We start from the raw sequence: 71,146 nt of genomic DNA, 5'->3' as shown, positions 1-71,146 counted from the left end.
TGATCGGTGCTTGTGGTACCTAAAAGCACCGTTAATGGATCGGGGACGCTGACTACTGAATATCAGACTCTCAAGACATTTCTAGTGACTGGTAGATGTCGGCAAAAAAATAACACGCCTTGGAATTTAGGCCGTCAACCAATGTACCAACTCTTTTAGAGGTAGTCCCAATTTGCTTCAAACGAAATTCTCTAAATAGTCTATATTAAAAGATTTTTTATGAGCAGTTCTCTGGGCTAATGGTATTATAAATGCGTACCATTTTTGTAACGAAATTGCTGACAATTTTTATGTGGAATATTTTTGGCGAAGATATTAGAGAATGCAAATTGAAAAAAAAAAATTACTTAGCATCCTGCACTAATATTAAACATGTGTTAGTGCTTGTATAGTATAAGTGAGATATGAGAACAGGATATGCGCGTTTTAACTGAACGCAGCAAGCAAATATGAGTGAAAACACTTGTGAGTAAATTCCTCTTATAAAAGAGATGACTCAATCAGGGTATGTAAATTGAATTTACGTATGGGCGTATTCGTGCATTGCTTCCTTTGCAACGTGTCGTAGCTTCGAAAATGAGCACGAAATGTTTCTACAAGAATGTATTATTTAGGGATGATCAATGTACCGCAATGTATGCGCACGCTTAGCTGTACAATGCGGCGTATGTATGCGCGCATCGATATCTATTAATGTTGGAACTTGAGATTGTTTATTTTTTTGTCAGTTAATCAGTTTAGATGCTATACAAATTGAGACTTCGAGCTCAAGGTAGACTGACAAAAAAATGCTATTTGTAATACGGCTAAACAATAGGTAAAAGCTTGTTTTTTTTTGTATGAGCATACGTAGCTTTATGGTAATAGGTTATCACTGACGCACGTTTTGGATCCGATCCAAAGTCATGTGCATTCGAGCACCGCCCCTTCCATGTCTGAGATAGGTCGTAAAAATATGTATTTCTTAATAGCTGATCTTTGAAGAGTTAATGGATTAAAATTTATCTTTACGACTCCAAATGTATTCGAGGGGTAGCAGTGTTTCAATGCTGAGGATTCCAGTAGTTATTCTGGCGAAAAAGATTAGTATTTAAAAAAAAAAACCTTTAGAAATTTCCTGTATTTTTTTAGATTCGTTCACCTGAGCTCACGGCCCACTTGATGTTAAGTGGTAACCTAAGCCCGTAGACATCTACAACGTAAATGCCACCACACACCTCGAGACATGAGTTCTAAGGTCTCGGTTTTAACAGTACCACGACTGTCTCACCCTTCAAAACGAAACGCATTACTGCTGCATGACCAAAATAGGCAGGATGATGGTACCGATCCGCGTGGACTCACAAGACTTCCTAGCACCAGTAAAAAGGTTACAGGATCTAGCATCAGTCAGAAGTCACACATATGCGATTTTTAAAATTGAGAGTAAGTACTCCTGCTACTACTTTCGTCTCGTCCATCCCTAGCAACAGTATTGGGTATCCATGGACTCCTTATGAGCAAGACCTTAAACACTTACTGGAAACTAATGATAGCATAATAACCGAAATACCACCGTCCATACCATATAATTCCTCAATAGCTTTGTCTGATATCGCATCCTTACACAGAAACGTATGATCGCATCAGAAATGAACAAGAACTGACCTTACAAAAGTACTCTACCCGTCCATTTTAATAAATCTGGCTTGTACACGAAGTTGTTCTTTTATTCACGTAAGAAAATATTGTGTTTGAGTCAAAATCCATACCATATGAAAAGCATCTTACCGATTAGTAAGGGAAATTTGGAAACAATCCTTATTTAATATCAGTCTAAAATGTTGAATGTCTGTGTGGTCACAGACATTATTTTAAACTCAAATACGACGTGTTAGGTTTCTTTCGAAATAGGCAAGAGTATCCTATATGTTCCTAATATTAAGGACTGTTTTCCATTTTCCCAGATATTATTATGTTACATTCGTTCGGATAATACTAATAACAAGAATTCTAATTCAAAGTCCGAAGTTGCGCCGCGACATGTTCTTACTCCATTTAGTTGAGTTATGAGACATTCTGAGAAGTACTAAATTATAATTATTTCAGGAACACACTCACTGTGAAACCCGTCACGGTTTAGACAGATATTATGTTTAACGCAATGCTATATATGGAATCCAGAAAAACTACTTTTCAAATTGTTCTTTTAAATTATATGATTCAACAACCATAGTTAGTTTTCATTTCATAGTTTGATAAGCCACGCTCCTTCTGGTATATACTATTGCTTAAAATAAATACATATCAAAATGCAGAAAAAAAGTTTTTGACACTAAATTTTAGTGTAAATGCTTATGATAATAAAATGAAAATGACAGAACCAGAAACAGACGAAGTAAAAGAAACACGAAAAGAAGATACAAAAAAGCATCTTCCATTGGCTCGTTGTAATAGATATACGAGTACTATTGGAATATATGTAATATTAAACAACGGATGCATTGTCCCGTCACTGACATGCACTTCATTTTAGGGAAGTAGGTTAATAAAAAAAATGGGATTTGGATTTCTAATAGCAGTCTAAGTTTCAGTCTCAATCGTCATTCAATTCAAATTTCAAGCATTGTCGTCGCATCGCAACGTTTACTCAAGAATTTATTCTCGTATTCCGCCGACCCGAAATTCCCTTCGCCAGTTTCATGCCATACTCGAACCTACCTGAATAATACGTCCAAACTATCCTAATACCTTCAACACATTAAGTCCAGGACTTTCGGTCCATTTAACAGGAGACATGGGAATGTTAATTTCCGTTTACGATGAATTAAATATTTGAGTTATGTGATTTGGAGGTAGGGGACATAGCTTGGTAAATACAGACTTGCGTGTTGATATTGGACATGTGGTGTTAAAATTTTATCTGGTCGGAGAGGAAATGCTGTCAGCTCGCGTGGTTTTCTATGCGTTACATTTTCGCAGAAAACAAAAGTCAATTTAAGTGATAGAATAGTCGTTATTTGAAGATGATTTTGGAATTTGTACATTAAGAATATACAGACAAAATCAACCTAATATGATTGATAAATGATAAAAAAGAAATGTATAAAGATGAACGTATCTCATTAATGAACTTTTTTCGTCAAATCAAATACAGGGTTATGGGAAATTTAAAGTGTACGGCAACTTTAATATAAAATAGTTCAATATAACTGAGTATGAAAGAAAATAAAAATTCAATGTAATTAAATTTCAACTTAGAAGCTTTTGAGAAACTGACATTTGCGAAGACTGATCTAGAAAATGAGATAGAAGAGTTGGAGATTTTTTTTGCGGAAAGATTAGATTTTTGAAGACGGATGAGATACTGGAATTAGAAAACTGTTTTCCTGCTCACGTCCACAATGCGGGTCCAAGTTTATTGTTCAGAGGCAAACCTGAAGTTTTCAAGCTTATAGCCCTAGTAATCTTCTAATCCTATTTAAGTTAGTAATAATAATCTTATTCTCATCAAATGCCTATTGGCTCTATCTATCATTTGACAAGACATCGCGGGAGTCTCGGCTCGAAATTCGATGGCAAAAAAGTCCGTCAATGACCAGTCCATTAGCAATACAAAGAGGCTGGATGATAAAACATTTGCTGTCACACGTCCCTCCGTTTGTTTGTCGAAACGTTTTTGGGAGAATGTCGCCGTGATTCTGGACGTGTCAGTCACGCTCGTGAAGGCAGAGCTACGAAATCAGCGGCTCCCTGAGAATTAACAGACCGACCTTCGAGTGCCGCCAAATCAGACAGGCCAAGTAATGTTGGCTGTGTTTCACCAAAGTTATTGCTTAATGTCCTCATTGATGAAATGGTTAGTGATTCCGACTACTGTGATACAGGATCTTGTTCGATTGCTTGTCGCTGTATATTTGTTGATATATTTGTATATTTATTTGACATTTTGGTTCTGAGTGTATTTTTTTTATATAGCCCTTCTCAACGAGCATACACCCCACGTGATGGTGAATGGTTACCGTCGCAGGGGCACAGCCTTGCTGCTGCCTACCGTTAAATATTCTCCACATGTCTCGTTTGAAGAAGGGCATGTCATAGCGTTTGGGAAACACCGCGGAGGGGAGCTCATTTCAAAGCTGGAATCTCTGGAATCTCCATATCTCTGGAAACGCACTGAGGATGAACGAAGTGGCTCCAAATAGTATGGATGAACTCTACTCCGATGGCGTGTGGTGCGATGGTAAAAACGAGATAATGGAATCATCTTAAACAATTCCTCAGAGCACTCCCCATGGAACATACGGTACAAAATACAAAGAGAAGCGAAGTCCCTCTGCAGACCCAGAGGCTCCAAACGATCCGTGAGAACTAGCTTATCCGATCCGAACTAGTTTTTGTATTTCTATGTTTCCGAAACTAATAACACAGAACACATTTCTAGAACCTAGCTACCGTTGAATGAAAATGTTTTTGTTTTATTTGCCATTGCCAGTTTTCGTATTTTTCCTGGCCCGACTCGCGACCATCTCCCTAGCTTCAAGTGATTGCTTACAGCACGAGGGTAGATTGAATAACGTTTTGTTTACTTTTGTTTCGTCTTCAGCTCGTAAACAATAGGGAGATTATCGTACACAAGACGTGCTCTGGACAAAAGATTATTACATCCTTCGAGATATTTGATCCGTTTATTTGAGTTTTTTTACTATTATCTACCTTAAATAAAACAAAAGAGTATCGATACGTCTCTAATTCAGTAAAAGTCTTGGTAGTGGTAAAGTGATTTTGTTCTATCGATTATCTTCTAAGCGTACAGACAAACCTTTTCTCGCATCATTTAAGTTTTTATACTTAACAACGAAATGTATTATACATACTTTCTACTGGTGGTAGGACCTCTTGTGAGTCCGCATGGGTAGGTGCCACCTCCCTGCCTATTTCTGTCGTGAAGCAGTAATGCTTGTGGTAAGAACCCTTCATATAGTATGTAATAATTTATTTAGAATTTAAAATTTTGTATGAACTAACAGTGCAGTAAGCACAATGAGTGAGATGTGGCACTGAGATGTTGGTCGCCCACTGTAAGACGTTACGGAAGGCTCAGACTTACTCAAAGACCAGAGAAGAGGGCTATGTTCTGAGTATCCCTGAATGATCGAATTAAGAATAAGGAATATCACACCCGTCTGCGAGAAGCTATAATAAGCTTTAGCTACCACCAGAGGACCACCACAGGAAGGAAAAAAAGGGAAGATTCACAAGATGATAAATCGAAAAAGTCCGAAGGCTTGCAAAATTGAGTGGTAGTAGGCAAAATACATTGCTCGTAAAACAAGTCGTCTCTACTCTATTGGTTAAAGGGAAATCAACGCAAGTCGTGAAATATTGAAGCATTTTTATGGATTTTTTTGCGTCACTCCATACTGCAGTCGCGTATGATACGATGTTTGCATACACATCGACGGCGTCCACATCACTGAAACGAGGAAGCTAGGAAACTTAAATTGTAATCATTTTTAACTTAAATCATATTAAGCTAGTGACCCGCCCTCGCTTCGCTTCGGAAACATTAAATTTTGTTATTGATATCTGAGTCCCGCGATGCTACATCGCTAGTCTAAAAAAAGTTACTCCTTATATCATCAGCTACCTATCAGTGAAAGTCTCGTCAAAATCGGTCCAGCCGTTCCAGAGATTAGCTGGAACAGAAAAACAAAAAAAAACTGGATATAATAATATGTACAGTGGTATACATACTTACGCATTTAGTAAAGAGGGATTATTTTATTTTTACAAGTAGACATTCCAATTTTATTTATTTGTATAGATAATTAGTATTTTTAGGAATAATAGTAGTAATAATTAAGCGTTCATTCAGAAGTTCGTCGATTTCTTTCAGAGCTTTAAAACTGTCATAATATACATATTTCGATACAAACTCGAATATTGTATTAATGATAGTTCGTATCGCTATAATAATATAAGGATGAATTTACTTAGCCACGACCAGTTTGACCTGGAGAGGACACCAATTCGACCATGAGTTAAAACGAATAAAGTTTTTTTTATTTATTGCATATATGGATGGACGAGCTCACAGCCCGCCTGATGTTAAGTGGTTACCGGAGCCCATACGCATGTACAACGTAAATGCAGCCACCCACCTTGAGATATAACTACATATATATTGTAACTATACTTGAGACCTTAGAACTTATATCTCAAGGTGGGTGACGCATTTACGTCGTAGATGTCTATGGGCTCCAGTAACCACTTAACACCAGGTGGGCTGTGAGCTCGTCCACCCATCTAAGCTATAAAAAAAAAGATATGAGTTCTAAGGTCTCAGTATAGTACAAGAGCTGCCCCACCATTCGAACCGAAACGCATTGTTGCTTCACGGCTAAAATAGGCAGGGTCGTACCTACCCGTGCGGACTCACAAGAGGTCCTACCACCAGTAAAAATATAATGGATTTTACTATCACATCTTGCTTGTTGGTCGTTATTTGCGTGCCTCTTGAGACTGTCATCACAAATTTGAGTAGACATGTGGGTAGGCATTCTGTTTCTCATCGTCTAAATCACAAAAGAAATCCCAAGTTCCACGTGACAGTAGTCAGTACGTGGGTAAGCCCGATCTAAGGTAAATTGGTAAATTACCCGCACTGCCGACCCTGTTATTTACCTTGCCTGCCCCTTGCCCCTTCCGTCCTCCCAGGCTTGCACTTTCTGTATTGATTGATGTCATTAAACTTTCATTGTTAGGGTTATTCCACTTGTGACGTCATGGTTCGCGATTTTCAACATTCGCAATTGTATTAATGCTTAAACAATTACGGACATATTGAAAGCTGGCGTGTATTGTAACTCCACATGACTAAGTAGACTATCTATCTACAATCTATAAGATTGATTTTTTTAAGTGGTGTCTTCTGTGAGGCCCGGCAATATCTTAACAAAACTTGTACATATGTAGGACTTCGTTCAGCTATCTTAGCAGTTCCGAAAGCACACTCCCTCCATCTTACTGGTGGTAGGACCTCTAGTGAGTCCGCACGGGTAGGTGCCACCACCCTGCCTATTTCTGCCGTGAAGCAGTAATGCGTTTCGGTTTGAAGGGTGGGGCAAACGTTGTAACTATACTGAGACCTTAGAAGAATCTCAAGGTGGGTGGCGCATTTACGTTGTAGATGTCTATGGGCTTCAGTAACCACTTAACACCAGGTGGGCTGTGAACTCGTCCACCCACCGAAGCAATAAAAGAAAAAGGGTTGAGAGAGATAAGAATCAGAAGAACTGCTTCTGAATAGAATCGCAAATATTCTTTCAACTTTCGCCCATACAACCGGGATGCGTGTTTTAAGTATGTATGTATGAAAAGAACACATACAGAAAAGTCCATTAACACGGGCCTGTGTTGCCGTAATGGTATCGAACTTCGGACCTTTTATTCAAATTAACACATTATACATTTTAATTACGAAGCCACGGGAAACAAAGAAACTAGTTAAATGCTATATCACGACTCTATACACTGTACGCGTGCGAGTTTGTCTGCCTTATTTGTTTATTTATAACCATTAAATCTCTGTCATGCTTAAAAACAACAATTTCTTTTTTTTATTGCCCTTGTAGGTAGACAAGCATACGGCCCACCTGATGGTGAGTGGTTACCGTCGCCATTGGACTTCAGCAATACCAGGGGCAGAGCCAAGCCGGTGCCTACCGCTTAATACTCTCCACAAGCCTCGTTTGAAGAAGGACATGTCATAGCGCTCGGGATGTTTCCGTAGAGGGGAGCTCATTCCATAGCCGGATAGTACGTTGAAAAAAAGACCTCTGGAAACGCACTGTGGATGACCGCCGTGGCTCCGGGTAGTATGGATGAACGCTACTCCGGTGGCGGGCGGTGCGATAGTAAAAACGAGATGACGGTATTATCTCGAAAAATTCCTCAGAGCACTTATTTACTACTTAATTTTTTTTAGAGAATAAGGTCAGGGCTCGACTGGTGTTAAGTCATCAGAGCCCATAGATATCAACAATGTAAATACAGCCGCTCACCCTGCGATATTAGCTTACAATACAATGGCTCACCCTTCAAACCGAAATGTTTCACGGTAGAAATTGTTAAAGCAGTGGTCCCGTACCTACCCGTGTGTACTCACAAACCAGCCTTATCACCATTACACGACTTATGGTATTTCATGGTACAATGTCAGGATCGCTTCAAATATTTCTCGGTTATCATACATAATAGACGCGAGGTTAGGCCGTAATAGTTTTTAGGTGCATTAATAACCAAATGTTAATAAGATCACATGATTAGAAGTCTGCGTCAGGCTGTACGGCTTTCAGATAATATGTATATGTCCTCCGTCTCTCTGAACTGCTATTGCTGCTTCTAAAGAGGACATACTCTAAATAATTGGCAGTCGTCGTGGCCTAAAGGTTAAGGCGTCCGATGCGTTCGTATGTAGCGATGCACCGGTGTTCGAATCCCGCAGGCGGATACCAATTTTTCTAATGAAATACGTACTTAACAAATGTACACGATTGACTTACACGGTGAAGGAATAACAGCGTGGAATAAAAACTCGCAAACTTATAATTTGCGTAATTACTGGTGGTAGGACATTTTATGAGTCCGCACGGGTAGGTACCACCACCTTGCCTATTTCTGCCGTGAAGCAGTAATGCGTTTCGGTTTGAAGGGTGGGGCAGCCGTTGTACTGTAAAAACTGAGATCTTAGAACTATTATCTCAGGGTATTTATGGGCTCCGATAACCACTTAACATCAGATGAGCGGTAAGGACGAGTCCACATCCCAAATAAAAATAATAATCAAAACACCCATACGGACGGCTAAACAACCTATTCTTAGTGATGAACAAACAAAAGTAGTACAATAATAATTGATACAAATCATCTAATTTACAACGCTATAGTTTGGCCTGAATACATGGAATCTAAATACAGTGCGAACTATGAATCTATAAGTACCTATAGCACATTTATTAAAAACTCTTGGCCTATTCTATAAGTCGTATAGTGTATTAACCGAGTTCACTAGAATAGGAAGAAAATAAAAAAATAAACAAAAAGTTAAAATATCGATTTTTGATCGTTCTAATTAAGGGAATTGCATTCGTTACAATCAAGCGCAGGATATTATTTTTTTTTTCTTTAAAAAAATTGCACCAGATTAGTGGATGAGTTTGCAGCTCATCTGGTGGTAGCTGGTAAACGGAACCTATGGACATGATATTGTGAATGCCACCTTGAGATGTGTATGTGGTTAAAATCTGAATTTGATTGTCTCAATGGCCCAATTTTGCTCCAAAGCACTGTATCTTATCATCGTTTTAGACATGCCCTTTTTCGAACCTGTGCATCATGCGTGACAAAGCACATCCATTGAAAATGTGCGTATTAAAAACATCTCAGACTGTACAGCAACTTTACGACCCTTAAACCACAGTTTGAGATTGTAAGCAACAATGTATGAAAATGATTTCCACTTCAGACGAAGCGGCTTGAGGTTCGCGGTAAAATTGGATGTTTTTTTGTTCATACTGAGACAAAGTGGATAGATGTTATGAGCGCAGATGACTTTTTAGGTATTTCCTGATGGCGAATGACCACAATTACACGTAGACATCGACAATGTCAGGGTACAACCAAGCCAACAATTCTAGTTGAAATTATTACCTGAGGACAATTGGCTAGGAATGCAACGACTTGTTTGCCGAGCGCTATGACATATCCTTCTTCAAACGAGGCTTGTGGAGAGTACTTAACGGTAGGCAGCGGTTTGGCACTGCCCCTGGCATTGTTGGAATTCATAGGCGACGGTAAGCACTCACCATTAGGTGGGCCGTATGCTCGTCTGCCTATAAGAGCAATAAAAAAAAAGACTTACCATGAAAAAGCTAAATTCGGTAGTAGCTAAGAGGTCTATAAGCAGAAACTAATATCAAACGACTAAATAGCTCCTGCTTCTATACCGATTTTATGTGGCATTGCACATTGCACGTACCTTCACCTTCCAATAAATTATTTAAGATCAGATCATTAAAATAAAGGTAGCTCTACATATTTGTTATTCTTTGTAAAGTCACAACCACATGAGAGTGCAGCTTCCGCGTCGTAAATCATGACTGTCTGTGCGTTTAGAGGAATCTCCGGGACCGTTGGAGCTATATCTTAATAATACATCCAGCGAACTCGTTTTATGGTAAATTTAATGGATTTACAAAGGTTTTTGTTTCGCGCCTTGCTGTTGGACTTGGTGTTCTGTTGTGCATTTGTTTGTAGAGCTCTAGTGCCGTCAAAGTGCCTAATTGGTTTAATTGTCAAACGTTCATAATTCTTGAATCGTGAATGAACCACCATAGTTTCGGGTTTTCTGAAAATAATGAATGAACAGAAAATCGAATCGAAAATTCAGCCCTCATTCATCTGATGTACTGATGTACAGTGTAGTGATGTACGTATTACGGCGGGACGTTTCTAGACGTTGCTAAACTTTGTATGAGAAAAAAAGATGCGCCACATTAGCAATATTCAGAAATGAAGTTGCTCACGCGAACGTGTTAAATAATATTGATAAGCACGCTATTGCTTTAATAAAAGTCTTGAAGAAAAGCTCAGCTTCCTGAAGCAGTAAATCAGTGTAGCCTGACGCTACAACCCGAACGTGGTAAATAACACCGCAGCAAACGCACTCCGACAGTAAAACCAGCTTTATTTACTTCTATACAAAATTGGTCGCACACCAAATGCAATAATATTGAAATTAACGGATCGGATAAATGAATGCTCTGTTGATTAATGCATATTAGCAGTTTGATGAGTTAAATCAACAAGTTTAGTGCTAACAGTTATATTAGTTTAACTGTTTTCAATTCGTTGGTTTTTTTTTATTTCTATTGATTAACAGAAATGCTCAAGCTCTAACTGTAAACAAAATCATAACTTCTGCCGAACTTAGACATATATTTGCGGTATAACTGAATCACATGGTGTTACCTATTGGTTCACTTTCTAAATGATATCTACCACCCTAATACTTACCAACAAAGTAATATTGTCGTACTCTGAAAGAACCCATTAAGAACAGCTTTTAACTAGCATATTAAATAATTTAAAGTAAAATTATTCATATCCATGTTCATATCTTCATATTGGATTTGGATGGAAGGCAAAAGTTCTAGAGGCTGAAGCTCAAAGTGGTCAGCTAAGTGACTCGGCAGCTAGAAATTCTGGTGAACGAAGCTCTCCACGAGGAAAAAATTATCAGAATAGGTGGAGAGAAACCGTATGAAGACTACATAAGAGTCATGATCTTCAACAATGAGGGAGCCACTGAGAAGAATATAATCTTTCTTTTTTATTGCTTGGGTGGGTGGACGAGCTCACAGCCCACCTGGCGTTAAGTAGAGCCCATAGACATCTACAAAGTAAATGCGCCACCCACCTTGAGATATAAGTTCTAAGGTCTCAGTATAGTTATAACGGCGGCCTACCCTCCAAGCCGAAACGCATTACTGCTTTACTGCAGAAATAGGCGGGGTGGTGGTACCTACCCGTGCGGACTCACATGAGGTCCTACCACCAGTAATTACGCAAATTATAATTTTGTGGGTTTGATTTTTATTACTCAATGTTATTCCTTCACCGTAGAAGCCGATCGTGTACATTTGTTAAGTACGTATTCCATTAGAAAAATTGGTACCCGCCTGCGGGATTCGAACACCGGTGTATCGCTGAACACGGATGCTCCGGACGTCTTATCCTTTAGGCCACGACGACTTCAATTATCACAGCAGCACGATGCTACATACTTTAACCAATTTATGAAAACCAGTATCATTCTTCTTTCATCTTTCAGTGTCCCCATTCCTTATTAAGTACCGGACGAAACAGGAAATTAAGTTTCACCCTCTCCCGTGACAATTTTATTAACAATACTTTATTTTTTCTTTGCGTATTTGTTTGCTTTGTGTTTTTTTTATTTTCCTTTTCATTAACTAGTTGAGGCGGCGCCGGTTTTGCTTTTTAACGAAGTCGGAAAGTTCCTTTTTAATTTCCGTATGTCCGAGTAAGAATATTGTACAATATTTTTTGAAACGATAGCATAATGTTATACTTACAAGGTGGAAAGATGTAGTGCTGAAGGATAAGAGAGAATGCAATGTTACTGGTGAGGACGTCGAAGACAGAGCAAAATGGGGGAGAAAAATAAGAAAAGTTGACCCCATCCCTGTCTGGGATGAATAGCTAGGAAGAAAGAGAGAGATAGCATAACCTGCAAATAACCTGCATCGTTAAAAAAAATTTTTTGGGTCAATATGTATAAAAAGATTTTTAATCTATATTTAGTTGTGGATAAATGTTGCTTTGCGACGATAGCTACATACAATTAGGCTAGAAGTTGACCTTTGTAAATAGTGGAAAGCATTAGCTGAATTTTCTACACAACGGGGCGGGACTCCAGAAATGAGCTTTGCTTTTTTGCTTAGGAAATACAAATTCAGTAACGGTTTACAATTGGCGCAACAAGACACTTGTTCTAACAGTTGATTCCATCGAAGGTCATTTTTTTCTTCTCGAGAAAGAATTCCAAGTTTTTTTTATTGCCTTTGTAGGCAGATGATCATACGGCCCACCTGATGGTGAGTGGTTACCGTCGCCCATGGACTTCAGCAATGCCAGGGGCAGAGCCAAACCGCTGCCTACCGCGAAATCTTCAACAGAATAGCGAACAGTAAATACAAAACAAAAAAATCATAACGCTTAAAAAGATGTATTGACGACCCACGCTAACTACTAATACAATGTGGGTAAGGCGACGTTATGGCAAACGCTACCTACTGCGTTGACTGTACACTAGAATAATTGAATAATTGCAGGGCTAAGATAACTAGAGCGCGTAAAATTTTAGCAACAGCCTTATCATTTTATTGTGTAATAAATTAAAAAAACCAATTACGAACACACCTATAATTATGGCAAACATTAGAAAACGCCATCCCTACAGCTACACCACAAATAACATCATCACATTATTCTATTAGGTTTAATAAACACCAATTAATCTTTATTCATAAACGCAATACACATCAAACGACACAATTTTCTTGTTGGGCGTAAATATCCGCCGCTTTCAAATTTGAGGTTTGCCTGTAGTTAAAGGATCTGCAATCAGAGCCCCATTGATGTGGGAAATAGGGTCATGATTAAAGAGTTCGGTGACTGATTGCATCTTTGAAATCTCTGATTGTAAGTAGTCAACGAATGGCCAAAATACAGCCCCCGCGTCCTATTAATAATACCAACAAAATTCGTATCAACGCATCAATTGCCTAACAAAAGTAAAGTGGCCTTGTCATTAGATACGATTACAGGAGCAAGCAAGCGCTTTTAATGACTATATGATGTGAAGCCACGAGAAACTTAATGGTGGAAAATTAGAAAAGTCCACATGAATCAGCTGAGAAAAAGAAGCAAGATGAAATCTTATATAGCCATTCAGGATTTTCCCAATAAAGATACAAGTCTACGGCTAGGATGGCGTCTAGGATACCATATAGCTCGCATAACGCATCGCAATGGGATGAGACGAAACGAAAATGAGGTTGGTAAGAGAGTGATAACTATGAATGTGGAAGGATATAGAGGAAGAGGTAGACCTAAGAAGAAATGGATAGATTGTGTGAAAGACGATATGGGTAAGAGGGGAGTGAGCGAAGAAATGGTATATGATAGAAGAGTATGGAAGGAGAAAACATGTTGCGCCGACCCCAGGTGACTGGGAGAAGGGCAGGATAATGAATTATGGATATGAACGCATCGCAATGGTCGCGATTAAGCGAGGTCTAAGCCGCTGTGTAAGCTACAAAATGTGTACTTAGCCATCCTTGCCACATCACGTTCAGATAATTTCAAAGCAATTTTTTTTCAATTCAAACCAAAATTTTAATTGCAAACGTTTAAACGTAGTAAAAGATCTCGAGAAAAGAAAATATCCAGAGACCAGGGTGGTCACTGACTCCCTTAAAGACGATTGGTACTATAGCCTCAAAAAGCCCTATCCGTGGCAATTATAGCTGTCAAACCTCACACTAAAGACCAGGGAAGTGGAGTCGAAGAATGTCCCCCAATTGTACCCCATGTTAAGTCATTGTCGATCAACATGGTACCCGGCGACTGTTTCCGGGCTCTTTTCATTTCGCAGCAACACGAGTCTATCTGTCCTCCAAAGGGGTGGAAGCCTACTCAACTCGAAGCAAAAGCAGAAAGCTCCAAGAGCCTTTAATTACTGTGCTAGTTCTTTAGACTAGCAATTTAAATTAGAGCTCTGGTTGGTAATAATTACTCATTTTTGTGCGGTCTGTATTTTTTAGTATACCTACAATTAGTTATGTCGTATTGCACTCATATTTCGCAGACAAAGCCACAGTAAAACGTTTATGGCCACATAAACGTCGAGATGAACTCGTCTTGTTTCATCTCTACTTTGAACATCTTCCATAAATTACGTTTTATGTGTTTCACTTGAAGTGATGTCAAGTCTTCATTTTTAAATGCTTAAGTTCTAGTCACTGATGTTGATAGGACAAATTGTGGGTCCGCACGAATAGATGCGGTAGGATTAATTATAGAAGATCCAACACAGTTCGTTACTGATGCATACTTATGTAGAAAAAAGCAATTAAAAAAAACAGGAGTTACGGTTGTTCTAATTTTACTTCATTTTTTTATTGGGAATTGCATCCCCTAATTCTATGAGCCCATTAAACAACTTCCGACAGCGGACAACCAGTAACCGCTTAATATCAGGTGGTACAACACAAGATAAGCACGTTCGCTCGTCTATCCAATAACTATTAAAAATAGCTACCTATTGTAGAAATCATTTGTGAGCACAAACTTTGGTGCACAATAATCTTGAGATTTATTTACGATTATTACTAGACCAGTCGCGTTATCTAACAGACTAATATATTGTATAGCACGTTCTGAAATTTACAACAACTAGAGGTCCCGCAGTTGTCGAAATTCGACTATAATTAATTTGGAATTGTAAGTTTGTACACTATTATGATTGTATTTTATACTTCTATAATCACAAATTTCGCCAAGGTTACACTTTAAAAAATATTAATAAAGACAAACAATATTTAATCTATTCTCAATTTGACCAGAGACGTCAAGAACAAAAGTCTGACAATAAATAGTATGCATGCGTGTGTGCGTCAAATGCATAAATACATGGTATGTAGTGTGTGTAATGTTTTCTTTAATGATTTAATGTATCTGACGGCGTTAACGATATTTATGTTATATAGCACGTGCAATAGGAGTGACTCACACAAGCCAAGTGCGCCGGCCGTGTCGTTCCACTCGTAAACAACAGCTGCAACAGAAGTGACTCATAAGCCAGCTGCGCCGGCTAGTATAAAAAGGCGGAACGTGCCTTAAAATGAACATTCGTTCGACTGCGTTTGCCCGGTGCACTTACTACGTTGTTACGTTGTGTGATTCAGTGACTGTTGTACGTACTGGTTAAAGATTGGATAAGTGAAAGTGAATTAAGTTATCATATTGTTGATTAAATCAGAAACCAAAAGTGACCTCCTTTGGTGTTTAACAAAATAATGTCTACCCTCAAGCTTACATCAGAAGTGGGATCAGGACTCTACTCTCACTGGCGTGACGTGTTTGACGTGTTTGAACATGAAGTACAGCAAAAAAAACATGATGCAGATCAGAATACTAGTAGTGGTACGCCACAAGAGCGTGAATGCAGCATACGTAAGTCGTGTAATAACGTCTCTGTTACCTCGATGGAAGATCTGAGCCACGAAGAAATCGTCACATCTTACGTTCTGGCTCATGTTGCCCAGTTTGACTGTCGACTTCATCACATGGCATTTACTAACGGAAATACAACACGTAACAAGCTATTGCAAGAAATTAAGGCAAGTGCAAATCTCAAGTGAAACTTCGATCGCAATAATGGATCTGTCATGACGAGTGGGTAGTTCCGACACGAATCGTTTTTAAGCCAATGACTACTGCTAGAGTTACATGGCACTAGTACAGTAAACCAGGACATGAGACTGTGAATTGTCGCTGAAATTTTAGAATCTACTCGATTCAATACCAATAACACTACACGTTCGATGACTTCGGGCTCCAGCAAGCAAGCAAACAAGAAAGCAAGCAAGTTTCCGTGGGGAAGAAAAATTGACACATCTGAAGTCGTCGTGACCTGTAAGATAAGACGTCCGGTGCGTTCGTGTCTGGCGATGCGGCGGTGTTCGGGTTCCGCTGGCGGATGCAGGTTTTTCCGGTGAAGTGCGTGCTTGACATGTGTTCGCGGTTGGCTTCCTCAGTGTGGGAGTAACATCGTGTAGCCGGAGGTGAGACTTCCGCGGTCGCGGCCCACCCAGTCCGCGAGAACCGGGCAGATCGCCTCGACGGTACGGAGGCCGGCCGACGGGTCCGCCAAACGACGAGACCACGCCTCCAGCACGGACTGCCGATATTGGAGCCCCCGCGCTCCGGCTGCACTTGCGCTAGGGCGCACCGCCTCGTAGGAGACTGTGAGATATTCTAGCAAAACCTGAACAACCTCCTCATCCGGGGGCGCCCGGCTCTCGCCTGCAAGTCAGCTGTTACGTGTGCGGTGATGCGAGTCATGTAGCTTCTGGGTGTTCCATGCGCTACAAGAAGAAAAACGACACTGCTCCAGGTGCTGTGGCAGGTGCAACCAGAGACGTCAACGTGTGTTCCAGAGCTTCAGTGTGTTACAGATAAGTGGTTTTGGCTTCCCCTTTATGTTCCATTCAGGGTCAGAATGTAGTCTTATAAAACAAAGTCATAGTAATTTATTCAATGGTAAGCGGTTTCATGAACAAGTCACTCTTTGATCTGAAAGTAACTTAGACCAATCATGATGGTAAGAGCACTTAGGGGATATTCAACTCGCCCTTAATAGTGCACGTTGTTGAGTAACAGGGTTTACTCCAATAGAATAGACGTTTGCCGTTCAGGGTAGTTCACTTGAAATATCTTAAAGTTTCAACAGAGTGATAATCCCTCTAGATTAGATCTTGATTTAGCACGGTCGAAGACCGGCGAAAACATAAAAAAAAGGGCACAAACAGAAGCTTGGTTTAGTCGAGGCAAAGCTAAAGTCAACCTCTTTTCCGCTGGGGATTTTGTTTTCGTAAGTTGACCGAAAATGTAAAGGTCCCTTCAACATTACTGCAGTTTTGGAAAACGATAGGTATAAATTGAGACATGTAAATAGTTCTAATAGAGTGTACAAATTTCCCCATGAAAACTTACGTGAAATACCTCGAGGCCCGTCAGGCCTACTAGAAATTTCTGAAAATTATAGTGACGATGACGTGACGGCGTACACAGATGGGTTAATTAATCTTGTTCATGAAACTGATCTTAATGATGACGACTCTATCACTGACAATAGAAGCGACATTTTTGTCCGCAAATAGCGATACAGCAAACATAGTCTGTGGGTAGTGATACAATGTCTGTAAGCTCAGGCACCTCAGGTGCAGGTGTTGGAAATATAGAAAACGATGGTCGGTCTCGCACTATTTCTGAAGAAATTCCGTATAAATGTTCTGGTTTAAGAAATGTTTTAACAAACGCTACCGTACACGCAGATTAAAAAAAAAAAAAAAAAGAGAATTGTATGTGGCTAGAGAGATGTTAATCCGGACTAGCAAAAAAAAAAGAGAGAAAAAAAAGAAAAGAAAGTGTGAAGTCATTGAAGGGTCTGTCCGGTCCAATGGCTTGGCTATAGGGATTTTCATCCAGATTAGCCACAACAATTAGCTACAGGGATTGCGATTCGGTCTAGCATTATCCGGTCCAGTTCGAAAAACTGAAGGGATAACAATTCCGGTCGGACATACTTACATACCTGAAGAGTTTTAAATGAACTGGCCCAGGTATGTAAGCAGTCTGAAGGTTATTTATAGCCAGTATAGGATTTTCTGAAGAATTATGCGAACCGAACCGTACTAGATTGTTAATATCATAGACCACGTTTTAAGTTGCATCCGTTAATGTCAGGATGAACGAACACGTTTGTTGTTCACAGACATACCATAAGAATGCGCGCACGAGGACGAGCGCACGTCAGTATGGCCGTGACGGCGTTAACGATATTTATGTTATATAGCACGTGCAATAGGAGTGACTCACACAAGCCAAGTGCGCCGGCCGTGTCGTTCCACTCGTAAACAACAGCTGCAACAGAAGTGACTCATAAGCCAGCTGCGCCGGCTAGTATAAAAAGGCGGAACGTGCCTTAAAATGAACATTCGTTCGACTGCGTTTGCCCGGTGCACTTACTACGTTGTTACGTTGTGTGATTCAGTGACTGTTGTACGTACTGGTTAAAGATTGGATAAGTGAAAGTGAATTAAGTTATCATATTGTTGATTAAATCAGAAACCAAAAGTGACCTCCTTTTACTTGGTGTTTAACAAAATAATGTCTACCCTCAAGCTTACATATCCTTTATGCATTATTTTTAAAAAATGTTAGCATTGTGCACTTCTTCTTTATATTCTCTATAAGTTCGGAAAATTTCATACTCCTCCGTCCTCACAATTTTCGTAAAAAGGGATACAAAGTTTTTGCTTCACGTATTAATATATAGATTAAACAAACTAGACGACAATATTATTATTATTATGACCCATCTTCCTCGCTCTTCATAATCACGTCCTTTTATTGAATAACCCTTATTTGATGACCCTCGTGTAACGTTAAACCGCCTAGCTCACATCACACCCCTGCTCGCAGCTCATACTGCACGATTCTGTAGTTGATATTGTATGGGTCTTACTATCCTCCAACGAATGGTTGGGTTTTTTTATTGTGTAGACGGGTGAAAGAGCTCACCTCCCACCTGGTGTAGTGTGGTGGACACTACAGGGTGAATTTCACCTTGAGTTCTATTGGAAATCTCAGTTCTGGTGGTAGGACCTCTTGTGAGTCCACACGGGTAGATACCACCACTCTGCCTATTTCTGCCGTGAAGCAGTAATGCGTTTCGGTTTGAAAGGCGGGGCAGCCGTTGTAACTATACTTGAGACCTTATAACTTATATCTCAAGGTGTGTGGCACATTGACGTTGTAGTTGTATATGGGCTCCAATAACCACTTAACACCAGGTGGGCTGTGAGCTCGTCCACACATCTAAGCAATAAAAAAAATATGTTCTAGGGCTGCCCCACTTAGAAGTTGGAATGCATTACTGCTTCGTGTCAGAAACAGGACGGATAGCAGTAAATCATCATTATCATTAACCCGCAACCGTCCGCTGCTAGAAATAGGTCTCCCCAACATAAGCCACTGAGTCCAGTTTTCGGCTCCCCTCATTCTCGCCGGGCACCCTTCGCAAATCAACGCTCCACCTGCCGGGCTGGCTGCTACTCGTACATTACAAAATAATTAATGAAAATCTGGCTTGTTTTTTAACTGGACCTCTTTATTTTTGGTTTTTCTTTAAAATAATTACAATAATTTTTATGTAAGGTTTATTTTCACATCTTAATGTTCAATCCGCTATCAACAACCAAGCGTCCGGAAACAGGTAGGTAGTGCAGACTATATAAATTTTTTTTTCAGAGCGTTCACTCATGAAATACATTTGACAATGACAATGACAATGACATTTGCCAAACATTGACAGTGAAATATCATGTGATGTTCGTTTGTCATTTCTTAACAATAACAATATGCTAACTAAAACTCAAAACAGATCAGATAAGGGAAGCTATTAGACAGGAATCTATTTCATTCTTGGATTTGTACTGTATGTAATCAAAGATTTGCAATAAACGCTTATAACAATATCAACCTTATAACCACGGAACGTACAGGTCAAGTTCCGGTGGAGATAAATGAAGATCGTCCGTAGATTTGATATACGAGTTTGGTTCGTATTGCGTTTGGTCAGAGATGAAAGTCTTTTGTTGCTGATCATATCTACGTTATTCAAGAGGTATAGAAGCCTACAGAATGCGCTGGAGATGCGGAGTACGAACGGTTATGACGTGCTTCGTACTTAGAACTACTAAAATGTAACATGATTCACCTGTAGGTACTTAAAAACCTAGTACTAACAAGAATACCTCATAAACAAAATAAGTTATAATGCACATTAAACTTAGAAGAAAATATTAAAAATGCGAAAGCACAGTGGCACATGGCCTCTAGTGTTTTTATCGACGGTTTTGTTACTTAAAGAATCACACTGAAATTACACTTTACATTAAGTAGTTAGAATGGTTCTTTCTCATTTGTATAAAAAAAAAAAGCAATGGAGATTGGTGATAAAATGCTTTAACCCAAGTTATCAATAAATTATGAAACCTTTTTCATAACACTTATTAAATTATAAATTTATTTTTTAATATATTTATTTATAAATATATTATATTTTTGGAGATAAATTTGTCAAACTGTTGCTCTTCGTCATAGCTAATTTTTTTATTAGACAACATGGTCTGAATAATCTTAAACGATTATTAATACATTTAACATAAATATAAATCAAAGTCAACATCATTAACAAAAGATTGAATTAATTCTGAATGTAATTGGTTCAAGACGTCTTACTTAAAGTTTTATTTTATATTACCTAATTATTTCAAGTGAGCGGCATTTTAGAGCCCTTCTCGCAAAGCCTGAGACATCCGCCGTAGGCCGCAGTCCCACTAAATGCGTCGCGTGTCAGTCGCTAGACACTCCGGAATTCATACTACGGGAATACTCTGACGTTTGGTTGACAAACTGGCTATTTGGTATCATCTAAGTAGAATGTATGTGCCTTGTTTATGTCTAATGGAATTTCGTTATCTGATTTTTTTATGAAGTTAAAGAACGATTTGCTGGGTCCAAGCCAGAGTCCAGACATCGTAACGTGAATTACGCCGTTGAATCTCAATTAAATTGGAATAACTGATCTCCCTATCCCCTATACCTGAAGCAAGCAGCCACGTGATCGATTCGAGACAGAAATAAACAAGCAGGTGGTTAAGGCTTGACGTTCGTAAATGTTGTTTGTTTCGTATTTCTTCAAACAACTTTTGTCATCCTTCGTCAAAGGAGGCTTGTGGGGAGTACTTAACAGTAGGGAGCGGCTTGGCTCTGCCCCTGGCATTGCTGACGAGCATGGAGGACGGTAATAGCTCACCATCAGGTGGGCCTTATGCCCGTCTGCGTACCAGAACAAAAAAAAAAATCTAATGATTATTTTTGCCGAGAATTCAATAACATGCCAAAAATTCTGAATTAATCAAACGGTCTGAGGGTACATGATCTGAAGGTAAATACTGATGTAGGCAACTGAATTCGGGTTCCAGTAAGCCCTAAGCTACTGATGATGGTGCATTTCATATAGCTTTTGCTGATGGGTAATTACTGATGCACTTTACATAAAGCGATACACCAATTTTCAAATGTAAACATTTGACAACAGATGCTACTTAGTTAACGTTTAGCTATATTAGAAGGTAATTCAAATCGCCCGAGTATTTTGTGTTTTCCAATTTATTGTATCCAGATCACGTCCGCTTTGGTCGAGGAATTATAAAAATTTCTGTGCGCTTGTTGTCTCCAATCTGAGCGAATGATATCTTGGGAATCCCACGTGGTAGGCTAAATCCCACGCCGTTTATTCTAGTAATAATAAAAACACAATTATGATGATCACTTACTTATGAATTTTTTCAGATCTTTATGTTTATTAGTGATATGATGTCTATGATAGGTCTATGATATATATCTATGATTGTATGTGAGGCCGCATAGGTAGGTACTACCACCCAGCCTATTTTTGCCGTAAATCAGTAATGCGTTTCTTTTTTTTTTATTTCCCCAGGTTGGCAGACGAGCTTACGGCCCACCTGGTGAATCGTTACCGTCGCCCATGGACTTCAGCAAAGCCAGGGGCAGAGCCAAGCCGCTGCCTACCGTTTCGGCGTAATAATCTGTCTTTGATAAACTAAATCTAATCATTTTATTAAGTTCGAGCTTGAAGCCAGTCGAATCTACATCCAAGTTCCTCTCGAAACCCACGCAAACATACATAACTGTTATTACGTCGTGAATTAGCTAATAGATTCAGGCAGACCGAACAATTAACTAAATGAATATTCAGAGATGTGAGCACTCTGCTAACATACTGTGCTGTATTGGTATATCTTCTGAATTCGTAATGGCGGTTTATATGTATACGATCAGTGATATTTTTTTTGGAACGAAGCTCCTTAAGCAACGATGCGGAGGGGTACCCTAACTGGGAAAAAACGTCCGTAACGTAAGATTTTTATTAGTAATGCACACAGTGTACGACTTAACTTTGTAATAACGAACAAAAAATTACATTTGTTTATTATATATATTTTTATAAATAATTTTGAATGAAATAACGCTGATAACTTTGTGAAATTGTTTTTTTATCAATAAAAAAATCATAATAAAAAATGTACACCCGAATAATTATTTTCTTTATACCTCGAATAGAACTTAAAATTAATATTTTTATAATAAGGAACTTCGTTGCTATCCGGTGTCCCACGACACCACACATCTTTTTTTACTTTATGGCGTTATAAGTTCGTGCTATAATCCCATGGGAACGTTAACGTGAATGATTCTGTTTCATTGAATCTTCGAAATTGGTGCCTCAATTATGTTCTAACGGTGGCTATACAAATCTGCACTGTACTGTATATATACAACGAGGCAATAACTCCACAGGAATCATTTTTCTATTTTAATTAGTAGTAAACAAATTCACATACACATGTATTCTTAACCATATGTTTCAAAATACCTAGTCTTGCCATAAATACTGAGACAAAGGAAAAAAATATATTTTCTATTACAAATAACATTTATTACTTTTACAGTGTGTTAGTTTAATACATAAATATAAAACAATTTAAAGTATAAATAGCTTATTCGAAGTGGTTTCCATTGGCTGTAATACAGTCCTTTAAACGTTGAGGCCAGAGCCAGATCTTTTTCTGTCACAAACAGAGCAGGTCTCATTGCCCCTATTCTGCCGTGCTTACGATAAATACAGTAAGTCACATTTTTGTCGATATTGAGTTAAGTATATATTTGGAATGTAGAGATTGAGATCTACATTTCTGTATATTTAAAATTTTAAAATGTGGTATAGAAACGTATATAAGCTTAAGCATATCTACAGTAAGAAACATTTTGCGCCAAAACATACTTATTATAATTGCAGTATGGGCACATAAGGTTGATTTTTTCATAAAGTTTAAACCATTTCCTATGTATTGATACAGTAAGTAATTTTGCTGTCATTATTTTTAAGATATGAGTATTTTTCATCAAGTATCACTGAAACATATTAGCAGTAAGTACCACATACTATTATTATATTAATTGTTGAAAATAAAGCATTAGTTACTAAACCTTAACATATCTACAGTAAGTTGAACTTACTGGGTATATGATAAGTCAGCAAATTAAAATATTTATTTTTATGCATAGTGGTAACAACAACAAGATTCACTACTGTAATTATATTAAGGAATACTTCATATTATGCGTAGACTTGCCTGGAACATGTTAGGTAAACACGTTACTTACTGCAAATACAGGGTGGCCCATAAGTCCTTTGAAAAGTAAAATTTGAATAAAACGAACAGGGCGCGCGTGAGCGGTGCAGGGGAAGCGGGGGGAGTAACTTCGGTTTCTGGGAATTTAGTCGCGATGGAGCGTTTTACCGGAGCGGACCGTGCGTTTTGTGTGCGCGAGTTTTATAAAAACGACAATTCGGCAACCGTTGCGCGGCGTAAATTTCGAGAACACAAAGGTTTACACAACTTTGACGACACTCCAACTCTTCAAACGATTAAGAACTGGGTTGCTAAGTTCGAGGAGACCGGTTCGACGTTAGATAAACCGCGGTTGGGTCGCCCAAGGACGTCACGTACGGAACAAAACATAGACACAGTGACACAGTCTATTCGCGAAAATCCGACACAGTCAACTCGTAAGCGCGCCAGAGCATTAAACGTATCCAGGACATCGTTACAACGGATTTTGAAGAAAGATTTACATATGCACCCTTACAAAATTCAGTTGGTTCAAGAATTAAAGGAAACTGACGGTATTCAAAGACAAAATTATGCGAATGAAATGTTGAATCGGTTTACTTCCTTCAATAACATAATGTTCTCTGACGAGGCTCATTTCCATCTTAACGGGCATGTTAGTAAACAAAATTGCCGCTATTGGAGCCCCATCAATCCAAAACTTAAGCATCAGAAGTCCTTACATAGTCCGAAAGTGACTGTTTGGGCCGCTATGTCAGCCCATGATATCCTAGGGCCTTACTTCTTTGAGGATGGCAGAGGGCGCGCAGTTACTGTTACGTCGGAGCGATATGTGGCTATGATCGAAGAGTTTTTCATACCAGAATTGCAAAACTTTTCAGGCTTTAATGCCAGGACGTGGTTTCAACAGGATGGGGCCACTTCTCACACCTCTAACACTGCTATGCCCGTTATCCGTCAACTTTTTCCTGGCAAAGTTATCTCTAAGAGAGGAGACATTTCCTGGCCTCCACGTAGTCCAGATCTGACCCCGATGGATTTTTTTTTGTGGGGCTACCTTAAGGCTAAAGTATACGACACAAACCCGCGGTCAATTGAGGCCCTAAAAGAAAACATCCGCAGAGAAATGACAAGCATTTCAGCAGTGACGTGCCGCGCAGTCATCGACAATTTTAGACGTCGTTTGCAAGAGTGCCGTGATCGCAACGGATTACATTTAGGAGATGTTATTTTCAAAAAATAATTCCCGTTTTTTAAGCTTTTTATGTAAATAAAAATTTAATTCATAATGTAATTAGTTTTATTTTAAGAAATTTTTTTCATATCAAAGGACTTATGGGCCACCCTGTATTATAAGGTGTTTAGTTAAAGTTCAGAGGGCTTATTTCATACTAATGTATAAAACAGATCATAATATGAGATGTTGCAATCATTGGACTTTTTACAAGCCAAAATTATGAAGACCCAAAAGTTTCCTTAGGTGAAGTTTAAAAATAGTCCCAGAGAAATCACTGCAGATCGTAAAGTAGATATTAAACAGAAGCTTGTACCTCTGATGCCTGAGAATAGAAGAGATTTTTGGTTAAACATTTCGAATTCTGCATCAAATCTATTAACCGAAGAGTTTTGAGTTCAGATTTTTTTTTTTAAATAACAGGGATTATTTAAATTGCCGTTTTGTTGTAATAGGTACCTACTTCGAATTGACATAGAACCTTCATGGTTTGAGATTTTGTAGTGAACATGTGTAACGTTCGATTATCGACTTTCAGTTTTTTTTTATTATTCAGCTTAGACAAGAAGGATGGATACTTTGAAAATTCGAGTGATTTTTTAATAAGAGTTCCGACGCGGGACTAACGCTGCAAAAGCAGGAGAAGGGACTACTAATGAACGCAGCGTGTGTTTTAGTTTAAACGCTTTCGTGATGGAAATTTTGATTTGAAGAACGAACCACGTGGAAGACTGCCCACACATGTGAATAACAATGAATTGAAAGAGATGGTGAAAGCTGATCCGAGCCAAACTACCCAGGAATTAGCGATATGGTTTAATGTTACCTTATCAACAATATCGACTCATTTGCACCAAATCAATGAAATTAAAAAAAATGGGAAAAATGGGTGCGTTATGATTTGACTGATCTGCAGAAAGAAACGCGTGTTGAACCTTGTGTTGCCTTGTTGAATCGATACAGAAATGAAGTAATATCATGTGATGAAAAGCGATTCTTTACGATAACCGTAAGCGAAAAATGCAATGGCTGACCCCAGGTCAAACGCCGCAACAGTATCCTGAAGCAAAGCTGACCAATATATGTATAGTAATGGTAATTGTTTGGGGATCTCAACATGGTGTTATTCACTATAGGTTTCTCCGATCTGGTCAAGAAATAACGGTAAATGTCTACTATGCCGTACTCCGAACAATGATAGTAAAACTTGTTGTGAAACAGCCCCGAATCCTGAATTCGGTCTTCACCATTACTGCTCTATGATGACGCGAGACCTCACACAGCACGAGAAACCGTTTTAACTCTACAGGAACTGCAATTAGAAACCATTGGTCACCCCCCGTATTTGCTAGACCTTGCTCCAACGGAATAAATACCATTTTTTTCGGATTTGGACAAGTTTCTAGGTGATAAAAACTTTTCGTCCCAGGAGGCAGTACAAAATGCTTTCACACAGTTTGTAGAATCTAGATCACCAGAGTTCTATCGCAAAGAGATAATTGACCTTTCTATTAGATGGTAGCAATGTATAGATAATAACTGTAGATATTTTGATTCAATAAATATGTTAAATGAAAAAAAAAAACCAATTTCAATTTTTCAGGTCAAATCGGCAATTTCATACTTTAACCCCTAATATGCCTATATTATGTAAGCCTACATATTACTAGTCAATTAAAGGACATTTACTATTTTACCATAAACTGTTACACAGGTGCTAATATTATTGATTTGTAAGATTGACTGATTTGATAATTTCTTGTATCGATGATTTCATAATCTACATAATAGTTTAGTAGTACATAATAACCGTCTTAAGAGGTTAAATGACTTATTAAAGATTATAAAGTACCTTATTAGATCAGAGTTGTGCAGCTGCGTTCTGTCAATCTACGTATTATTATTTTTATTATATAAATTCCAAAAAGAACTGTATTAGTTTTTTTAGAAACAAAGTGTTTATTTTTGGTGGTTTTTTTATTCTCAATGCATAAAAAATTCAATAAACGGAACTGATTTTCAAATTTTATAGTCTTAACAAAGTTGTGTAATTATTCTATGAAGCTGTGATTTCATAACATCTCTTTTGTTTCTTTTATCTACAAATAATATCGAGGAAGAGTAATTAATTATGGTTCCAGTGCTTTATGGTAGATGCCATAAGTTTACATATTGCTCCTAGCTATAATTACAGTAAGTGATTAAGTTTCATTAAGCAAATTGTGCAATATTTGTTATTCTATTTAAACATTCACCTCATTCCGTAATCATAATTGCAGTATGTAGTTCAAAATAAAGATTGTTACAGTAAGTCACACACTTACTGTACCAATGCTAAAAAAATGTTTTTTTTTAAATTATAAATTCCTTAATATAAATATTTTTTCAAGCTTTATAATTTAAATATTATTTCTGAATAAAAATAATAATAGGCAAATTGTTACAAAAGCCTATATTTATCTTAAAAAATTATAAAAACTTAGGTATGCTTTATACTTCGCGAGAAACGTCAAAAGTAAAATTGAAATCTTTAACCGCGTTTTTCTCAAAAGTGTCTCCGAGGCACTTACTGTATATATCACAAGCACGGCAGTATTAATAGCCCTGTACACAAATATTTTACTAATACCAAGCGTATGGAGAGTTTTAAAAATTGCATTTGGCTCCATACCTACTTTGTAATGCAATCATAGCGATTCGGTTCTCTTTATTACCCCACTCCATTTTAATATCGCAAAATATTGTAAAATGTATTGGCGCCAAAATGAGAAAACTTAATTAGCAATTATATAAAAATGACAGATTCCAAATTCAAATGTAATATTTTGTTTATTTTTAATTGTAACAGTATTTATGGCCAGACTAAGTAGACGGCAATACGTAACTCTGAAAGCATATTACACTTCATTGATGAATAATCTATGATGATGAACATGAATTAATACAATACAGTCATATGCTAAATATCTGCTACTAATTGTACAGAGGACAGAACCAGACCGGGAACCCTCAATCAATCAATTAATCAATTATGTGAGTAACTGGGCTGTGTGGATATTGCGTGTGCGAGAACATTCCATATTCATTTTTGGTTGGATGGATTAGTTGTGGCCAAGTAGCAGCCGTAATCTGAGACGCTACGTCGAAATATGATCCATACCGGCTCAATTGAATCCAGTGAGGAATTCTGGAGAACAATATTTATAGATGTCGGTCTTATCATGATATAATTTTGATGATCCTCAAAGCCCTATTATACATATTATAATTACTTTATATACTAGATTACTTCGTATCTGCTAATATTAGAATCTGCTAATACTAAACATTTACATTTTGTCCACGCGGGTAGGTACCACCACCCTGCCTATTTCTGCCGTGAAGCAGTAATGCGTTTCGGTTTGAAGGGTGGGGTAGCCGTTGTAACTATACTAAGACCTTACAACTTATATCTCAAGGTGGGTGGCGCATTTACGTCGTAGATGTCTATGGGCACCAGTACCCACTTAAAACCAGGTGTGCTGCGAGCTCGTCCACCCATCTAAGCTATAAAAAATAAAAACTACTAATATTAGATTTCAATCGACCGTGGTTATAGGGGTGAACGAAACAGTAAAACAAATATAAATTTAAAAAAAAGGTGGACAAACTGAAGGTAAATTGTATTTTACCATTTTGTCTTTTGGGGAAGAAAAATAACTGATTTCTTACTGATAGGAATCACCTACCATAATACGGAAGTTGTTGACGGAAAATGTTCTAAAAGATCCCTGAAAGTAGTTCAAGTAGCGGTGAACTCTATTTATCTGGCGGGTGGTGCGTTGGTAAAATTAGATTACTGGATTATCTCAGAGCACACTGTGTGGAATATCCTTGAACATCAGAGGCCCATGGATTCCGGTAAACTCTCAAAATCAGCTGAGCTCTTGATTCATGATTTGCCAAAAAAGTACGTAAGCAATTAGTGATTAACCAATTTAAAATTAGTAGAAGACAGTCATTAATTGACCTAACGTACTAAAGTACAAGTTAAACAGTCGTTAAGAATTTTCAAGGCAACAAATCATGAATCTATATTTAGAGGAACATTAGTCAAATGTTAAAAGAAGTTCAAAGTTCCGTTTAAGTGCACACATAAGTCATTCTTACGCACTAATTGGAAGGGTTAAGTGGATAGAAAGTGATACAGTGCCTCGTTTGGACAATTTAGGATCAGTTTGCGATGCGGTAGGTACATAAGAACAACAATTAGTATTTTCAATCAAGTTATCAAAAATTTGCCCATTATTTATTGCCAGACGGCCGTCTGGTGTAGTGGTAAGTGACATGGTCACTACACAAGGTAGTCGCGATTTCGAATCCCGCCAAGGGAAGATATTTGTATGAATAACATAAAATGTCTTTTCCAGGGTTATGTATGTATATTAAATATATTATGTATGTGTATAATAAAAATCTTACATTAATTTCCGTTATCTGGTACCTGTAACACAAGTTCTTTACGAACTTACCACACGACCAATTAACGTGGCGTGATTGTCAGTAAATATTTATTATTTATTATTTGCCCATATAACTAGTGATGTCCTGGTAGTCGAAATTCGACTATAATTAATTGAAATATAAGTTTGTACACTATTATGATTCTATCGTTAAAAACTATTATATTTCTATAATCACAAATTTAGAAAAATATTATTAAAGACAAACAATTTAATCTATTCTCAATTTGACAACAGACGTCAAGAACAAAAGTTTGACAATAAATAAATAGTATGCATGCGTGTGTGCGTCAAATACATGGTAGTGTGTGTAATGTTTTTTTATTGATTTAATGTATTTATTAGGCATAATTAAAAATAAATATTAACATTCGGCACTCCTTCTCTATATTTTCTATAAGTGTGGGCAATTTCATACTCTTCCGTCCGCGCAATTTTCATAAAAAGGGATACAAAGTTTTTCCTTCACGTATTAATATATAGATAGATAGCAGATCTGTCTAGTTTTCATTTACTATTAAACTCGGAAATAATTTCCCAATTGTTTTTTGTTTTTGTTTTCATCATGTTCAATTCCTGTGAATCACTTGTTCAGTTAATTCGGATTGTTACTCATTTCATTTCCTTGAATCCTAGATGACAACCGGGTTACGACCACGTGGGGCTTTTATTTTTGGATGATGACTCAATTTTAGCAATGTCTCTCTCTACATATTTTTTTCGGAGCCAATAAATATTTTATTCATGTGTTTCGTACGAAATTTCCTTTTAGTATACAGACAGTTAGTCTTTTTTCTTGTAATTGTGCACCCATTATATTGATGTATCTCCGACAGCGAAGGGGTAATGTTTCCATGCCCTTCTTTAAGAAGTCAGGTGTACAGGAGCCCTCAAACTCTTCAAAGACATTTTGTACTGCCTCTTTTTTAGGTGTAACATTTCGTTTGGGGCATCGCTTAGGTGCTGAACCCAAGGTCTTACCAGCTTGATGACCGCTATTCAATGGTTAGTATTGCAAACGGCAACTGAATTTTTAAATACCTATTATTAATTGAGCTTAAACAATCTGGTTTCAAGTGAAATTTGTTCGTCTTCATCAACCTAGGGAGGGAAATGCGAGTCTATACCCGCAACTACTGACTAATTTGTTTTATAATAAAGTATTTTAAATCATATAAAAGACAATCTACTATGCCACTGCCGCCATGTTTCAAGGTATCACTTTTTATTTAAATAAATTAACAACAGAATTCTGACTCTATTGGATTTATATATATTTTTTATTTATATACCATATTATTATGTATTTTATTTATTTATTTATCCTTGTAATCTTTCGATTAAATTTTGGTCCTTTATATTTTATTAAACTAGCCCAATAAATAGGCAGACTGTCGATCTGTCGAATGTGAAACATTGTATCTCTGCAACAGAAATTATTGTTTTTTTCTTAACTGGCTGACTCGACAGTCCTTACTGTTGCGCCGAGGGTGGTGGATTTCAATCCCGCATCGGACAAACATTCGTTTGATGAACACGTTTATCTGTTATTTATTATTATATAATTCTCTTATCTATCTAGTGTTTATTATCTAAATATATACATATTTAAAGTACACGCATGTATGTCAGTTACTATTATTTAACTTCAGGCTCTTAAGAGCGCGTATTAAAAAATCTTCCAATTAAGAAGTGCCCTATCTCAGATGCACTATCCATCGGATGTTTCAACCACAAACTTCATTAAAGTTTCCGATTTTCACATGAGAATGTGTATCGGCCACACATCAATGAGCTTCATATTATTATGTGGTTATGTAACTGTATTCCTGGGTGGTCTATGAGTGAGTCACGGTTCATTGACATCCGAAGGGCTATTCCGTTACAGTTGATTGGTTTTTAATGCATTAATATTTTATTTCGGTTTTTTTGTTTGGATTTTATATCGTTTCTTGACCATGTTTTTATATCAGTGATATTTGTGCTGTGAATTTAAACATCAGATTTCCGTGATGCCGATTATATTATATTTGGATATCTTTGCATGTGCAGGCATTTATAAATTTATCTCAATACGTGGATAGTGGTCTATTTGTCTACGATTTATCTACCTGAACATATCGTTTGTTAGTCATTATCATTCTCCTACCCTTCTCCCAGTCACTAGGGGTCGGTGCAACATGTTTTCTCCTTCAACATTCTTCTATCATATACCATTTCTTCACTCCCTCTCCTCTTACACATATCGTCTTTCACGCAATCTTTCCATTTCTTCTTAGGTCTACCTCTTCCTCTAATCGTTTGTTAGTTGTATTTGTATTTAACCAATAAATATTATGTGATTTTTGTCGTAGATTACCTGTTTCCTAGATGTAACTCGTAATTATGAGGGGCCATAATGTAAGGTGTAAGGGGTAATGGTATTTTCACGTCATAATAGTAATAAATTGCTATTACCGATTTTAATTTAATTGCTATTCAAATTTGCAGTAATAGCTTCTTTTTTTTTATTGCTTAGATGGGCGGACGAGCTCACAGCTGATGTTAAGTGGTTACTGGAGCCCATAGACATCTACAACGTAAATGCGCCACCCACCTTGAGATATAAGTTCTATGGTCTCAGTATAGACAACGGGTGCCCCACCCTTCAAACCGAAACGCATTACTGCTTCACGACAGAAATAGACGGGGTGGTGGTATCTAGCCGTACGGACTCACAAGAGGTAGCTCCACCAGTAGCTTCTTATTTGTCTATTTATTTATGACGCGGCTCGAGTAACGAGACGCCTCTCACATCTAGCTTAGTGAGGAGGCTTAACGATGGAGATGAGATCTCCCACCGAGCGAGTGATATTGCTCGGTAGACCGACGGTCCGAATGTTTTTGTTCGGAACTTGTATATATGTACGCTTATGTTGAAAATGTCGTAAGCGAGATTCAGGCATCTGTCAAATATGTTTGTGTTGAATGATGGCTACCCGCCATAAGGACGTCTATAGTATGATCGCCTGGGTTCGATACTCAATATAGTAGGTATCTACATACGATTTAATATCTCGATTAAATATGGTTTTCTCGTCGTCCTTTTGCAGAGTGCGGGCTGACCCCTTATGTTTTAGCGATGATAGCTGGTCAGTTTCATTTGCTGCACATGAACCACGACTTCTGGTAGCATGTGGAGCAGGTTTTACTAGTTTCGAGCGGTCTCTTTCTTTTAACAAGGGTCTCGGTGGCGTGAATAAATAAATGATAATTGACGTAGGGGTTAACCTGTTTTGGTGTCGAATTTAGAATTTTTATTTGCTAGCTTTTTGCGTAAAGGTTACTCCAGTCTATGAATGAGTACATCCCAGGGGCTTATATTTGACTAGCGTCGCGCCCCGGTTTCCCACGGGTGCATCATATTATGCTGTCTATTATGTGTGCGATAGTGTGGCTTTTTTTTTGGTCAGGAGGAAATCGCCGGACTTCCGCCCTCCACTGGAGATGGATGGCGGGGAATATCGGAATCGAACTGACTAAAACCTCCTGTCGCTCAACGACCCACGTCCGAACTACGCATAAGACAGAAGTCATGAAAAGGTAAAGGGGGGAAAGTGAAGCGTTTGGTGTGGACCACATCTCTCCCGTCACTCTCCCCCTCGGGACGCCGGACCGGCGGTCGTCGGCGCCACGACCCTCTCGGTCGGCAGGCTATTCGAAGCCCGCCTAGATGGCGACGGTTAGAGTGAGTATGGTAGGGGCATAACCCATTCTGGACTAAATTTACGTAAAATCCTTTCCGAATAAGCGCTTACATCGCAAAAAGAATGTCAGCGCCGAATTTTAAATTCTATCAAACGTTTTGGAAGATCTCGTAATGGAGCAGAAATCTCATTTTTATCTTAATAAGACTAAAGAATGAAATACAGTGTATTTTAATACAAATAAAGAGTCGTTTGTCTCATTGGTCCATTTTTAGATCAATTTGTAGGTAAACTTATGAATAAACAAACACACTGACGTATTTATTATAGCAGACATGCCATTGCATCACTCGCGCTACAAAAGTATATTTTTTACTGGTGGAAGGACCTCTTGTGAATCCGCACAGGTAAGTACCACCGCCCCGCCTATTTCTGCCATGAAGCAGTACTGCGTTTCGGTTTCAAGTGTGGAACAGCTGTTGTAACTATATTGAGACCTTAGCACTCATATCTTAAGGTGGGTGGATGTCTATGGACTCCAGTAACCACTTAACAGGTGGGCTGTGAGCTCGTCCACCCATCTATGCAATAAAGAAATAAAAAAACTTATGTTTTAATCCAGGTTATAGCTAATAGGTTATACTCGTAGCTAATATAGGCCAAGCTAAATAGCATTCAAATTCATTCAAGCGAACAGCGAACATTTATAATGACATCAAAAATAAAACTACTCTAAATAAATATTAATTTTCTTTATTAAAATATCACAGTTTAAGATACATAAAAATATTTTAATACGTTATTCAAATCGATTGCAGATTAGGAGAACAAAACAACAAAAAAAAAATGTCAATTTATTAATAGACATTATACACACTCAGTCTTGGTCACTTAATATTTTTATTGATCATTTTTAAGTTTATAGAAGTTATTGTGTAAGATAAATATACTATATTATATTTAATATCAATCGCTCTATAATTCAGCGCTTAAACAGAACGATCCCGAATCTCAATCAAAACTACCCGAACTTTAAACATCCACACTTTCTTCATTTTATAAGAAAAGAAAGAAAAAAAACTTGATACTTTTATTATTACCTGTAATGTGACGAGTAGGTAGGAGATGTACCTCCCAGGTGACTGTACACGCGTCCAATTATATTTGATAGCGTTTAATTGAGTGAAGTGTAAAAAACCTTGTTCCGTTACGCTGGCATAGCCCTTTAAGGCTACCAGCTTAGGTAGGAAAACAAAAAAAGGAACAAACTTTACAAAATATAACTTAAACACGCGTTTTATTTGATGTTTCACTGATGGTAAGACAGCTTGTGAGTCCGCACGGGTAGTTACCGCCACCATGCCTATTTCCGCCGTGAAGCAATAATGCGCTTCGGTTTGAAGTGTGGGGCAGCCGTTGTAACTATGATGAGACCTTAGAATTCATATCTCAAGGTAAGTGGCGGCATTTACGTTGTAGATGGGCTGCGGTAACCACTTAACACCAGGTGGGCTGTGAGCTCGTCCACCCATCAATGCAATAAATAAATAATGGTTTCGTGTCAGATTTTAATTTTCAAACCACCCTGTATGTATGGCGAACACCACTACAGCACGACAAATACAACTCTTTCGAAAATGTAAAGTAATGCAATATACAGCGTGTTTTTTTTAGCAGAATCGACTTCTAGAATGGTACGTGATCTCTGGAAACTCTGGAAGAAGATTCTGCCCTCGGTATTAACAGTGCGCTGTGACATGTCACTTCAAACAGTTATAAAAATAGTATTTAGCGGTAGGCCTAGGCATGGCTCTGATGGTCCTTGGCAGTGTCAACTAGTTTACATCAGAGACTCTACAAGCTCTTGTGGCTCCAAAGGCAATAAAAAAAAATAGCTCGTGGTATTAATACATCTACTATGTACCACCATGTGCCTAATTCCACCGCGAAGCTATCAGGCGTTTCGATTAGAGGGGTCGGAAAACTATTCTATAAAGTAATTGAGAATTGAGACTTCGATAAAATCTCTCACCAGTGGATGGCGTTAATGCTGTGGGGTTAAGTAGCTACCACATAATCAGTACTATACAATGCGATAAGTATTAAATACCGGCCACGAAAATTTTATATTACTGTAGTTAAATTTACTAAAAAAAAACAGATTAATTTTATTAATTAAAAAAAAAAGAAATAATATTTGGTGAATCTCCCTAAATGTATTATTATAACAAGTACATTCTTAATTAAATTATAACATTAATATTAAATTAAGCTCGTTTTTTTTTACACAATAAAACAACTTAGTTTGGTACACAGATTTCATTCTGTGTTGCATCTTCTGTACACACACATTTATCCAGAATAAAATTACACTTTGTTTTTACGCAATTAGTTAATCTCTCGTTTAAGTTATAGGACCTAAAGCCACATCGTGGACTTTGGAAAACTTGCCAAGATCCAGGTATTCAACTTATTGTTGAAGCTTCAAATTTTACTGTTTTGAAGAGCCAAAGCTTTTTCATTCCCCTTCTACATTTAGATAGCAATCAAATCGACGCTCTACCATTACCGAAATCAGTATATAGCTGACATTATAATCATTTTCCATCCATACATATAATAATATATTCCCGTTGATTTCGTTATTTTTATGAAAATAACAAACAATAAAAGGTACCTCAGATATAATGCCTAATTACATTAGCTGTGCCATAGCAAAATAAACCTTAACTCTTAGTTTTACAGTCTCTTCACCGATAGCGGCGTTAACTTAAAATATAAATTAGTACATAACTATTCAGAGACAAAGTTTTTTACGGTTTTATCTCGTGTTTAATTTGATTAACTTCAGACTCCGACATTTAATTTGACTACGACTTGAGAAACCTGATAAAGCTAATTCCCTAAGGATTTCGTTAACGTGAAACTTTGTATATATAAATACGTTGTGTATATATGCAATATATATTATAATATATAATTTTACATTTATTATAGAATTAGATATCGTCTCCTCTGTTCTCCGAAATCGAAGGACAACCTGAAGTTATTAGCTCAATCCATATTGAAAGGTCTCAAATGGAGGAAAATAATATTTTAAACGCTATCTTTTTATTTTATTATAATGAATATATTACTAAATTGGAAAAAGGAACTTTCAAATTATAAAGATTTAAGAGAAACGTACATCTTAAAGTAAAGTTGTTTGTGAAGTTATAAGAACAGACAGGACGAGACAGACCTAGTGCTCAGTCTAGAAAGCGAAAACAAAAAAGTTAGAATTGAAATAGTTCTAAACTTTATATCTCGTTAAAACTTTATACATTTTTTTTAAGGATAGTATTACTTTGAACTGTTTTATCTCTGTAACGAATTTTTATTATTATTACATAATGTCTATCAAATTCAAGACGACTGATTAACTTAATAGTTTGTATGCAACTTGTTTACGATTATAATTGCAATAAACTTATTAAGGCTTCGTCAAACAGAACGCGTACTTAACGCTGCGTCAAAGCGTACTAACGCCGCGACAGAGCGTTGCGTACTGATAGCGCCGGCGCTCTGTTTCACAGTATATTACCATAGCAGTACAACACATCTCGGCGTCATAGCGCGCCGTCAATTTAACGCTCTGACGCGCCCTAAGTACGCGTTCTGTTTGACGAAGCCTTTAGTTCGTCATAATACTTTGATCATTACAACCAGATTATAATAAGAGCGTTCTGTTTCTTTTATTTGCATTACAATACTAGTTTTGATCCACACCGACCTCCGACCGGCTCGCAAAGACGGCAGTGTACTTCAAGCAACCCTCAAACTCTCGTCGTTCCCTATTTAACTATGGTCAAGCATATTTTGTCTCTGTAGCTGGTGTCCGTGTGGCTGGTCGGCATGGTGACCGCCACGTCGACCTTGGACACCGGGGTGGGGGTTCCGGTCACCAAATCTGCTAATTGGGATGAGGAACATTCGCTGGACCTCGAGGTCACTGTTCGGGCTGGAAGATAAGGATTCATTGTGGAATCTCTACCTTAGTTACAATACCAGATCTGTTGAATCTCAAAATTCCTATGTAAGGATGCCTATGGTTTGTTTAAACTGGAAACCTTTTTATACAAAATTAACATCGAAAAAAATATATTATAAAGTAGTATTTACAACACATATCTATTGTTAAATATTATGTGCTCTCTCTTGTTGCAAAATGATGTTATAAAATACATTTATTTTTTATTTTTTATTGCTTAGTTGGGTGGACGAGCTCACAACCCACCTGGTGTTAAGTGATTACTGGAGCCCATAGCTACAACCACAAATGCGCCACCCAGCTTGAGATATAAGTTCTAAAGTCTCAGTATCTACTTAAATCGATTATCAGCTCTATCTGATCGACATAGCGTATCTTATTGCGCTTCCTTTGGGATCCCTGATCAACTATACCCTTAACCTATTAATGTGCCCAACAAGTACTTACAATTTGTGTAGCAGCTAGAGGCGGATTCTCCCGAAGGGCTGTACGGTTTCATCTCGTAGTGATTACTTCCCATGGACGACTGATGTCTACTTCTGTTTCCAAACGGGGTAGAATAACTACAGAAGTAAATGACAATGAGCAGGAATTTTACGAGATCCTATATCTTTAACTTTGTCGAAACTTACTCTATGCGAGTTTTACTATAGTTCAAATAGTTCTGTTTTTGAATGAAACTGTAAAACTCGCTAGGAATTTGATTTAACAAAAAAGGGAGTATACACATACAGGGGTGAAAGGCTATTTGGTATAAGCGACATTTCGCTTAATACGCGACATTGTCTTTGTAATTAAATATGCGTTTTATTTGGTATTACGAGTAGCATATTAGCATCAACAGTTCGATGTTTTTAATTGAACATCAATTAATTTTACTTCATTCAAATACCTGAAGAAGATTTTTTGTTACGATATTATTTCGAAATTTTAATTTCGAAATGGCTTTTCTGTAAAGTTGTAAGAATGTCGATATGAAATTATTTATTCTGTGTGATACTGCTGATGCTTAAAAAGTACTGTACCCATCACGAATCTCAGGAGAGGACTCTGCACTCTATAAAACCAACCTGTCTCTCACGTGAGGCATGTCGTAATGATTGTCGGGCCCCTGCATCCAATACTCGTTGCAGGCCCTCGTCAAGTCCGGTCCTGCGTTACCTTTATCGCGGCCGATGTGTTTTGGAGTACCTATAATGATGAGATTACACCGTCTCCAATAACATTGCTTGTGGAATATGTTTAAGGCATCTTATGCTCAGCTGCGTATACTTAAAAAGCAAAGCTGATAGATATGTACTCTCAGGTACGTTGTAACACCATAGTGGCGTTGGGCAGGACATCTAGTTAGATACACGGACAAAAAATGAACATTAGAAACAACAATATAGGAAGGACCGATGGACAAAAGAAGAGGTCGTCCAGCGAACAGATGAATCAAGGAATTAATAGAAACAGCAAGAAACGAATGGAGAACCAAAGCGAAGAACAGGGAAAAATGGGGTAAGCTATACTGGAGTGAATTTCTATAACGGAAATAACTTAAAATTTTAATTTTAAGAAAAACCTGTTTTTAAGGAAATAGTTGAAAATAGACTTCTTATATGTCATATTCATGAATGCACAATGATACAGGTAACACTCCAATAACAATGACGAGATTTTTGTTTAAGATTATTTAGAAAAATTACATTACATACATTATTATACAAAACACGGTGAAATCAAGCTAAAGCAATAAGATTATCTTAATGCTCATCCAAAAAGGACTGTATCATTACTATCCAAGAGATTTAGCTGAAGATATAAAAATCAAGTGTTTTTGTACCTGCCCTGGCGGCGGTGTAGCCGGGCCTGCTCCTAAATCTGCACCAGACGTAGAGGATGGTAGCTCCGGCCACCAGCATCGCCACCGTGATGCCAACTCCCACGTACATAGTGACGTCGTTAGTGTTATACAGCCCTGCGGCAAGACGGACCCCCTGAGAACCCCATACCAACTCCGGGTCGGTAAGACCTTCAACTTAGATTTTCGTTTGGACCTTAAAGCTTTCACCGCGAACTTTACGTATGAGATTTTATTCAGTGTCTTTAATGACCTACGAGTATGTGTATGTGTTCTGTTTATAGTGTATAGTGTAACTATGTTTTTTTTATTGCTTAGATAAGTGGACGATCGCACAGCCCACCTGGCGCTAAGTGGTTACCGCAGCCCATACACATCTACAACCTTAAGATAACCTTGAGATATAAGTTCTAGTCTCAAGTATAGTTACAACGGCTGCCCCACCGTTCATACCGAAACGCATTACTGATTCACGGCAGAAATAGGCAGGGTGGTGGTACCTACCCGAGCAGACTCACAAGAGGTTCTACATTACACCAGTCACAATTTTTACAAGTCACATTATCTTTTATTACCATCTATCTAGTGTTAAATGGTTACATTACATCGTAAATGCCACCACCTTTAAATCTCGAGGTTGCGAGTCTGTTCTGCGGCAGGCTTAAACTAGATCACGTTATCTACCCGTGAAGGCTTTCAAAATACCTTGCGGTTAGTGAGTATCAACGCATAAGACGGTACTGCTCCTTTTTGTTCCCTACCTATTCGCTGGCTATTCCATCTAATCAGTGGCTGGTAGATGACCTCACTTATCCAACCTAAGAGACTTTGCTAACACTAGCCCCAACAAGAGCAGGGCTTCACTGAATCTACCACAGGATTGGAATCGCGACCTACTGAGAAGATCCGACGAGAACTCAGTAGGCTATATTGCTGCCAGTCGTTTGAACTTACTCAGGCCAGCGGGACACATGCCATCCACGCATGTGGCATGTTGCAAGGTAGACCCGGTACACTCTCCGGTGCACTCCCTCCGACGGACCCTGACGCAGTCTCCACTGCAAGTGGACCAGGCACTCCACGGAGACCACGAACCTTCTATAATAGACAATGGATAAAACTATACTGTCAACAAATTTTTTGAAGTGAAACTTCTTTAGGCGCGTTGAGAGTAAAATTTAACTCGTGAAAGTGACGGCCAGAGAGAAAATATACAGATTTAAGACGAGCGAGAGTGAGAGAGTAGGCAGAGCGTCTTGCGAACCACTCGACCTTGGAGAGAGGGAGAAAGCCAGCTAAGTCGTTTTCTCTTATACACAGAATTCCTTATTACAAGAGAAATTTTATTTAAGAATGAAAAATGAAGAAAGCCACAATACGACACACCGCAAAAGAAGTTTCACTTCTTTCGTTTTTTATTTAAGTAAAAACATTAGTTCTTTAAGTGGTTACTGTAGCCATATTACTATGTAGATGTCTATGCCTGTAGACGCCTGCTCCAAACCAGACCCTCGACTGCTTCGCGGTAAAAATAGAATATTGGTACTTGGTGTAGATTAACAATACATCCTACTACGATCATGAAGAGTGTGTCTTGGTACCCGCACTCTTACCGGTCTGACATCGTAAGCATTCCTCGTCGCTCTGCGAGGCCTGGCCTCTGCAGGGCGCTCCTCCGTTGGCCGGCGGAGGCTCTGTGCAAGTTCTCGTGCGACGTCTTCCGCTAATTCTGGAGCCGCAACGACACGGCATCCACGGAGACCAGGCTGACCAGCCTCCATTTACTGTGACGTGGATTTGGCAATGTTAAAATTAAGTGATATCCGATTTTCGATCGGTAGGCAGCAGCTTGGTTCTGCCCCTGGCATTGCTGAAGTCCATGGGCGACGGTAACCACTCACCACCAGGTGGGCCGTATGCTCGTCTACTTACAAGGGCAATAAAAAAAAAACTTCAATTCACGCGCCAGAAATTGTATGGTTGAATGAAATAGTTTTCTTGGGGCTGCCGTATCTGTCGTGTAATGCCTTTTAAATAAATCCAGTATTTTCTTGAGAGTCATCAGCAAATACAACTAACTGTATTAAAAAAAAAACACAATACAATTTCTGTTGCAGCTGCAAGTAGACAACTGTAATTTGCGTATGAATCAATCATTGTTACATTTTAAAAACGAATCACATTATCGACAAGTTAGTAATTTTGCATAGTAATGAAATCTGAAAATTAAGTTCATAGAAGAATCCCTTGAGTTTAGATTATACAGAGATTCAACGTGACCTCATTACGGGCTACTGTTTTATGTCACTTCTATTTCATATACAAACAAAATATTTACTGAATAAATTTATTTTTACAGAATTGCCCACAAAAAATAGTGCAATGTTTCCAAGTTTCACATTTGCTTATTCCGTCATAACTTTTAAATGCTGATGTGGATGTTTGGAATGTCTTTTGAATCTTGATAACATCCCAAGTTACACTATCTTCTTTTAAATGTGATAGATTATTTTTATTTATTAATATCTACATAAAATTATTTGAACTTTTTGAACGATAGTTGATAAAATTATCGAAATGATGCCAAATATAAAACGTCATGTCTTGCAAACTTTGCACGAAGCTATTGTAGTATCAGCTAGCATAATAACCATTGTTGGATCGGAAATTAAAAACATACCGTACACAGAGAGCACGGCTACGTTCGACTCGCGCCGACCGGCGACGTTCTCAGCTATACAGGTGTAGTTTGTCATGTCCTGTGATTGAATTCGCAAAGTGATAACACCTTAATATATAGCACTTATTACACTCAAATATACCGGAGCAGCGTTAGTTAAATTGGCACGGTCAGCGGTGACCATTCATGCGGACGTGGTCAGAACATTTGGTTCGGTCATGAATGCAATTTTTGTTTGTCCACACTCACATGCCCCAAAAACAATATCGTATCGAGAGGTGGAAGGTTTTATAGTTTGAGCGACTTTTTGCTGCTTTACAGGAGAGCCATTTAAAGCTAAAAATTTGGTATAAAATATCATAACAAAAAAACGTTAGTTATTTGAAAAGAGTAAACCTAATTAAAAATCGAATTGTTGATGCTAATACCAAATAAAATGCTGATTTAATTACAAAGATAAATGTCGGGTATTAAGCGAAATATCGCCCGCTTAAAACAAAAAGCATTTCACCTGAACGTTTGCATGTATTGGACAATGCGAATAAAAAGCGATGATGTTGCATATGGAAAACTCATAACTCGTTTGCGCAGCACTAAGGCGACCGTGGACTCGTCTGACTATAATTTGTGTAATCAAAATAAATCTTCCTTATTAAACATAACATTTGCGAAGAATTTTTAAACAATTTTATAAAGAAACCAAGATATATCTTTAAATATCCCTTTGTGAAATAATAGCCGTTGAAGTTGATTCAATCGCAATTCTAATTATTATAACTAATTGACCAATAATATGAATAACATAAATTTATTATTCATACATATGTAACTTTTATTACGGTGCTTCGTATGACGTGTCTTTCTTTAAACGAGGCTTGTGGAGAGTATAAAACGGTAACCACTCACCATCAGATCGAGCCCACAAGAGCAATATAAAAAAACATTACCTGCAACCCAACATGAGGAAGCACTAAATTTTCGTCCTTTGCCTCAATAGGCACTCCATTTCTTGTCCATTTGAGACTTGGAGCTGGTGTGGCTTGTGGCGGGATACATCGGAATGTGACGCTCTTGCCTGATTCGACTGTCGCTGACTGCGGTTGCTGCACGAAATGCTTCTTGATAACTGTTGGTGTAGAAGAGAAGAAGAAGAAGAATGCTATACTATTGACTAATGAAGAAAGTCTCACTTTATCTATAGCCTGCATGGTTTTTAGTACGCTTTTTATTATTATTAGCTTCAGACGTACCTATGTATGTTGGTAACGGAATCTTTGAACATGATTTAGACCCCCTTCAAAGTCGGATTTACTCGAAATTTGGTACACTTATTAAGGACCGATGAAAATTCAATACTAGAAAAAATTATAAAAATTGAAATTCAACTAAAAAATATAAATTATAGTTTAACAAAAGGAGCGCTTTTTTACAATAAAATATTTTTTCTTACACTATTTTTAATTTAAACTTATTAAAATTTATTTTCTATTTTTTAGTTGGATTTTCTATAAAAGCGTATTTTGTTAGTTTTCTTAAACTATTATTTATGTTGAATTGTTACAAGTTGGGATATTAAACGTTCCGCTCGTATTGAGGATACATTTTTTATCAATGAACTTCGTTAAAAATGCTAATTGAGAAGTGCATTGTGGGTGGAATTACATAGAGCATATTTTGGGTCAAATGTGTTGAGGATAAAAAAATATGTAAGTGATAATGTGAACAAATAAAATGGAATAAAAACTAGTACTCTATGCGTATTAATTTATTAAAACCTGCAGTGAAAAGCCCTAAAAACCTCGGAGATTTTAGCCATGTTTCTTCACACTATGTAATATAAAAATTTGAATCACTACCATCTCCACACCTACTACATTGTACATAAAAGATGCTTAACTTCAAAATAATTAAAATATGTTGACATAAAGATCCCTACTAAAAGAACAGCCAAGAATCGGAATTCAAAGGTCTACCGTAACATCGCATCGAGCCAAAATCACCTCAAGAACGAGGCGTTCGAAACTTTTACAACATAGACTTTGAGACCATTGAACAGAGTGAAATCATAATTTTTAACGACTGTTTTTATTTTCATCCCCCGCATCTAGGGGCGGGTAGCGGAACCATTATGTGCAGGAAACGTTACTTCCGCTCGTTAACTCAAGCACTTTGCACTTTGACGAATGCTCACTAGCTCCCGTTTATGTTTAGAGGGTGCTACTGCTAAGTGGGTTAGTGAAAGTGAGATGTTTAAGGCTTTCGATTGTCCGTGTTCAGCCCTTAAGGCATTTAAAGGCTTTAATGTTTATATTACTATTTGTTTTGTAAATCGTGTCTTTTGATTTATATATTTTATATTTTAGCGGTAGGCAGCGGCTTGGCTCTGCCCTTGGCATTGCTGAAGTCCATGGGCGACGGTAACCACTCACCAACAGGTGGGCCGTATGCTCGTCTGCCTACAAAGGCAATAAAAAAAAAATTTTGGGTCAACCTGCGTTCCGCTTAAGAAGTAGATTTCTAGCTCTCGACCATCACAATAATGTCAAGAAGATCAAAAGGATTAAGGAACTAGCTAAATTTACACTGCATGCAACTGGTCATTTTTAGAATATTTTGGGCATGGTTATATTCAGCAGGGTATATCTAGTGAACACAAATGATAGATAATAATATGTGAATATAAATTTCCAGCTACGCGCGTACGGGTAGTTGAGCTCACGGTCCCAACCTGAGAGAATTTCCCAACACTAGCAAACGATATAAACTGTAATCTATGCGAAATTATAAATAATATAAAAATAATAAGTACTCACAAGCGTATTCGATGAAAATGGACTGACTGCGAATCCGCCCCTTACTGTTCCAAGCGTAGCACTCACACCCGTATTTTCCACCGAAATATTCATCTAGCTCATTTCTGGTCACATTTAGCTCTGCTTCGACCACCCTCACTCCATTCTGAGGATCCACATGTTCGTATTGTACTGTCTTATCAGTTCTCACGTCATTACATTTGAAGAACACTTGAAGAGCATTGGCAGCCCTACAGAGAATCGTGGCTGGTTTATTCCTAATGACATACGAGTTTTTAGGTTCTAATAAGAATATTGGAAGACCATCAATTGTTTCATCGTTTTCTGGTAAAGGTATATAGTCGTCTTCTTCTTCTTCCTCTTGAGGTTTGATGTCGGAAAGGTAAGGGTCGAAGGTTAGTAGACCGTCTGGATGTATATACTCAGGTCTTAGTTCTTTTGCTGTCGTTGGTTCTGGATCTGTAACAATGTTTTTATTCTAACCATATCAAGTCCATCAATCAACATCAGCTCTACCATTTATTCGCGAAGAGAAGTTATATTGTGAATACTGAACAAAGATAGAATGCAGATATTTTAATATTTTCTATTTTCACACTATGCTTTTTTGCACAAATGTTCCTTTGCAGTTACCTAAGGGTTATAGAATTAAAAGTTTTGCATGAAATTATTGTAATAGAGCACACACGTCATTCCTGTGTATGCTGGTGGTTTATCACTGGTGGTAGGACCTCTTGTGAGTCCGCACGGGTAGGTACCACCACCCCGCCTATTTTTGCCGTGATGCAGTAATGCGTTTCGGTTTGAAGGGTGGGGCAGCCGTTGTAACTATACTGAGACCTTAGAACTTATATCTCAAGGTGGGTGGCGCATTTACATTGTAGATGTCTATGGGCTCCAGTAACCACTTAACACCAGGTGGGCTGTGAGCTCGTCCACCCATCTAAGCAATAAAAAATAAAAAAATAAAAATGCTTTTGAACTTTGAGGTTTTTGCGGACTGTAACATTTTTTAAATCTTCTATCCATTACACCAAAGAAAGCATACATTTCGTCTTCAAGCAACCATACATCAAACTAATATGATATGAAAACCCAATACGTAAACACAGGATGGGAATATGCGGAGTCGCCATTATTATGTGTAGCCTTACTGTTAATGGATGAGTCATAGACAGGACAATACTGAGCATTAGAGACACAAAGTCGGATATCCATGGCTTCAAATAGAATTTCAAATTTTAATTGATTGCTTATTGTCATTATAAAGTTTTTTTTTGTAATGGAGTTATATCGAAGGGGTAAAAGGCTATTTAGTTTAAGTTATTTAAGCGACATTTCGCTGAATACACATTTCTCTTTGCAATTAAAGGTGCGTTTTATTTGGTATTAGCATCAACAGTTTGATGTTTTTAATTGAACTTCAATTAAGTTTACTCCATTCAAATAGCTAAAGATATGATATTGTTTCGAAATTTTAAACTTTAAATGGCTCTCCTCACGCAACTCAAATGGCTGGCTCAAAGTTGCAAAATTTTTGCTTAAACCAAATAGTCTTTCACCTGTCGTAAGTAAGCACTTATATAAACAGGTAACGTTTAATTATGAAAGCAGTAATAAATCATACTCAGAAGTGATCAGTCGTTTGAATACCTTAGTCCCATCCTTACAATACTTTACTTATCGATACTTTATGTCGATACTTTATGCCAAGAAAGATAGCAAGACAAATGAATACAACAGAGATTTTTGCAATAACTAATTATTCGACTCGACACTACGCTTCTGATTTCGAAAACTTTGAGTGAAATCACTTATTTCTAATTTTTTTGTTTTATCCACCTTATCCCACTAGGTGGGGCCGGCACAGCGATTTTTTTTCCTTAGACCTTAAAACTCATATCTCAAGGTGGATGGCCGCATTTACGTTGTCTATGGGCTCCGGTAACCACTTAACACCAGGTGGGTCGTGAAGTCGTCCACCCATCTATGCAATAAAAAAAGTCATACATATTGATCAGAGTATCTGAAATAAATACAGGCTATAATTGCAATATTATTAAACATAGCGTGTATTAATGCCTTTCCCAATCACTGACCTTTCATATTTCTGTTCACGAATCGGTCGCCCGCAGAGAAATAAAAGCTATGTAAATATTTTTAATTGATACGCCCTATATAAGTATAGACTTATAATAAGCATTGTCGGCGGTAATACATCGCTGTCATAAAAATACAAAAAAAAAAACAAAATAAGAAACTCCAAAATGTACTAATTAAAGTATTTTCTTCGGCTTTCTCAGTCACGATTAACATAGCTTCTAGAAGCTAGAAGCCCTAGGGCTTAATCTTAACCTAAGGAATAAAAAAAAATGGTTCTACGATGTGTGCCGTGCGTCCCGTCAACTCATGAGCCTAAATACATTTGTGTCAATAAAAATATATGAAAGAGCATCTTTAATTTCGTTCCCTTTACCTTTTAATTAAAATTCCGGCCGATCTCAAACTAGTTTCAAACTTGAAAGATCAAATGTAATGACATTTTTTTATGCATCAGCTTCGTAATGTGACAATAAATGTGAAGATCCTTGGATTAATTTATTTAAACAAGATTGACGTATATTATATATCTACTGGATGGACAAGCTCACGGCCCACCTGGTGCTAAGTGGTTAATGGAGCCCATAGACATCTACAACGTGAATGCCGCCACCCACCTTGAGATATCAGTTCTAAGGTCTCAGTATAGTTACAACGGCTGCCCCACCCTTCAAACCGAAACGCATTACTGCTTCACGGCAGAAATAGGCAGGATGGTGGTACCTACCCGTGCAGACTTCCTACCATCAGTAATTACGCAAATTATAATTTTGTAAGTTTGATTTTTATTATGTTATTCGATGTTATTCCTTCACCGTGGAAGTCAATCGTGAACATTTGTTAAGTACGTATTTCTTTAGAAAAAATTGTACCTACCGGCGGGATTCGAACCTTATCGGTGCCTTATCCTTTAGGTCACGACGATTATATTGTACTAGCTTGGGCAAGGATTCGCACGGAGCTTATATTATAATTAACGGACTGCCGAGGATTTCTTCATATTGATATACTAATGTTGGTTAGCCTATTTGGTTAACCTATAAACATCGCTGAGGACAGGAAGAAGTGGAGAAGCATAGTGCATCAAGTGACCAACACTTCAAGCTAGACTCGAACTTCAGCAACCCAGCACCAAGAAGAAGAAGAGACCAACTAAGAAGAAAGATATGCCGATTAATAAACTATGTTAACAAACAAAATTTATACAAATTACCTACAAAAAAAATGGACTATACTGAAATCACTTTAAAGGTGTACTTTTTGTTTTTTTGTTTGTATCACCATTCGTATCTTTTGTATTTGTAAAATTACAAAATACCTGTTTGCTAAAAATGTATCTTTGTTTATTGATAACAGACAAATGAGCATTTTTAGCGGTAATAGACCCGACAACGTGAATACATAAAGTCGAAGTCACAATTCCACAAGAATGGTGACCCTCCCCTTAAAGTTAGAAAACATAATTGCTTTAGAGCATCGGTCGGGGAACTTTTTTAATTATTACCCCAAAAAATTTTTGTGTAAGTTGATATTATCCCATAGCGAAGAACAAAAAAAACGAAATCGCTACCTACTTTTTAGCATCTTTCTTATAATAGCCCCCATGATAATTTTGAAAAGAAAACAATAACTAAAAATTTAATTTAAACATAATTTATTCAATTTATCAATGTAATACCTAGTACTACATATCGGTAATAATAGTAATATAAGTTTCACTTCAATATAATATACTTTTTACTCACAAAAGTTTCATTTTTACCCCCAAAATTAAATTTTACCCCGTTTGGGGTAATTTACCCCGGTTCCCCGGCCGCTGCTTTAGAGCAAAAGGGTAGTTTCGTTTCGATGGGGGGCAGAGCGTGGGGTCATTGTTAGGAATTTTTTTTATTGCCTTTTTAGGCAGACGAGCATACGGCCCACCTTATGGTGAGTGGTTACCGTCGCCCATGGACTTCAGCAATGCCAGGAGCAGAGCCAAGCCGCTGCCTACCGCTTAATACTCTCCACAAGCCTCGTTTGAAGAAGGACATGTCATAGCGCTCGGGAAACACCGTGGAGGGGAGCTCATTACATAGCCGGATGGTACGTGGCAAGAAAGACCTCTGGAAACGCACTGTCGATGAACGCAGCGGTTCCAGATAATATGGATGAACTCTGCTCCGATGGCGGGAGGTGCGGTGATAAAAAAGAGATGAGGGGATCATCTCAAACAAGGCAGATAGTAAAATGATTTTATTTTCCCTCCTGTTCGCTGATATCATCAGAGGTTATTCCAGCTTGTCGTGGACGGGTAGGTGAGCTCAAGGGCTCAACATGAGAGAAATTGCAAACTGGCCTTAGCAAAAACAGTAGTTCGGAGTATGTACCACCGAATCGCGACACATTGAGTAAATGCGGCGAGAAACTCAGTGGACTACTGTTTGAAGACAATGCCTTGATTGAATCAGAACCTTCCTACCGATCAAAAAGTGTTTGCTTAGTTTGGGAGCTTTTTTCAATTGCTTAGATGGGTGGACGAGCTCACAGCCTATCTGGTGTTAAGTGGTTACTGGAGCCCATAGACATCTACAACGTAAATGCGCTACCCACCTTAAGATATAAGTTCTAAGTTCTCAACCTTCAAACCGAAACGCATTACTGCTTCACGGCAGAAATAGGCAGGGTGGTGGTACCTACCCGTGCGGACTCGCAAGAGCTCCTACCACCAGTGAAAATATTAAAATTATTTAAGATCTCTTATATAATGTGTATTCCTAATAGTACCTGTGTAGGTAAATGGTAGGTTACACAATGGTTTTAAGTTTTTTTTTTTTATAGTTAAATATTTGTTGTGATGTGATAATGAATACAAAGCTGATATGAGCTTTGTAATCATTGTTGATATAGCGTGTATTTAAATTTACCGGCATTTTTGCGTTTAATAGTTACTCCAGCGATGCCTGGGAGTTACTGATTTTTTTTTACTTGTGGTGTTTTATTTAATGAACTATCTGTATTTTTATTTTATTGTCTCCCCAGGCAGACGACCACGCTAACCCATAGACATTGACAATACCAGTACACAGCTAAGCTACTGCTTAGCGCCAATAATTCATAATATTAAGCTTGTATTAAAATTAAAATATAACACATTTAAATAAGTGAATAACCCTCACCTCCGTTTTTTACTTCGCCAATGAATATTGTAATCATGGACGTAATCCAAATCAATTTCAATAGATTAATTTCGAAATTTAGAGCGCTGCCCATTTGTAACATTTTCGCGTAGTTGTCCATCGCAAAAAACTTTTTAGTACCTTGAATCGACTATTTTAATTTAGATTATCTTATAAAAAAATTATCACGATGGTTCATTTGAAATTGAAAATAAATATGCGATTCCCGAATATCACGCTAACAACATATCAAATGGCATGCGACTTAAAAAAATAAAACACATTTTTTTGAGACAACAAACAGCTCTGTAGTCAGACTTCCGCACATAATACACAATTTTCAACACACTAGTCAATGTATTTTGTTCAACTCACAAAGCACAACACGTAACGTCACATTCGTAATTCAAAAATACAAAAAAATGTTTTTTTTTTACAATATTTAATTTATGTAACGGTTTTCGAAAATATTTTTCCTTTAATTCTATATACACACATGTGCATCTCGCGGCGTTCCGCGTGCCACTGATGCGATGGATCATAGGACTTGAATCCCGTTCTTATGCAGTAACCATTCACATGTAACATTGTTGGTGTCAACAGAACCATGTATTTCTAAGTAGCGGTTAAGTCACAAAAAAGTTTTAATTGTGAGAAAATGAATAACATTGATGGGAACACTTTAATTAAGCTCCGTGAGAATTCTATCGGCATTTTTCTAAGGGAAACTTGAAACTTTATTATTGTAACATTCTAATTATATTTTTTGCATTTCCCAAAATAAAATTAAATGTCATTATTGACGAACTCAAAACTTTTAATTAGTGTATGTTAAAGCAATAACTTGCAATAAATATGTAATTGAAGAAAATACTTATTGCAATATTTTATCATAAAATTAATTTCACGTTATTAGAAATAAGCAAAAATAAATTGAGCACTGCACTACGGCAATTTATTAAAACTCAACAAAGAAACATTAAATTTAAAATAAAATGTCTCCACCTAACTAACGCCATCTATACGGAGCTTACTAACAATTATGAAAGCTTCCCTAAATAAAAAGGGCTACTTTTCCAGTCTGAAAGCTCTGCGAAGAATCTTATTAAATAATCACAAGATGACGCTAGGCGCCATAATTTTAAACAGCGACATCTAGTTTCTCTGTTCTAAAACTTCATCGTTTGAACTGTATCTAATCTATGATTTTGACTCTAAGCACAAAACTGTTTTACAAGCCACTAGATGGCGCATCTTTAAAGTTTTTAGTCGTATGTTGGGTCTATAGATGTCGCTAAACTTTAAAATTATTCGTACCAAATATCTAACTATAATAAACTGTATGCTATGTTTATATAGTACTAGAATTTTAGAAATTTTTTTTGTTGAATTAGCGACCTCAAATATTGATAGTTCGTAATTAAATGACAATGTAGGGAATATCAAGTTTTACCAGAGTTTTACAAAAGCTGCCCCACCCTTCAAAACGAAACACATTACTGCTTCACGGTAGAACTAGGCAGGGTGATGGTATCTACCCGTGCGGGCTTTATAATATGCCGTACTAACAATAACTTTTTATATTATTTTACTAATTATTTCCAACATACTTTTAAAGGTACCAATGTATCTATATATTATATTTATTTACATAAAAGAATCTTTTAATGTAATTCTCAGTGATTTCGCGATCTAACACCAATATAAAGAAAAATTATAATGGCTTGCTAGTATAGCATGTTTTCGTAGTTTTCTTTTTTATTCGCACCCTGAATGCTGTACTTTGTACAAACTTTAAGCATAGCATTTGAATTTTTCAGGCGCCTACCATTATTTACCATATCGTGTCTAATCGTCTATCACATCATATCACGTTTTTTTTAAACATACGTGTTTTCACTATTTAACTTAAAAAACTTATTAAATTCAACTATTTAAAACGACTATAAGGGGCGAGTTTGCCTAGCCCCGAAAACTGTATAATTTTCGAAACGACTGAGATAATGTGATGACAATAAAAAACTCGAATTTAAATCGTAAAAGTAGCTTTAATTTTAAGCGTTCCATTTTTTGGGTGCTTTTCTTTTTGTACCGATAACAGTTGCTCCGTATATTCATAACGCAATACTTTACAACACGGTTTTACTCTAACACGAAAAGAAAAATTCCCGAAAACCCTCTTATAACACGGTACTACTACTACAAAACGATAGTGAGATTTTTGTTCAAAATAATTTAGAAAATTACATTATGCACTATAAGCACACAGTTTATGGGAATAACCGAAATTTCACTGTTTATTTTTATTTATAATAGTTAAAAAATACATACAGGCATAATTGAGATATTATGTTCAGAAAAATTACCCCCGTTTTGTACTGGCTTCTAGTCTATTCTCTAAGTCTAGTCATAATACGATTTCGCACAACACGGGACTTTATAGGAACGTATTTACTGTGTTATAGGAGTGTTGCCGAAATTGGAATAGCGCTATGATAGGTCCCACCTTATTTTGCGTACGCCTGCCGCGAAACAGATATTCTTACCGCTTTGATGAGTCAGCTGTCAACTGATGAGCTGTCATATCGAGACAACATCCACATATCGATGCTAGCTTCTAGCATCTCCTCTCTATCAATCCTAGCGCTATGAAATATCCTTCTTCAAACGAGGCTTGTGGAGAGTACTTAATTGTAGGCAGCGGCTTGGCTCTGCCCCTGGCATTGCTGACGTCCATGAGCGACGGTAACCACTCACCATCAGGTGGACCGAATGCTCGTCTGCCTACAAGGGTATTAAAAAAAACACATGTGGCACTCGGGGACTTACCTGACTCAACTTATGCAATTATAATTAGACAATAATAATTTTATATTAAAACAATAATAAAATAAGACCACGCTATATTTATAAACATTAACAAAAGCAAAAACTTAACTGTCAAAGGGCAATCTGATAAAGGCTTTTTGAATTTTGAATAAGAAAAAAACTTCATTTTAGAGAGAGAGAGAGAGAAAGACAGAGAGACAAAGAGAGAGAGAGAGAGAGAAAGAGTATACTTTACTACACAGTAAAACACAATTAACTTTGAAAAATAGTCAACAGCCAGGTAGGTATGTGGTAGTATGTGCAATAGGCGGTCTAAGCGCTAAACGCGATATGAGGCGATCTTTAGAAATTCTGAAAAAGATAAAGATACGGTAGATAGGTATGTTGCGGTGTAGTATTATTGAGGATATTCAGAGGTTCTATCAAAATGGTTTGGTCCATTTTGATAGAACCTCTGAATATCCTTCCTATCCTTTACGGACATTATTGAATATTGAAAAAAATACAGATATACCAAAAATATATAATTACAATATTTTATATATAAAATTATAAGTTAAATAATAATAAAAGATGACTTTATTTTAATACGCATCCATTGGTTGCTTCATTTTTTGTCGCCATACTCGTGGCGTTGGCTAGCGATTCAATTCTAATTTTATTATGACTATACGAGTATAATACCTATGATTTTGATAATTAAGTTTATTATTATATTTAATGTACACAATAATAATAATACAGTAGGGTAGCTGCTTCAGTGATTTTTCAAATTAAATTACATCTAGACTATTTTATCTAGGGCTCACTCCAATGCGCCACGGGCCTCATAATATGAGATATGTAGTTACGTCACTATCATAATGCTTGTAATGCTTATTGACTGTTCTGTAGGTATGATCCATGATTTATCTTAATTATTTTTACGCCGGTAAAAGTAACGCCATCTATCCTCTACTAGCAGAAACCAAAGAACTAGTAAACTCGAGAACGCTTGAGAAGTACAACGCCATCTATTATCGAATAGCGAAAACACATCGAAACTACTCGATCTATCAGGAATGTTTTCGATAATTCTAGGGATGTCGTATCGACTATAGAAGCGTTACAGAGATGACACGAAGGCAGTTTAATGGGATCTACAGGAAGGAACGAATCAGGTGATTGGTTCGCGAAGCGAAGCGGAACAAGCGAATTACGAATTGTAAAGAGCTCTGTAAGTGCTCTGAGTGTTAAATAAAGGTTCAGTTTGTACTTCGGTGAAAGTTTTATTTATTCCGAACCCCAGCGCGTAACATTATCTATATGCAGAAATAGCATTATGTATTTACTTACTTGACTCAGTTATAGAAATTAGATTTTTATTATAATTTTTTTCCCGTTCTAAAATACATTTGAATAAACCGCCATTAATATTAAATTCGGCCGTCGAACGTCTTCGATTTGAAATTCGAATGATTGATTCGAAATCCAAATTCGGCATTACGAGCGGCGCTGCCAACATTGAATATTGATTGCACAAAAGGCGCTTGAGCGTATTCTCAATTCGAAATCATTCCTTATCCACATTCCTTTGATCGCGCCAAAAATATGTAAGTGGCCATTTTGAATTCACATTTTTTTTATTCCGGACCACATTTTCTAAGCGTTTCTTTTTGCTTGTGTGCGGTATGAGAATGTCTTTGTAGTAATTTGCGGGGGAAATTCAAATTTAGATGGGTCCCGCTCGCCTTTCCGTCGGTTTTCAAAGTATAATGAGCTTTCAAAGGAGTTACGAACATACATAAATAAATATAAAAAATCATGTGTTTTGTTGTGTTTGTGTAGAAGTGCAAGATATCTACAAATTAAAAAAAGAACACTGGAGACATATGTACATAATTAAACCTGAAATCGAAACAAACTAACAAATTTACTTTCTATAGCATTTAGGTTATTAAATTTGAACAAATCTATAAAATACCAAAATTCTAGCCACATCTATGACCTAATAGGTAAGACGCCCGGTGTATTCAAGCGCGAATCGAGCGGATGTGATTCATTAAAATTCGATTCTAGGGCCGTTTCTCTTCCTATTACTATTTAATAAAATAGAATCCAATTATAGATAAAATGAATTAAACATTAGATAATGACTATTTGTGGGGCTTATTACGAGAGCTTATGAGGGTACATTCTAGATTCTTCTACGATTCCTATTTTTTAAGCATTTATGCATTCTAGTTTGAAGGACATTACAGCATCGAGACTTCGATCTCGGACTTTAAGGTTGAAGACGGTATTAGACACGTTTTACCATCTATGAGCTCCGGTAACCACTTATTATTGGATAACGGATAAGTATCTAAATCTACAAATATACTGCAATATTATTCTTGTTAATTACCAAATGATTCATCCTAAAAATGAACTGTATTTACCAATAAACAAAAGTGAGATAGCAAGGTAAGCTAATAAATTAGGTACGTATTATCAATCTTTATTCTATCTCGAAAAGGCTTAAAGACTAAGTATTTAGAGACAAAAACAAACTAAGGCAAGTAAATCCTTATTCTGTGTTGAGTGGATAAAGACTGCGGACTTGTTAGGGCCACTACACTGCGGTAATTTCGGACAAGCGTTCAGATCCACTCGGGATACTTTTTAGACCATACGATTTATACGTCGGGGTACTTTTATTGGATCGAATAAAGTCAAACGATTGGCACAATTTTTTTTTCCCTACCTGTTCCAGTAACCTCGAGGGGTTATACTACATTCTCTGGGCGAGTAGGTAAGCTCACGAGGCTCAAATCTGACGACGTTTCTAACACTAACCCTAGCAAAAGCAGTGCTTCGCAGAATTGTACCACCGGATCGTAAACGCGACCCACTGAGAAGATCCGACGAGAAACTCAGTGGGCTGTGTCTATAACAAAACTTCGTTTTAAAGTACATAAGCCATCTTCTGCATAGAAAGGTAATTGCCTTTGTTTATAAGTCAAGACTTCTTAGTATATGTCCTTCGGTATACGCGAGTCATTGACATAATCAAAACGGCTTATACGACGATTTATTCCCAACGTTTTGAATACTTATGTTCCTTAGTCTTTCGTAACCACGAAAACTGTAAAACAGTATATTCGATAACGTAGCTAATGATTTAATAACAATAAACAACGCGAGATTTAGCCATCAAAGTGGTTTAATTATGAAAACTTTTTGTTCATCACAATAGAATAGTTTTTTAAATTTTAAAAAGCAAAACTCGACAAGAAATTACCACATTTACTGGAGTTGGGCTGTAAAGAAAACCACTTATGGTCATTAACTAAACAGAGGATGAATGAATTTATCCTCTATGTTAAAGAACGAAGAACAAATGACGCTTCATAACATGCTTTATATATAGGTACAACTAGCAGACCCGGCCACACGTTGCTGTGGCTAAGGTTTTTGTTTCTAAATAGCACGTGGCCGGCTATGCTTTTTTTTTTTTTTTGGTCAGGAGGAAATCGCCGGACTTCCGCCCTTTTCTGGGGATACTGGGCGGGGTATGTCAGAGTCGAACTGACTAAAACCTCCTGTCGCTCAACAACCAACGTCCAAACCTCGCATGAGACAGAACTCATGACAAGGCAAAGGGGGGAAAGTGAAGCGTTTAGTGCGGAGCACATCTCTCCCATCACCCTCCCCCTCGGGACGCCGGACTGGCGGTCGTCGGCGCCACGACCACCAGCCCTCTCGGTCGGCAGACTGTCCGAAGCCCGCCTAGATGGCGCCGGTTAGAGTGGGTAACACCAAAAATTTTAAAAGTAGAAACAATTGAACTTCACGGTATTTCGTTTATTAAAAAAGAAATTTAACTTATACTTTAGCCTCAACAACTATTAAATTGTAGCTTATATGACACATTTGTAGGTTTAACACAGCAGCGCTATCTATTGATTACTTACTCAATCCAGTCAACAGATATTGCCATCTGTTAAAATCGTTTGGAGTTAACAGATAATTGTGAATGTCAAATAATAGATAGATAAATTTGCAATAAAATAATATTCCGGCTATAAATTAAGATGTAAGCTATCCTATCTTTCAAGTTGGATCAAACTGCACACGGTGTGAAAATTTAATTTAAAATCGGTTAAGTAGTTTAGGAGTCCATCGCGGACAAACAACGTGACACATGATTTATATAAATTAAGAACATTTTGTTTTAATTGACAACTTTTAATTAATACATAATTTTAATCTGTAAATGTATTTTGACTGTCATCGTGGCGACTGCGTAGGCATATCCATACACACAACCACCACAAAACTATTGAAAGCAAGCTTTAAGCAGTTTAATGCATCTTTTTGCACTTTAATCCGTACGATAAATATCACAAGAACCGAATAATAAAAATCGTATCGTAACCTAGAATCATCCCGCATTATCATTTCCCTCACGTTCGTACAAGTGCAGCGCCCGTATCCCGGGATTGTTTGAAGCTGGGTGCTTAACAGCATCGGCCAACGTTGCCAGGAGATAAAACCGATTATCGGTTACGTGTACAAATCGACGGATTGTATAAATGGTGTTTATTGTATTACATCATTAATTTTTGACAAGGCCTATTTGTAAGTAACGTTGAATTCTCTCACTCAAACGCGTACCAAGACTTGACTTGGAACTGCTGAACCCAAACCCTAAATATTTGGAAAAACTTGATATTATTTACCCAATGTATATCAATAATGTCTACTCGCGTACACGTCCACCGGTTCTCTCAATGGAAAGCCCAGGAAGCCCCGTTGCCGACGCCGCGCTGCACCTTCCTTCGGAGCGCCCGGGTCCCCTCTCCTCACAAAGCGGGTGGAGCTTGAAGCTCTTAGGGGGGCCAAGTCACGGAAGTCATGGACCCCGGTCCCGACCCCCTGCTCGGTGGCAGCGGATTTCTGCGTAGTGAGGAGAGCTTGGCCTCACTCGCTCCGTCGCCTCCTTCCGCGAGATGGTGCACTCGCAGAAGTCGAGTATAGCCTTCCAGGACTCATCGCCGCCAAGCATCGACGCCACGATGCCAGGCAGCGACTAGTTCGGTCCTATCTTTGCGACAAGGACACGGCGCTGCAGCTCCTAAGCGGGGCAGACAGACAGCGAGCGTATGCTCCGCCGTGTCCAGGTCGTGTCCACAATGGTGGCGCCTTGTCGTCGGCTTAGCTCCTATCCGGTCCCTCCTAGGACTACAAAAACATATTGTTTTATATTTTAGTAGAGAAACCTGGTCACCTTCCGCTATAATTGTCGCGCGCCACTTGTGACAGATGCTGACATTCTTCCAAAGTTACTTGGTGTTACTGTCGATTTATGAACTTGCTCGAAGGTGCAAGAGCGTATTGTGAGTCTAAATGTGTATCTGTTTTTTTCGAAACGTTTCGGTGTGTTCATTTCAAAGATGAGACAGCCATCGTATAATTCAACTGAGACCTCGTATCTCAAAGTATTCAAATTCAAAGTTCACGCCGTGTACAACTTCGAGAGATAATTAAAAACAAAGTTGTATGGAAACATAGCAAACTCGATCCTGGGCCCCCTTATTGAGAGGAGTTAACTTAGACAGGCAGCGGCTTGGCTCTGCCCCTGGCATTGCTAAAATCCATGGGCGACGGTAAACACTCACCATCAGGTGGGCCGTATGCTCGTCTGCCTACAAGGGCAAAAAAAAAGCTTACCTTTACTGGTGATAGAACCTCTTGTGAGCCCGCACGGGTAGGTACCAACACCCTGCCTATTTCTGCCGTGAAGCAGTAATGCGTTTCGGTTTGAAGGGTGGGGCAGCCGTTGTAACTATACTGAGACCTTAGAACTTATATTTCAAGGTGTGTGGCGCATTTACGCTGTAGATGTCTATGGGCTCCTGTTACCACTTAACACCAGGTGGGCTGTGAGCTCGTCCACAAACCTAAGCAATAAATAAAAAAAGGACTCGATCCTGGGTCCCCCTGATTGAGAGGAGCTAACGATCTGTCTGAGCACAGAGGCGTGAACGTGATTATATCGCTTATAGTAAAAAATAGTTACTTAATCCGATAACGAAAATAATTTGAGACAAGTGCACAGCTTCCCACAGACAACGCTCGCACGTTTTGACGTCATTTAAAAAGCAATTTCAACTGATCATCTCGGTTTTTGTATGAAAATATAACAACAATAAAAGCTTTTTTTATTATTTTCGTTGAATAAGCCGAAGCTTTTGCGGTGCAACTGTTATTTGCAATGGGGATGGTTGATTGTGATTTTTTTTTTAAATGCGTGTTAAGCTACGTGCCCCGTGATTATGATACCTCTACCATTGTCGATATTTTCATGTAAGATTTTCATGTAATGTTATATATAGTTTTTTTTTTTTTTTGCTTAGATAGGTAGATGAGCTCACAGCCCGCCTGGTCTTAAATGTTTACTGGATCCCATAGACATCTACAACGTAAATGCGCCGTCCATCTTGAGATATAAGTTCTAAGGTCTCAGTATAGTTACAACGGCTGCCCCGCCCTTCCGAAACGCATTACTGCTTTATGGCAGAAATAAGTAGGGCAGAAATATGCAACGAAACGCTTTTTTTTTCAGTGCATGCAGTCGGTACCTGTAATAGTGTTAGCATTTAGTGTATCATCATTTAGTGTAGTGTAGGCTGGTACCCGCTGGCCACAAATAGCCCAAGATAAAGATACATGGTATTCCTTAGAGGAGGCCTTCACCTTCATTTGAGGAGGGTTCATGTAAACAAACTTTTATATTTACACACTATAAACTTTTTTAAAAAAAAAAAGCACTATCTACATTTATATTTTTTTTAAACGAGGGGAGGGAGGGAAGAGGGATGAGAGGAGGAAGGAGAAAGGGGCAAACAAGTGTAAACAGCATCACTATTATTTTTTCTTCTTTCCTTTTTTTCTTTTCTTCTTTATAATTTCTTCTTCATACTTGAAACGTGTATGTAACCTATTATTTGCATGAAATAAAAGGCTTATTATTATTATTTTCATATGTTTCCCCTTTCTCAGTTCAGTCTGTCGACAGAGCCGGTGGAACTGTATATACGGGCTTTTGGCCAAGTAATATACATTAGTTATGAGTTAATAATTATGCTAGTTTTTATTGCGTGTAGTAAGTTTGGTTTTCTTCAAGCTGCATGAACTTTCTCACTATTCTGCATGTATTTAGGATAGCTGCCTTTTGTAGTGAAATAAATATGTTATCTTTTAAATCTAGAAGCTTTAAGCTGTTGTGGATGTGGTTTGGGACAACTCCAGTGGTTGAGATTATTATTGGGACTATGTATGCTTTTTTCTGTTTCCAAATTCTAACTATTTCTTCTTTAAGTTCTGTGTATTTTGTCATCTTTTCTGTAAACGTTTTTTGAATGTTGTGGGTATTCGGGACTGCAATGTCAATAATGTAGGTGACTTTATTGTTTTTATCTTGTAAAGTGATATCCGGTCTATTGTAGTGAATCGTCCTATCGGTAAGAATAGCGCGATCATAATAAAGTTTACAGGAGTCATTTTCAAGAACGGTTTGTGGTTCATAATTGTAGTACGGTGTGTTTGTATTTTCTATCAATTTATGTTTGAGAGCCAGTTGTTGATGGATAATATTAGCAAGTTGGTTGTGTCTGTGAGTGTAATCTATTATTATTATTATTATCATTTAGTGTAGAAATCAATATATATGATACATGTAATATTCTGTGCTGATGTAGGTATATAACATGTTGGTACCCAATAAATAAAATAAATAAAAATAAAGAATATTATTCATTTTGTATATTTTTATACTAGATGAGAAGATGTGTACAAGGTATTAGTGTTGTAGCCCACTAAGTTTCTCGACGGATCTCCTTAGAAGGAATAACATCTTGTAATAAAAACCAAACCCGCAAAAATCATGATTTGCGTAATTACTGGTGGTAGGACCTCTTGTGAGTCCGCACGAGTAGGTGCTAAGGAGTCCTAAGGCTGCCCCATCCATCAAACCGAAAAGCATTACTGCTTCACGCTAGAAATAGACGGGGTGGTGGTACCTACCCATACGGACTCACAAGAGGTCCTACCACTAGTAAATGTTCTTCAAAAACTGATCAACGCAAAAGTCGCTGTGGACATGCTATTTTACTGGTGGTAGGACCTCTTGTGAGACCGCACGGGTGGGTACCACCGCCCCGCCTATTTCTGCCGTGAAGCAGTGATGCCTTTTGGTTTGAAGGGTGGGGCAGCCGTTGTGACTATACTGAGACCTTAGAACTATATCTCAAGGTGTGTGGCGCATTTACGTTGTAGATGTCTATGGGCTCCAATAACCACTTAACACCAGGTGGGCTGTGAGCTCGTCCACACATCTAAGCAATAAAAATAAAAATATATATCGTTCTAGCTACAGTTGACTCCTCCAACCCAACATTCATGAAACGCATTGTTATTGGTGACGAAGCTTGCCTTTACGAGTTTGACATGAGAACAAGCTTTGGGGTGACGTCTTCAGTCATGTCATGTTGACTGTTTTCTTTGACTATCTCAGTGTTATGCACTCTGAATTCTTCCCTGAAATTCAAACGGTAAGTGAATTATATTATGTGAGCGTTATGGGGTGTTTAAAAGAGTATAAGTATTCGAAGGGAAAGACCAGATTTTGGGAAAGAAGGTTTTGCACCACTATAATGCCCCTTCACTCAAGGCCAGCATTGTAAACTAATTTTTGACCAAAATATAAAAGAATATCATCGAGGAACTTGTGGCGGTAGCCATCACAGAACACCAGATATTTGACAGATGCCTGAATCTCGCTTAAGACATTTTCAAGATAAAGCGCGTATATACAAGTTCTGAACAACAACATTCGGACCGTCGGTCTACCGAGCAATATCACCCGCTTGGTTGAAGATCTTCCTTTTGTCGTATACCTCCCAAAAACTTATTCACCATATATGGCTCCAGCTGACTTTTCCCGGTACTTTCTTGACAGAGTAGTATTGACTACCACGCAAAGACCCTACGTGAAAATATAAAAATTAATTTAAAAACTTCCGCGAGGCCAGTAATCCAGCTCAGTTGTTGTATCGCATCGGATAGCATCGCATTCGAGCCGCGAACGGACGCTATAATCCGCGAAAATTCGACTACCCTTTAACCAATACGTGACCGCTCGCATTATGTGAGATCACGTTGTGCTAGTGGATGTGGCATTTTCATTTCCGATGATTTAGCATCGTCGTTATTGTTCCGGAATTTAACGATTTTAGGTAATACGATATTACACGAGCTAATTTTAGTTACAACTTCAGACGAGTAGAAAATTAACAATTGTTGAAGTTATACTTCTTTAGGCGCGTTATGAAAAATTGATGAGAGTGAAATTTTACGATGCGCGCGCACCGTGACACAAAATTAAAGTTGCCCACTAAATCGCTCATTACAATACGACCGACGTAACTGGGCGAGTCTGAATATAGCCGCAGGTGAACTTTTGCGCATGTACACTCGTAAAAAAAGTGTTATTAGCATTCATTATTTAGTAATATAAATGACAAAATTATTATTTAATATAATTCATACTAAATATTATTAAATTATTAACGTTAAATATTTATTATTAATTATTTAATATAAAAAAAAAGAAATAAATTTAATAAAAATAAAGTATAACTTCTTACGCGCGTACATAAGTACACGCACCCTTTTTTTGTTATTAGTGTCTCACAAACCTAACAAAACGCTTAATCGTGTTAGCAAAAACACAATACAGCTTTGCACAAAATATATCTGAGTTTCAAAAAACTTTATTTTTCCTACCTAAGCTGATAGCCTTGAGAGGCTATTTCAGCGTAACTTCACTAGTAAGTGAGCTCACAGGGCTCAAACCGGGGTGATACTAACACTGACCCTAGCAAGAGCAGTGCTTCGCAGATTCTACCACCGGATCGGAAACGCGACCCACTGAGAAGATCCGGCGAGAAACTCAGTGGGCAAATAACAAATATAAGAACTTTGAAGCAAAAAACACACGCTCGGCTGATGATCTTCCCTTTGTCTAAACCTTTGTATTAATCTATTTGCTAAAGAAAACAGTATTTATAGGCTACTTCAGAAAAAAAACCTACCTTAAAACTACAAACGTCAGTAAATTGCAATAAATTCAAATCACCACATCCATTTAGATGCAATCCCGCAAACATCCCCGGCAGGTTTTGTCTCGTGTCTCTCGCAATCGGCTCAGAGTCCATCGTTCCGTAAAATTGTGTTTGACGCTCAGGCAACGGCGGTCACCGGACCGAGGCGAGGCGGGGCAAGGGGCGAGGGGTGAGGGGCGAAGAATTAACGCCGGCTTAGGACAAAATCTCTGTGTTATGATATTGCGGTGTCGCGCGCGCTCACTCGAGATGATCGCTTTAAGTATGTTACTGGATTTATGAGGATTTGGAGGATTTGTGGGACAGGTGTTTTTTTGTTTTCATAATTTTATATTATTTTCTACACTTTAACATGTTTGTTTGTGTTGATGGATTATTATTATTTTTCTCCCCCACCTATTGGTTGAAGCCTAAGGGGCTACGCCCGGACGGATGAACTCACGGGCTTAACCTGAGAGAATTTGCTAACACTAACCCTAGGAAGAGCAGTGCTTCGCAGAGTGAATCACCGGATCGAAATCGCGACCCACTGGGAAGATCCGACGAGAAACTCACTGGGCTTGGATAGATAGACGAGCATACGGCCCACCTGATGGTGAGCGGTTACCATCGCTCATGGACGTCAGTAATACCAGGGGCAGAGCCAAGCTACTACCTAACGTTTAATACTCTCCACAAGCCTCGTTTGAAGAAGGACATGTGCTCGGAAAACACCGTGGGGGGGAGCTCTTTCTAAAGCCGGATGATACTTAGCAAAAAAGATTCGAAATTTACTAATTCAATAACTCGCTAATCAATTTTTTTTTTCTACAATTTTAATCTCCAGTACTGAGAGACCTGATGGATATATTCTGCTCAATAATGAAACATAAAAAAAACTGATACGAAAAATAGGCGTGAAATATTATTAAAAAGGCACTCAAAAAGCAAGAACCCTTCGCATATTCCCCGCCTCGGGTACAGTCTGCAACGAAAACCTCGAGGGATATAAAAAGCGGCGCTAAAACGCTGCTCTCATTCGGAGGAAATCATATTCTGTTAAACTCGTTACGTGTCCACGACTTGTCGCGCTGACCTAGCACATGAGAGGTAAGCATGGATAGTGCTAATTTTTCTTGTTATAATTTTCTATTATTCATCCATCACTATCAATTTTTTCACTGGGAGCTCACGGCAATGCACAACTATCCGAGCTATTTCCACCGTCAAGCCATCTTGCTCTACGGTATGATGGATACAAATGGAATAGTGAGAAAGAGAGAGAGAGAGAGAAGGAGAGAGCTTGAGCCCGTGAGCTTACCTACTGATCCACGTGAAGTTGGAATAACCCCTTACACTACCAACGACTAGTTGTTGGTAGCCTAAGGGGCTATTCGCTACCTACCTAAGTTACCTGCCTATGTAAAGAAAAAAATCTTAGAGTGGCCCCGGTTGTGAGTGGTTGCTTATAGACAACAGCATCACTAAAGGCACAATAAAGTCGCTGTCTACTGAAGATTCGGTGGCAGAATAAGTACCAGTTGAACTCGTTTACCCGTAAACGCTAATTAAAAAAAGTAAATGAAATCAATCAGCGCTCTTGATTTCCAAAACGTTAGTTCTCAAATTTCATCTTTTACGAAAAATAATTTACAACTAGTGGAACTAGTTATTCCGCTCTGCTTACATATGTTTTTGGAATCGCTGTCGCACCACTGTGCACGGCGATGGTAATGTAACATAACCTTCTCTCGTGTGTTAGTAGCATAGAAGATAGCTGTAGGAATATTCATTTTTATTATATTTATAAACAATATTGATACGAATCGATGCCTTGTGTATTCAGAGGTAGTATTGTAGCCTTCTATCTAGTGCTAATTGGGCATCGGAGTCTAGGGATATTAAAAAATGAATTCCATTCGCTTTCAGTTTTTATTGAACTGTGCGCTACAATAAGACCTCTGAATACACAAGGCATCGATTCGCATCAATATTGTTTATAAATATAATAAAAATTAATATTCCTACAGCTATCTTCTATGCTACTAACACACAGCTCTTCTGCCCTAAATATACCTTAAAAAACACCTTCAGCAAAAGTAATAAAAATTATGTTGTTAGAGTGGATTTATTAGATAAATAAAAATTATGCCCAAAATAATACAAACATGACTAACTGTCGAATAATAATATTCAACATCATTTTTAATTGAAGTCCAAAATACCCAAAAAATTTCCAGGTAGTTTCGGATTAAATATTTGGTAAATTAAGTAATATTGGTATGTCCACACTAAGCGTACGTGAACACTTCGCTGTGAAAGCAATACTGCATTGAGTTTTTAGTGAGTGCGAAACTCAACTGTCTCCCGACAGTACAAAATATTGAGTTTCAACCTTTTTACTGGACAATCATATAGTCGTGATTAACTTTTTTTGCACACTGTACTTTTAGGTGTATTAGATGTTTTTTATCGGAATGGAATAATATGATGTATTTTGTGCTAACTATCTACCACATATTGTACCAAAGGTTCCGATTTTCGGTCGTATTCAGTATCTTTGTAAAAGCTCGCGAAAAATCGTTGATAGATTCGTGAAGATTTGACTCAAGAAAAACAACAACCTTGTGTGACGCTTTGACTATAATAGCTTCAGTAAAATATTATCATTATATTTAGTGTTATATGTTTTTTGGAAAGACTTGGTTGGACTGTATGAAAGAGGATATACCAGAGAAGGGTATGAGTGCAGAGGTGACATATTATGATGGGCCTGAATGGAAAAATAGGACATGTTGCGCCGAATCCACTTAAGGTATAAGTAAGATAAGGTAAGAAGTAGAAAATAAGTTTATTGTCTAATTAATTGTCCTAAAACTCTACCACGTGAACTATGATGCCACCTTTGATACCACAATAAGGGGCAGTTTCCATTGCATTAGGAAATCAGGTATTCCTTCTGAATCACAATGATTGTTTCACGCCAAAAATAGATGAGATCATAGTTTCAACTGGTGTGGGCCACCGCGACCCATTCACTACACTAATTTTTAAATCTCTACAAAAAACGGTTGTTTTAATTAACAATAAAAATAACGTGAGTTATTTGAACAATAGCTAAAACGCTCAGAGGCCAGATTCTCACAGGAAAATATTAGCAGCGGTCACTACTTGACTTATGAGAACGAGAAACAATGAAGGAATTATCATCGTGGAATCAGTCAACCTAACTCATGAAATTTTTATTCCCAATTTCACATATCAAGTGGCTATCATACACCACAGAGACCGAAAACCGAATTATGTTTGCAGTTTGAGCAATACCATTAACGACTCTATGCAGGTGAACATAAAAGCGAGGTGGATAGAATCGAAGATTAGTCTTACGTTAGTTAGGGGGTGTAAGTGGATATTACAAAAATGGTTTCCACAATTGAAATTTGAGTGCACTCGTACTGTGAGTGAAGACACAGCGAACCCGGTAATTAATCTTTGGTTTTTGTGGGAATTAAATTAATGAAACTACATGTGTCAGGCTATTTGGAATTTCAGTTTTGTATATAATAAAAATAAAAAAAAACTTTTATTATTTTACTTCAATTATAGTTTTGCCGTTAATTGTGCTTTGAAACCTTATTTATTACCCTTAATTTACCATACCTAATTAGTTATATTTATTTATAGGTACCTAATTTACCTTTGGCTGCTTCGTGCGTAATTTATTTCTTAGTTGAGTACAATACAAAATTGACACGATAAAACTGTCAGTACTGAAATAGTGATGCTTCTCTGAATCAATACGACGCAGCTAAAAATCAGTTGATACCGACAGCTCGGTCTTTTTTAATGTTATTTTTTTTCCGGTAAATAGGTAACTTACCTATTCTGCCTACCCATTCGCTGATAGCCTAAGGGGATATTCTGCCTAGGCCCGGATGGGTAGGTGAGCTCACCAGCTCAACCTGAGAGAATTTGCTAACACTAGCCCTAGCAAGAGCAGTACTTTGCAGGATTTTGTGGGTCGGAATCTCGTCCCACTGAGAAGATCCAGCACGATATTATTAAAAATGTACAGACAAACTCACGTTCCCGCCTTGTGTTCATTAGTAATTGTATTCGCTGTTAAATGGCATCAAAAGGATGTCTACTCGATATTTTCTGTTAGAAAGAGATCAAAGTGTTTATGACATACAACACTTGTCGTGTTAACTACAGGATGTGGACGAGCCAAAGCTTGGTAGTTGGCACAATAATCTACTTCTGCATCGGAAGTTGTAAAATAAAAAAATAAAAAAAACTTGATAATCAACTTTATTTTGTTTAGTGTGGTCAGTGGATGGTCACACGGCCCACATGATGTTAAGTGATTACCTTAGCCCATAGACATCTACAAGGTAAATGCCGTCACCTACCTTGACATATGAGTTCTAAGGTCTCAGTGCTGCCCCACCCTTCAAACCAAAACGCATTACGGCTTTACGGCAGAATTAAGCGAAGCGGTGGTACCTACCCGTGCGGACTCACAAGAGGTCCTACTACCAGTAATTACGCAAATTATAATTTTTATTACACTATGTTATTCCTTCACCGTGGAAGTCAATCGTAAACATTTGTTAAATACGTATTTCATTATAAAAATTGGTACCTGTCTGCGGTATTCGAACACATTTGCATCGCTATATACGAAAGCACCGGACGTCTTATCCTTTAGACCACGACGTCTTACGAATAGTTAAAATACTTTGTAATATCATAGTTGATAATTACCTGAAGAGATTGCGACCAAATTGAATACTAAATAAGTCATCCATAAAGCTAACCACAAAAAAAATCCTAATAAAGTAACGCCGAATCTTATTGACCGCCATGCTGTCGGCCATTTTCTGAGATCGGGATTTGCGCTATCTCTCGGCACCATACTTTGACCGACATATTCTTACCGCTGCCTTACTATACTTTACTGTCTGGAAGAATTGTGTTGTGGAGTGGCCTTAAAACTTTTATTTTTCATGAACCGATAAACATTTGTTTTTCCTCAGCAGTTGGCACATTTCGACGGCGTAGTGATTTAGGTTTTAAAACTGGCCATGCCGAATTATTAAATAGAACTAAATCCAAAATAAAAAAGTAAAACCGTAGGTTAGAAGCTAGCATCTGACTGAAATTAGTTATTTTTAACTGATAAGGTAGCAGGACACTTGATTGGAATTAGTGATATAATTAAAATTATATATACCATTACAGGTTAATAAAAGGTTTTTCAAGTGCCAATGATAAAGAAAAAGCACATGTCGCTCCAAAAGTTCTAAGCTATCTTTTTACTCCAAGTATTTTACAGTTCTAATAAAGGAATATATTTTTATGATTCTCGCGCCATCTCCCACAATCCGATGAGTTAGTGTTGTGGCGCGCGGGCGACGTATGCTGTTCTATATTCAAATTGAACGGCGCCGAACTCGACCGCCGCCATTTTGTCGTCGTCACTACGAGACTCAAGAAAATGGCGACGTTAAGCCTCTTAGCGCGCGAAATGTGCTCGACTTGTTATTTTCTCCTGAAATATGCTTAAAATACGTTAGCTATTTAATCGAGGGTGATAATTTATTCAAAGATGTAACATTTCCTGTAGTAGTAAATTCGTTAATAGCCGTGATCGATATGCCAAAAACACTGAATAAGTTTATCAATTTCTATTTCTTCAAGTTGCATTAAATCGAACACTTTTAGATTACATATTCGGTAACGATTATCAATACCTACATAAATTGCTAAAAATGGCGATTGTAAATATAATGTGAAAAACTAGTCATCACAGCTCAGAGAATGATGAGACCCAGAATTGAAAAATGAAATAATGAAGTAAAACTTTTACTTCTTCACGCCCTGATCCCACTACTTGAGGTCGATGCAGCATGTCCTCTTTTTCCATTCAGACTTGTCATACGTCATTTCTACAATCACACCTTTGTCTTGCATATCGTCTTGCACACAGTCTATCCAAGTCTTTTTGGGATACCCCCTCATATTACTCTACTCATATTACTCCTCCTCATATTACTCTACTCGATCTGTAAGTTAAACTTATAGCTTACTTATCTGACTAGTCTGACTTATAGCTAATTCTTAATTCAAAGACTTAAAAATACCAGATATTTCTTGTGTTCCAGTCGTCCTTGAACAGACGCTGTCTCCATTAACCACAAGTACTTAATAAAATAAAATTTTTAACAGATGACAAGCCACGATGGCGTTTAATAAAGAATAATATTTTAACTTTTTACATCATCGATATCACTGAAACCCCATTACATTTCGATTGAATATAATTTATTTGTAATAAATAAAAATTGAATGTCATAATCGATTTTAAAAACCATTATTATGAATTGGAAACTATCGAAACAGTTGTTCGTTGCTTTTCGTATAATATGTACATTAGGATCACGCTCGATTGAGCGACCAACTCGGAATTTACCGATTCAATATCGATAACAATTTTAATTCGATTTTATGACACAGTAGGTTTAGCGCTTTGGTTTTCTTTGTATTTCTGTAAAATAAGTGCTGACACCAAAACTTTAATTGAAATAATTTTAATGACATATTGTTATTCCTTAATTTATAAATTACTAGCCGTACTCGCCCGCTTCGCTGGGCATTTAAGATTAACATTATTATTTATTGTCATTATTATTAGGGAGTCCAACACTTATATGAATATTAGCTTATCCATTATGTACATGTATTTTCTACATGGATACCAAGTTTTAAGTCAATCTGATGCATAGTTCAGTAGTATTTATATATTAGTATAGACTTGCTTTGACGGCTGAGAATCATTTGCGTTTGCACCAAGATTAGAATGTCATAGATACATAAATAATTTCCTAAGTATGGGCTATAATTAATATGTCATCATTATCATGAAATATAATGTTTTTTTTTAAATAGAAACATCAGATTATTTTACACTTCTCTTGATATATTCCTTTTGTAATTAAGTAAACTTTCACAAGATTCTTGAATTTCCAAATTTAATGTTCACTGTTAAATGTTACTTTCAATTCAGGGCGTGTCTTTATGATGAGATCTTAAAACACATTTATTTTAAAATAACACTGTAAAATAGGTCGATCGATCGGTTAAAAAAAATATATCATTTAGCGTTGTAGAATTATTACAACGAACAAGCTCTTTCCACGCCAATTTTTTTAATGTAAAAGTTCATTTAAACGTTCTTTCGCAGCTGAAACATACTTTTGATTCTCAAATGATTCTGCTCAGTCATTATGCGGTTCTTATTTTCACTGTGCTGTAACGAATATGAAATTTTGATGACCATGGCCTCTAACGCAAGAAGACTCGAGAAAGGGTACACATCATTTTATAAACAGCTTGCGTAATGAAAAACACGACTATGTGTATAAAGACATTTTTTTAGTAAATGTAATCTATTAATCGTACCGTACCTGTAATATATTTAGCATATGAACCCCTCTGTATTTTGTACCATATGTTCCATGGGGAGTGCTCTGAGGAATTGTTTGAGATGATATCATCATCTCGTTTTTACCATCGCACCGCCCGCCACCGGAGTACCTAGAGTTAATCTTCGTTCATCCACAGTGCCTTTCCAGAGATTTTTTTCGCCACGTACCATCCAGCTTTGGAATAAACTCCCCTCCACGGTCCTTCCCAAGCGCTATGAGTGTCCTTCTTCAAACGAGGCTTAAGGAGAATACTTAACGGTAGGCAGTGACTTGGCTCTGCCCCTGGCATTGCTGAAGTCCATGGGCGACGTTAACTACTCACCATCGTTGTTGTTCGTACAAGTTGGGTCGTACGCTCGTCTGCCTACTAGGGCAATAAAAAAAAAATAAACGTCTTTATTACCGTGGAAATCGGCTCTCGCTAATAATGAGGAACCACCTGAATATGAGATTGAAGTTTCAATAGTATAACTGTGGTCACTACTTTAAGCTGGAGGATACGCTCTAGGAAAAATCATAGTATGGTGATGTTACCTACTTGTGTAGCATCTCACTGTCCACCCAATCACAGGTAGAATTCTATTCTTATTTATAACACTATATCGTATTAAATCAAGACCCGTACAGATTAATTCTAAGACAGAACAGTCCGTTATGATCGGATTATGTAAACGACATCAGTGGGAGCAACATGTCCTTCCACACCTGACGTTCGTGCTTCAGTTTAATCCCCACATAATCCTCACACACAGATAACTGTCTTAATTAAACAAGATATTCGGGCTAAGGCGATATTAAACACCCTATATACAAAATTGATTTTTATTAAATGACGTCTTTTCTACGGAGTGTTCTACTCCACGCGGATGTGTATCGGTGTTTTTAATACCTACGCTTTTATTAGCTTCAGACGTATGTATATTAGTATGTTAGTATGTAACGGAATCTTTGAACATGATTTTGACCCCCTTAAAAACGTCGGATTAACTCGAAATTTGGTATACTTATTAAGGAC

At 37.6% G+C, this 71,146-nt stretch overlaps 1 protein-coding gene across 3 annotated transcripts; it reads right to left on the bottom strand.

The window, feature by feature from the left end:
• Positions 1–33,795: 33,795 nt before the first annotated feature.
• Positions 33,796–50,212, bottom strand: LOC149500275 (netrin receptor UNC5C). Of its 3 annotated transcripts, none has more exons than XM_089736694.1 (10): positions 49,686–50,212; positions 44,428–44,886; positions 42,562–42,740; positions 41,615–41,693; positions 40,548–40,718; positions 39,889–40,032; positions 38,917–39,051; positions 38,159–38,279; positions 37,536–37,651; positions 33,796–37,058 (listed from the first exon to the last, which is right to left on the bottom strand). In XM_089736694.1, the coding sequence occupies exons 1-10, from the start codon at positions 49,804–49,806 to the stop codon at positions 36,892–36,894; spliced, it is 1,692 nt and encodes a 563-aa protein (XP_089592820.1). In that variant the 5' UTR covers positions 49,807–50,212; the 3' UTR covers positions 33,796–36,891. The 3 variants fall into 3 exon arrangements, with proteins under 3 accessions (XP_089592820.1, XP_089592822.1, XP_089592821.1); XM_089736696.1 differs by having other exon boundaries at positions 37,536–37,627; positions 49,686–50,199; XM_089736695.1 differs by having other exon boundaries at positions 39,889–40,029; positions 49,686–50,199.
• Between the last annotated feature and the right edge of the window lie 20,934 nt (positions 50,213–71,146).

Source organism: Bombyx mandarina, chromosome 22, assembly GCF_030267445.1.
Source record: "Bombyx mandarina strain Sakado chromosome 22, ASM3026744v2".
Taxonomy (NCBI): Eukaryota; Metazoa; Arthropoda; class Insecta; order Lepidoptera; family Bombycidae; genus Bombyx; species Bombyx mandarina.
The sequence above is the reverse complement of the archived record's forward strand: the minus strand, read 5'-3'. Positions and strand labels throughout refer to the sequence as shown.

Coding starts and splice junctions, on each gene's coding strand:
- LOC149500275 (XM_089736694.1), bottom strand. CDS start 49,806: ATGGACAACTACGCGAAAATGTTACAAATGGGCAGCGCTCTAAATTTC. Junction 44,887..49,685: donor TGGCGAAGTAAAAAACGGAG/GTGAGGGTTATT, acceptor ACATTGTTACAG/ATCCAGAACCAACGACAGCA. Junction 37,652..38,158: donor ATGCCTCACGTGAGAGACAG/GTTGGTTTTATA, acceptor TTACTTCTGTAG/TTATTCTACCCCGTTTGGAA.